This window comes from Dreissena polymorpha, chromosome 10 (assembly GCF_020536995.1).
Source record: "Dreissena polymorpha isolate Duluth1 chromosome 10, UMN_Dpol_1.0, whole genome shotgun sequence".
NCBI classification, from domain to species: Eukaryota; Metazoa; Mollusca; class Bivalvia; order Myida; family Dreissenidae; genus Dreissena; species Dreissena polymorpha.
Window position 1 is genome coordinate 12,227,923 of NC_068364.1, and position 72,089 is coordinate 12,300,011.

Genomic DNA, 72,089 nt, shown 5'->3' on the forward strand with positions numbered 1-72,089 from the left:
TAAATAGACTAAATAGGATGCATATGTCATCCTATGTCATCCTATGTCATCCTATGTCATCCTATGTACTTAACTTGTTAAATAGGCTGAAAAGGGTGTTAAATAGGCTATGTAGGCTAAATAGGATGCATGGTTCAACCCATGTTCTAAACTTGCTAAATAGGCTGGAGAGGGTGTTAAATAGGACAAATAGGCTAAATATGATGCATGTGTCAACCTATTTACTTAACTTGTTAAATAGGCTATATATGCTGAAAAAGGTGCTTAATAAACTAAATATGCTAAATAGAATGTATGGTTTAACCTATCTACTTAACTTGCTAAATATGCTTAATTGGCTAAATAGGGTGCTAAATAGGCTAAATATGCTAAATAGGATGCATGTGTCAACCTATGTACTTAACTTGTTAAATAGGCTAACAAGGCTGAAAGGGTTCTAATTGGGCTAAATAGGATGCATGTGTCAACCTATGTACATGTACTAAACTTGTTAACTGGGCTAAACAGGCTGAAAATTGTCCTTAATAAGCTAAATAGTATGCATGTATCAACCCATGTACTAAACTTGCTAACTATGCTGAAGAGGGTGCTAAATAGGATTCATGTGTCAACCTATGTACTTAACTTGTTAAAAAAGGCTAAATAGGCTGAACAGGGTGCTAAATAGGCTAAATAGGCTTAATATGATGTATGTTATAACATATGTACTAACCTTGCTAAATAGGCTAAATAGGGTGCATGTGTCAACGTATGTACTTAACTTGTTAATTAGTACAAATAGGCTGAAAAGGGTGTTAAATAGGCTAAAAAGGCTAAAAAGGATAAAAGTTTTAACCTATGAACTAAACTTGATAAATAGGCTAAATAGGCTTACTTCACACATGTTTCAGCCCGATAGGCAGTCGACGGCTGGTCAGCGTGCACTAGGTCGCTTCCGGGGGATAACTCTTGTTCGTCCGAAAGGGACCCTTAAAGGTGCATGCCCACGCAAAGGCAAAATGTCGCGTAATACGCTAAATAGGCTGCACCTGACTCCGATCCTAATTAAAAGTCCCGCAAAAACTAGTTCAGCCCGATAGGCAGTCGACGGCTGGACAGCGTGCACTAGGTCGCTTCCGGGGAATAACTCTTGTTCGTCCGAAAGGGGCCCTTAAAGGGGCATTCCCACTCACAGGCAAAATGTCGCGTAATACGCTAAATAGGCTGCACCTGACTCCGATCCTAATTAAAAGTCCCGGCCGAAACTAGTTCAGCCTGATATGCAGACGACGGCTGGTCAGCGTGCACTAGGTCGCTTCCGGGGGATAACTCTTGTTCGTCCGAAAGGGGTCCTTAAAGGGGCATGCCCACTCACAGGCAAAATGTCGCGTAATACGCTAAATAGGCTGCACCTGACTCCGTTCCTAATTAAAAGTCCAGGCCGAAACTAGTTCAGCCCGATATGCAGTCGACGGCTGGTCAACGTGCACTAGGTCGCTTCCGGGGGATAACTCTTGTTCGTCCGAAAGGGGCCCTTAAAGGGGCATGCCCACTCACAGGCAAAATGTCGCGTAATACGCTAAATAGGCTGCACCTGACTCCGATCCTAATTAAAGTCCCGGTCGAAACTAGTTCAGCCAGATAGGCAGTCGACGGCTCGTCAGCGTGCACTAGGTCGCTTCCGGGGGATAACTCTTGTTCATCAGAAAGGGACCCTTAAAGGGGCATGCCCACTCACAGGCAAAATGTCGCGTAATACGCTAAATAGGCTGCACCTGACTCCGATCCTAATTAAAAGTCCAGGCCGAAACTAGTTCAGCCCGATAGGCAGTCGACGGCTGGTCAGCGTGCACTAGGTCGCTTCCGGGGGATAACTTTTGTTCGTCCGAAAGGGGTCCTTAAAGGGGCATGCCCACTCACAGGCAAAATGTCGCGTAATACGCTAAATAGGCTGCACCTGACTCCGATCCTAATTAAAAGTCCCGGTCGAATCTATTTCAGCCCGATATGCAGTCGACGACTGGTCAGCGTGCACTAGGTCGCTTACGGGGGATTACTCTTGTTCGTCCGAAAGGGACCCTTAAAGGGGCATGCCCACTCACAGGCAAAATGTCGCGTAATACACTAAATAGGCTGCACCTGACTCCGATCCTAATTAAAGTCCCGGTCGAAACTAGTTCAGCCAGATAGGCAGTCGACGGCTCGTCAGCGTGCACTAGGTCGCTTCCGGGGGATAACTCTTGTTCATCAGAAAGGAACCCTTAAAGGGGCATGCCCACTCACAGGCAAAATGTCGCGTAATACGCTAAATAGGCTGCACCTGACTCCGATCCTAATTAAAAGTCCAGGCCGAAACTAGTTCAGCCCGATAGGCAGTCGACGGTTGGTCAGCGTGCACTAGGTCGCTTCCGGGGGATAACTTTTGTTCGTCCGAAAGGGGTCCTTAAAGGGGCATGCCCACTCACAGGCAAAATGTCGCGTAATACGCTAAATAGGCTGCACCTGACTCCGATCCTAATTAAAAGTCCCGGTCGAATCTATTTCAGCCCGATATGCAGTCGACGACTGGTCAGCGTGCACTAGGTCGCTTCCGGCGGATTACTCTTGTTCGTCCGAAAGGGGCCCTTAAAGGGGCATGCCCGTTCACTGCGAAATGACGCATACGAGAAATAGCTAAATAGGCTGCATGCACGGGCCCAACCCTAATCAAAAGTCCCGGCCGAAACTAGTTCAGCCCGATAGGCCGTCGACGGCTGGTCAGCGTGCACTTCGTCGCTTCCAGGGGATAAATAGGCTAAATAGGATGTGAATGTCTACGTTTGTACTAAACTTGCTAAATAGGCTAAAAAGGCTGTAAAATAGGCCTAATAGGCTAAATAGGATGTATTTAATTTAATTTCTAAATAGGCTAAAACGGCTGAAGAGGCTGTTAAATAGGCTAAATAGGCTAAATAGGATGTATATTTCAACCTATGTACTAAATAGGGTAAATAGGCTAAATGGGCTAAATAGGCTAACTTCACACACGTAATTTGTAGGCGTTGTTATTTGTGCTCAAGGCACTTACCTATCGCCCTTGAATCAGAAGTACACAAGCTCCATACTTGTTCATGCATTGAATGTATAATTTCATCTGACAACAGCCGGATAATCGAACGACGACGTTTCAAGTGCAACATCAATTAAAGCGATTGATATGCAATAAGAACTAAATTATTTTATGAAGATTAATAAAGTTGTGCTTTATTGCTAACTTATATCCCTAAATAAACTCTCACTCATATCAGTACCTAACAAAAGCATAAACAGAAGTACATTGTACAATTTCTTTTCATTGTTATTGTTATTCTTTACTTACGAACCCAATGACAACATAAAACCATTCAATACTTATCTAGTCTCCATCCGTAATGGATCACATAAGCGCGGAAATAATGATACTTTTATATAAAAAGGAGCAACTATGGAGCCGTATACAAATGTTGCATTTTAAGGTTTCCTTTACCGGAATGTATACAAAGTAATTGAGTTTTTTCCTTATTTTTTTATATTCAATATAAGACATACAATGTATACATGTATATGATCATAAAACAAAGTGAAACCATGTAGCAGCAATAATTTTCAAACATGTTATACAAGATATGATTTACTTTTGGCCTTGTGGTATCCTTTTGATTAAAAAGAAGGTTAACGTTTTTCTTTGATTGTTTGTGACAGGTGTTTAAAAAAAAGAGAAAAACAACATAATAGTTATTAATAAGGATGAGTTGCATAAAGTGGGTAGAAAGCATACTGGACTTGTTTATGAAAGTTTAATGTGTTTCCATTTTTGTTCAAATATATGAAGTGTATCATTGTTTAGGGCTATTTCTTTTTCAATTTGAATCTTCAGTTTTAAATAATTTATAAAACAGTTCATTGTAGGTGTTTGTTTTCTGTATTTCATGCTGAATATAACATATTTCATTAATATTATTATGTAATTTACAGCGTTATTAACCTCTTGTATTTTAAGGTGTTTACCCATAAACTGATGTCTAAGAGAGGTATTTTAACATTTAATTGATGTTTCTCTACAAAGGTTGTCAATTGATTTCATAGAGATTGAATATGTTTACACTCACAGAAAAAGTGTTCTATTGTTTCAATATGTTCACTACACTTATCACATAGATTTGTGTTGGATAGGTTGCACTTAAAAAGATATTCATTTGTAGCTATGATTCTCTGGATGTATTTATATTGAAAATTTCTCCGCATGCTATCAGTAGTTGATTAATATGGCATGAACAATATTTGTTTTGCAATAAAATTCTTTTTCTCCAAGAAGGTTTTGCCATTTAGTTTGAGCTTTCGGCAGGGTTTTTAATTTTAAGTATGTTAAATATTGTGGTCGTTTTTTGCAATTATGTTTTCTACGAATGTTTTTTTTAGTACAGGGTGTGTTATTTCTATTGGTAACAGCTTTAATATGTATGAGTATACTTTGATCAATGTGTAGTACATCAGGAAATTACTTGTAGGTTTTCCGAATATGTAGCATAAGTTATCAAAAGAATAGAAGTCGTTTATTCTGTAGTCGTACATATTTTATGTTTCGTTCGAACCAATGTTTATAGAAAAAAATAGTTATGTCTTTATTGCTCCATATAATAATTTTACTGTTTATTTTGGTTTCTAAATTATGAGTATCTTTACACCATGCCGATAGAACATTCGATAGAAATATGTTTTTGGTTGAAAGTTCGTCTAAGATATTATTGTCGATATATCATTCAAACAGTAAGGACTCGCCATATGTTTTAAGAATGTTCTGGTAGAATAATTTCCATTTACTCGTATTGGTATTATCTAAATATTTTAACCCAACTGCATTTGATTGCATTCAGAAATGAATCTATATCCGGTAGTCTGATACCTCTATATTATACTGATTGAATTAATTGTGTTCGCTTAATCAGGTTTACCGTCCCATATGAAATTAAATATTTCTGATTTTATATGTTCAATAATATCATTTGGTGGGTTTGGGAGAACTGTTAGTGTATACATTAATTTAAGGAGTGCAAACGTTTACAACACGGTGTATTTTTTAGATTAGTGTACGTTTACGATGCTGCCATGATTTTAAATAATTTTTGTAATTTAGGCAATTTGTTGTTTAAATTTTTTTCATTTTTCATTGTTTGTAAAGGTTACACCTAAAGTTGTTTCTTCATCTGATGTCAAGTTGAATGTCATTTCTTTTTTAAGATGAATATTACTTTGTTTAAATTTACCTACTCGTAGCACAGTGAATTTACTTTTGTTTAGTTTAAGATCAGATGCCGTTCCCAAAAGGGTTAGCAATTCTATAAGATCATTGAATAAGTCACTACTGTCACTTAAAAAAATAAGTTGCATCGTCAGCAAATAGGGACTTTTTAATTTCTTCGTCAGATTCTAGCAATTTTCCCTTTATATGTTTATTTGATTGGATATAGTGTTATATATACTCGATGCATATAATAAATAGCGAGGATGAAAAAGGACATTATTGTCTTATCCCTTGTTCGATGTTAAAACTGTTTGAGAAAAAGCAATTGTTAAAAATTATACTGTTGATATCGGTATAAAATAGTTTAACCCATGTTATTAGACTTTCATCGAAATTCATATTCTCTCAGCAAGAGAACATAAACGAATGGTTTATTGAATCGAATGCCTTTTCGAAGTCTGAAAAGAAAATGAGGCCAGAATTGTTTGGTTGGTTGAAATAATGTATGCATTCTTGTATCAGACGTACGTTTTCACCAATGTAACGAACGTCCTTTAATGAAACCAGATTGAGATCTTGAAATGATTGATGGTATTTTTTTTTTAAATTCTGTTTGATATACTTTTAGTTGCAATTGTATAATCATTGTTCAGTTAACTAATAGGGTGCCAGTTTGATAAGGATTCTAAGTTTATTTCCAGGTTTTGGAATGGGTGATATTATACCTTGTTTTTGTAGCGTAGTTAAGTTTTCGTTGTTAAATAAATAGTTAAGTGAATTTATTAAATGTGTTTTACTATCATTCCAGAATATTTTATTAAATTCGATTGTGATGCCATCAGATCCTGGACTTTTGTTATTTTGCATTTCTTTTAGTGCTGGTCGGATCCGGTCCGGTATCAACTAAGTCAATTAAAATATAACTACATTAATTTTCATTTGTAAAACGCAAATTATATTCAACTCTTTGTGAAGTCAAGTTATATATAATGTTATTATTACTATTATTTTGATGTAATTAATTATGAATGAAATATTTTACAGCATATATCCATTAGGTAGTCAAAAGTTTTAATTTAAAAGCACATGCTAGAATTGCATATCAAAAATAGCCCTATTTAAACATAATTTACTTTGAACATCAATAAACGGTATATAAATAATTACTCGTCAAGCAAGATGTAGATTGTTGAAACCAACATAAATTTAACTTCAACTGCCGTTTCTACTTTGATATTGATCTTCAAATAAGTTAGTTTTAAAACGTCATCATTTCGGCTGACCCGATTAATTCCTCCGACTTGCCAGATAACCATTTTCCATTCACGTCACCAAGATATTATTCTTTATATATTCGATGTTCATGCTTTTGTTGAGTGACGTCAATGTATGTATTTATTAATATTTGGAACAGGGTCAATGCTTTAAATGAAAAATAAGATAATTGTACTGCGCTATATATATGTACAATTTTTAAATATAATCTACTTTGCAGCTAGCGACATGAACCGGTAACGTTCGCGGAAACTTTGTCTCTACAACTTATACTCCTACTATTGTTATTGCTACAAATACTTCTTTTGCTACTATTTTTCCTTCATATTCTTATGTTTTTTTCCTAATAATTTATTCCTTATTCGTCTCAAGAACTCTGATGATAAAGTTGAATTTTGTACAACGCAACAAATCTGGTCATTTAATAAATACAACATTAGCATGTCTCTTTCTCATTTATTTCACACAATATTTGCATAAGGAAAACTCCATATATCCAAATTTACATTCAACAAACATAATTCCTCCATAAGTTTGTAGAGAAAAATTATTAACATTTAAAACAACAGCACTTTTATGTTGGAAAAAACAACAACAACAAGTATCATCTTAAATGCTGGAGAATCAAACCCCATGCAGTCAAAAATAGCAGATCACAAACTTGTTCTCAAATATAATACTAACCAATCGGAATGCTTGAAACAAATGGGCTTTGGTTTTGATTGGTCGGATATTTACAGGACTTGATCAGAGATTTTCGTATTCTTGAAAAATGTCACTATTTGTATTTACAATCAACGTGTAAAATAATGCTACAAGCAAGAACATTTTTAATAAACAAGTTATGCGGCAATCACAATAACGAAACTATTCGAAAGTTTAAAAGCACACAAGGGGTTTATTTAGAAACAGAACTCTTAAGAATTTTTAGTTCTGGAAAAAAAACATAACTTTTGTAATGCAGATGTTAGACTTAGAGAGGTCGGGATGCTTTATCACTGCAAAAAAACAACAACAAGAGCCTAACCAAAATACAATTATCAAAACTTATGAAATTCATTCTATCAAAATAATAAAGAAAACTATCAAAATCTTGAATATCTTCACAGATCTAACATTTCAGCACTTTTATACGTAGTGCTTTTAATTTGATTACCAGGTATTAAGGTTACAATATAAACTGGTTTGTATATTCAGTTTTAGTTGGTAAAAGAAAAAAAAGGTTTATCTATTACAAATTCAAACACAACACTTAAAGTTGCAAATCTGAACAAAATGCTACGATCTTCTACATGGAGTTATAGTGGTAAAACAAAAACCATAGCAAATTTAAAATACCGTAATTACTCTAATTTTTCGGACACTTAAAACTAATTAAAAAAATGTATCCGAATTATTTAGATACGAAAAATATTAAAAAATTACAGGTGTCCGAAAATTAAGAGACAAAAAGTTCTTGTAAAACAAAACCCATATCGATTTCTTATACATAAGAAAACACCCTGTATTATTTATCTTGGTCCTGAATTTCCTTAGCATATACCTTATTAAGATTACAACACATATTCACATATTCCAATGATTCAAATGGTCTATTAAAACTTCTTCAAAACATAAAGAATAACACTTTTAGGTTAAAGGGACTTGTTCACACTTTGGTAAAATTGGACTATTTTCAAAATAATTGTAATACATTCAAACAAGAGCACCGCCTTGCGGGTGCAGACCGCTCATCTATTTTCTTTTTAAAGGTGAAGGGACTCTCATTTTCAATCACAAAGGAGGGAGGAGTGGAGTGAAGAGGGGTGTATAGTGTGGGGTTGTGGACATTTATTACATTATCTTCCAAAAAAGCGAAAAAAAAAAAAAAAAAAAAAAAATCGGGGGGGGGGGGGGTATAGTGTGAGGGTGTGGTGATAATTTGTGAGATGATCTTAAAAAAAAAAAAAAAAAAAAAAAAAAAAAATCAAAAAAAAATTTGGGGGGGGGGGGGGGGGGTGGGGGTGGGGGTGGGGGTATAGTGTGAGGGTGTGGTGGTCATTTGTGAGATGATCTTATAAAAAAAAAAAAAAAAAAAAAAAAAATTAGGGGGGGGGGGGGGAGGGGGGGGGAGGGGGGGGGGGGGGAGGGCACGGGGGATGGTTTGGGTGAAGTCTATTGTGGTATGTCAGGTAAGAGTAGTTTCATCAAAGTATCAATCAAATCTAATCATAAATAAAGAAGTTATGGCAATTTTAGCAAAATTTAATAATTTGACCTTGAGAGTCAAGGTCATTCAAAGGTCAAAGTAAAATTCAAGTTGCCAGGTACAGTAACCTCATGATAGCATGTAAGTATTTGAAGTTTGAAAGCAATAGCCTTGATACTTCGAGTGGATCGAAACACAAAATTTAACCATATATTAAAAGTTACTAAGTCAAAAAAGGGCCATAATTCCGTAACAATGACAACCAGAGTTATGCAACTTGTCCTTTTACTGTACCCTTATGATAGTTTGTGAGTGTTCCAAGTATGAAAGCAATATCTATGATACTTTAGGGGTAAAGTGACCAAAACATAAATCTTAACCAAATTTTCAATTTTCTAAGTATAAAGGGCCCATAATTCCGTCCAAATGCCAGTCAGAGTTACATAACTTTGCCTGCACCGTCCCCTTATGATAGTTCATAAATCTTGCAAGTATGAAAGCAATAGCTTTGATACTGTAGGAATAAAGTGGACCTAAACACAAAACTTAATCAAATTTTCAATTTTCTAAGTATAAAAAGGGCACATAATTCTGTCAAAATGCCAGTCAGAGTTACATTACTTTGCCTGCACAGTCCCCTTATGATAGTTAGTAAGTGTTGCAAGTATGAAAGCAATAGCTTTGATGCTTAAGGAATAAAATGGACCTAAACACAAAACTTAACCAAAATTGTCAATTTTCTAAGTATAAAAAGGGCACATAATTCTGTCAAAATGCATGCCAGAGTTATCTAACTTTGCCTGCCCAGTCCCCTCATGATAGTAAGTAAGTGTACCAAGTTTGAATGCAATAGCATTGATACTTACTGAGAAAAGTGGAACTAAACGCAAAACTTAACCAAAATTTGCAATTTTTTAAGTACAAAAAGGGCACATAATTCTGTCAAAATGCACGCCAGAGTTATCTAACTTTGCCTGCCTAGTCCCCTCATGATAGTAAGTAAGTGTACCAAGTTTGAATGCAATAGCATTGATACTTTCTGAGAAAAGTGGACCTAAACGCAAAACTTAACCGGACGCCGACGCCAACGCCAACGCCAACGCCAACGCCAACGCCAACGCCGACGCCAAGGTGATGACAATAGCTCATAATTTTTTTTCAAAAAATAGATGAGCTAAAAATGATGTACACATTATGTTTTAACAAGAAAAATAAGGAAACTAAGGAAAATGTTAAAAAATATATGTCCATGGACTGATTACAATCATCTTAATAAGTAATATAATAAAGCATTTGTAACATTTCCCCTTGATAATCTAGAAAATAGTTGAATATTAACATACCGTTTATGTTTTGCTATGAAAGCCAGCCTGCGGGGCACAGAGTTATTGCATTATCTTTTACTTCAAAAGGTGCCTGGTTCATAACCCTTAGAAGGCATATTTTTTTTATTTAATTTATAGTAAGGCTATTTAAAATATTAAAGATTTGCTAGTCAATAGATTAAATAAAATTTCTAAAAAAATACAAAAATCTGTAAACAAGTCCCTTTAATAGAAAAGAAATTTTTATTCAATGTCAAAGTCCATATAGCTTATAAAATACTTTGTATTTTGATTATACCCTTTCCCTATTAATCTACTAGCTTAAACCTTTAAAAACCTTGAAATGCAAAAACAAGAGAAACGTTTTCAAAAACAATGTGCCGGTTCTACTTTTTCTTTTGAGAATTTAGATTAAATAGTAATAACGTTGGTTAAAAATGCATCTGAACATTTTGAGAAAATAAAAACCTGATTCCATAACATATTAAACTGTAAAATAAATGTATTAGAAAAAGGTTTATGGAAAAAATGAAAATGATGATGCCAGCATCTTTTAAATGATTTAAAAAAATATGAAGAAATGACACAAAGTACAAGAAATTCATTGCTAGCCATGTACATATATCATGGGCAAAGAATTTTTCACATGCAATAATAAATCACCAAACCAAACCCTCTGATGAAAGTTAAAATTACAACAGTAATGAAAGGCCAAATGATGTGACAACAGATTTGAAAATATGAAAAAAAATATCGTATTGATAGTAAAAGGTCTTCAAACAAAAAATCATACCATACTGATCATAATGTTAGATATAATCCACACTGTTGGAATACAGGGCTTAATGCATACGCTTAAAGTATCATCCCAGATTACCCTCAGCTACCCGCCTAGATGTAATCCCAGATTATCCTCAGCTACCCGCCTAGATGTCATCCCAGATTACCCTCAGCTACCCGCCTAGATGTAATCCCAGATTACCCTCAGCTACCCGCCTAGATATCATTCCAGATTACCCTCAGCTACCTGCCTAGATATCATCCCAGATTACCCTCAGCTACCCGCCTAGATGTCATCCCAGATTACCCTCAGCTACCCGCCTAGATGTCATCCCAGATTACCCTCAGCTACCCGCCTAGATGTCATCCCAGATTACCCTCAGCTACCCGCCTAGATGTCATTCCAGATTACCCTCAGCTACCCGCCTAGATGTCATCCCAGATTACCCTCAGCTACCCGCCTAGATGTCATCCCAGATTACCCTCAGCTACCCGCCTAGATGTCATCCCAGATTATCCTCAGCTACCCGCCTAGATGTCATCCCAGATTATCCTCAGCTACCCGCCTAGATGTCATTCCAGATTATCCTCAGCTACCCGCCTAGATGTCATCCCAGATTACCCTCAGCTACCCGCCTAGATGTCATCCCAGATTACCCTCAGCTACCCGCCTAGATGTCATCCCAGATTACCCTCAGCTACCTGCCTAGATTTGATTTTCGTTTACCGGTAGAACTATCTAAAAAAGAAATTCCATACAAGCCAGAAAATGTCCCTGATTAACATATTTGGAACACATAGACTTATCTGGGAGGACAATTTAGGCTAATGCATTAAGCCCCGTTTTCCCACAGCCAAGCTCATATGTTAGCTCAAATGTTCCTTATAATAAAGAAGTAAGTATATTGAAAGTTTGTTTAAGCAAGACTCTATTCAACATTTCAATTACTCTATACAGAATAAAACCATTGTTCTGGCAATATTGTTATTCCCCTCCAAAGGGGGAGGGATATAGAATTGGCGTTGTCCGTCATTCCATCCGTCTGTCGGTCATTCTCTCTGTAGGTCTGTCACAAAATTGTGAAATTGGCTGGGGATATTAATTCAACGAATTTGTTTGTTTTACCTCGTTTTTACATGAGATAAAGTACAAGTTTAGCACAGAGCTCTTTCAATAATAACTGGTACAATTACTTATGGAAAGTTTTTTTCATCAAAAGCACATTAAAATCTGTAAAATCCAGCATACCTTATGCTCTTACACTTTACACTATGTAAACAAATGGAACATAAAAAGAACAACTGCTTAATGAAATAACACAATATTCATGCAAAAAGAAAAATTATTGTTGTGTACCATTACAATCTGTGAAGGTACATCAATGTATTCTTTAAATACGTACATGTATCTAAGTGGTAAAGGGTTAAATACGTAACTTAGTGGTAAAGGGTAAAATACGTAACTTAGTGGTAAAGGGTTAAATACGTATCTACGTGGTAAAGGATTAACACATGTATGCTATTTCAAGATAACAGACATAATGAATTTAATAAAATGCTTGTTATTTATTGCATTAAAACAAAGTTTAATGATACAGATTGAATCAAACAAACCAACTATAGTCTATGTATATTTTTTATATTCAATCATTAATCTATTGTTTTTTGCTATTATAATTTAAAATAACATATTACTGTAAAGATCATCATATAATATATATAAGTTTGTAACATGATACATATCTAACAACATTAATTAACAATTTGTTTTCAACATATATTATATCTCACTGGAAATAATTTTTACACAACCATAAAGTTTCGGGCCCTATTACGTATAAATAGCATTTACCATTTCAATTGGAAATAAAATCATCCAAATGCAATAAATAACACTAAATCATGTTTGCCAATAGATGTTTTTGTGCAATTGTTCAGCATTCAAAAAAGCTATCAAACAAAAACAAAAAATTTAAATTATTAACTAATTTTATTTCAAACAAAATTGTCTATAATAGAAGACAAAAAACAAGACCGCAATGCTAAGCCCAAATTCGCATTATTTCTGTACAAAAATGGTCCACTTTGTACAATAATTCAATATGAATTAAATTAACCGAGACAAATTATTGTAACTTTAAATACATATCAGTCAAACAATCCTTCAAAACAATGAATACCAGTATTTTCTTTTCCAATACATAGCGCTAGAAAATTCTTCCAATTGATATAATAATTTACATTTTATGTCAATTCCATAAATTAATCAACCTAAACACATACTTGAAGTTTGAATCGAAGTTTGTAGAAAACACCGTATACATGAACTTAAACATGCATTTTCTAAGAACAATATGGGTTATAAATATAATACCATTAAACCTTACCCTGAATTTGAAGTATAAAGGAGCATTATTTTTGCTTAATAGGTAGTGCATTTTGCTGTCATATATCAACTGGTGAGTAGTATAGTATGAAGCTTGAGCTATGCGATGAATAGATAAGATCAAATAGCTCAAACTAATAGAAGTATTTTTTTATAATCAGCTGAAATCTTGTCATTAGTATTTCACTCTTAATATGTATACACAAGCATAAAAATTATTGTAAATTTGTATAATGCACACATAACACAATGGACTAATTTCCACAATTTCCATTAATACAGATTTCCAGTAAAGATATTAACAAAATACTGCCATATTTCTCCCTTTAATTTTTTCATTTCAAAATGCGACAATATCCTTCTTTAAAGCTGACAAAGTCAACAAAAAAAAACATACCAAATAAATAACAACCTGCCTTCAAAGTCATATTCCAACTTTATATTTTTTACATGACCATGTCTAAAAACACCAAATTGAGTTTCAAAACATTTAAGTGATGTTTTTTTTTTACTTCTTAAAACATTAAAAAACATAACAATATTATATTATACATAACATATAATCATTTCATCGACTATAAAGTAATCAACAGTACTAGTATCAGTTCTGAGACAAATACTCTCATTAATGAAAACAATTATACCCAAATTATGGACAACATAAACAAATTAAAGGATTCTGGACCGCTTGAAGTTGTCATGGAATGGTTGCCAGGAATATCGCTGCCACGGTGACCCTATTTGACATTAGACCCTTGACTAGGCGACCTCCGCTAAGATATCCAAATGTCAACTGAGTCAATCTATTTGACCTTTGAGAAGGTCACATATTGTCAAGGTCAAGGACAAGGTGAGCCTTTTTTACCTTTGTCATGTTCACCTTCAGTTACACTTGTTAAGGTGCCCCATGTAACCCTTGAAAACGTGACACTATTGAACATTGAAAAGGTAAATCCCTTTGACCTTTGTCAAGGTAAAATGGGTTACAATTGTTAAAGTGAACCACTTGACAATTCTGTTGTCTATAAAAAATCATTTTTTATTTGACGAGGTGACGAGCCTGTTGTCTATAGAACGTTTCCTGTGGATCGCAGTGTGTACCGTCACATCAGAACATTGGTCAGAGTCAGAACTCGTGTAACCATGGTGGACCTGCAAATAGACAAAGTTTGAAACTGCAAATAGACAAAGTTTGAAACTGCAAATTGACAAAGTTTGAAACTGATAATAGACAAAGTTTGAAACTCAAAATAGACAAGGTGTGAAACTGCAAATAGACAAAGTTTGAAACTACAAATAGACAAAGTTTGAAACTTCAAATAGATGAAGTTTAATTTCTTGTTAAACAGGAAGGCTAGCCAGCAACAATGCTTTTGTATTAAAAAAAATATTTAAAGGAAGTCTCTTCTAAAGGAAAATCAAGTTCCCGGCTAAAAGCAACGTGAAAAAGGCTATATGCAACCAGCATATTACTGGCAGGCTGTTGAGGTTTTATGCTGTATGCTGTTCATCAGTATCTAAGGGTTGGGATTGAAGATTTTACAAACTTGGATCTAGTAATGAAAGAAAGGTCTTAAAATAAATTTGACTTTTTAAGGGACTACAAATGCCTCACAATGCATAATATTATCTAAATGGTAAAGCCATAACAAAACCTCACCTCAAAAGACCTCTGTGGGGAGGCACGCTGTTTCAATCTCTGAAATTTCGACTCAGAGTCGCTGTTCAGGCCATCTTGATGGCAATTTGCCAACGCCATTTCAAGATTTTCCGAGCTATTCGTCGACATGAGACCCTCAGGTGCGTTCGATGCCTCGCTGGTATTTTCCTCCTCAGAAATATTCCCCTCGGAGCTGGCGGAGTAGAACGATTGGCGGCTTCTCGGCAGACTACGCCGACACCCCTCGTCGGAACTCACCTCGCCTTCCTCAGACCAGGAGTCGTCCGAATGCTGCAAAATATATTGCTATGTAAATGACAGTTCTTTGGCAAAATATTGATATGGCAATGACAGTTCTTTAGCAAAATATTGCTATGGCAATGACAGTTCTTTGGCAAAATATTGCTATGGCAATGACAGTTCTTTGGCAAAATATTGCTATGTCAATGACAGTTCTTTGGCAAAATATTGCTATGTCAATGACAGTTCTTTGGCAAAATATTGCTATGTCAATGACAGTTCTTTGGCAAAATATTGCTATGTCAATGACAGTTCATTGGCAAAATATTGCTATATCAATGACAGTTCTTTGGCAAAATATTGCTATGGCAATGACAGTTCTTTGGCAAAATATTGCTATGGTTATGACAGTTCTTTGTCAAAATATTGCTAGGGCAATAACAGTTCTTTGTCAAAATATTGCTAGGGCAATGACAGTTCTTTGCCAAAATATTGCTTTGTCAATGACAGTTCTTAACCCTTTACCACTAAGATATGTATTTTTACCCATTTGTTGTCCCCTTAGAAAGTTAAAAATAATTAAAGGCCTTTCTTACGATACCCAAGTTTTAAAGGTTTCAGTTACAACCCTTCGATACTGATAAGCAGCAAACAGCATAAAACCTGAACAGTCTGCAGGTTTCTGTTTGCAATAGCCAGTTTCACTAAGCAACTAAGTGGGGAAGGGTTACCGTTATCATGTTTGTGCCTGCAGATGTGTTTTTAGTTGAAACATATTTACTTTATCTCAAATGCACAGAAAGCCCAAGGCTTATTTGAAACGCTCTCAAGTCCGTTTCCTGGGACTGGAACCAGTACTTCTTTGTGTCTATGGGGGAAATCTATAAAATACTCCAACAGTTGGGATATGTCATGTGACTCCTAATTGAAAGGCAGACACCATATCCACTACACAACTGCCATGGTTTTTTGCGTCTTTATGCAGGAGCCATCTGAAAAACCTAATTGCAAAAAGAGAAATAGCCCATAATGAGCAATTTCTGCTTTTGTCACTAGTTTTTTTAAGGGCTTATAATTTATAAAACAGCAGAACTGTATAGATAACTGCAATTACATTAAACTTATTTAAAGTCATCTGCTGCAAATTGCAACAAGAATGAATGAGTTAACTACTGGTGTTTTTTTACTTCGGGTAAATAGTCAATTAGCTTTTAATATTTACCATGTCCTTCAGACCGTTTTAATGACATAACATAAAATTGTTCTGTTTCAAAGTATCCTTCTACTTTGTTTAGAAATTGATTCTGTAAAATGTTTATCTCTGTTATTTTCTGTCTGATTTGGTGACAGGTTTAATAAAATAAAACTTCTGGTAAGAAGGAGACTTTCATGGGGCAAAATCTTCGCTTAAAATAAGCCATTAATACAAATCAAAGCTGGTTTCATTACAATACTAGCAAAATTCTGTTTGCCACTCACCTTGGAACGTCTAAACTGAACCGAGTTTCGAGGCTGCCCAACAAAATTATCCTCCTCCAGGGAATCGAGCCTCAAGGGCGATGGAGGGGAAGAGGGAGAGTACTCAACATCGGATATATTTCTTTTCACATGATAATCCACAACAGAATTATCTCCCTTGGACACTTCTATAATTGGAACATCATTATCACTGAGAGTCACACATGACGATTTCAGATTATCGTTCGAGTCCATTTCACTTATGGCCAGTTTATCAGTCATGTTGGAAGTAGAATTGGTAAGAAGTTTTGATTGGTCATCGTTTTTATTCTTATAGTTCTGAAATTCAACAATGTTCACGACGCGACTAGAAGGGCTTGGGGTGGTGTCGTAATGCAATGACTCACACGAGACGCTTCCAACATCACCTACACTTTCTCTCGACGGCGTCGTTTCCTTACTAGAACAAACCATGTCCGAACACTGGCCCTGGCCCTCACACCCAAAACAAACGTCATTCAAATTCCTATCACAGCTACTATCGACAACACTACAATCGAACTCGCCAAAATGTCTATGCCCCTGTTCTGTGGGACTTCCCAGCTCTCTCAATGCCGTTGCTGGCCCAAGGAAGTTAAAAGTGGATGAGGAGACCTTTGAACGATCAACGTGACGCAACTGGACTGCGTTCAACTGAAGTTCGTCATGAAGAGCATCCTTTGTGGGACTCTTTGCAGGACTTGTGACGGAGGTAGAAATGGCGCCCTTGCTGCTGCTACGGCGATGGGTTTTCTTGCGAAAGCGCATCTTGCTCGGCGAGGGGTGAATGTGAGTCGGGCTAGGGGTGGGCGGGAGCTCGGACTTTGCTAAAGTTTCGGTACGCTTTTCTGGGCTGTAATGAGCGAAATTAAATCTTGAGCGTGACAGTTTGATGTTTTGCTACCTTTAAAGTGTACTGTAAGACCTGTATTTTAATCTAAAAATTGGTTATCACATACACCAACCCTTTGGGCAAGGTTTTTTATATTTAATATAAATAAAATGGACTTGATTTGAGTCGCTTAACAGGAAACATTTAAATACAATTTTATTGCATCGATCATTTTAACCATATAAAACTTTAAATTTACAAAGAACCTGTAAATGGGTACTTCTGTATATCCTTGCTATCAGAAACATTCTGGTCAAAATAATCATTTTTTTTACTTCAAAATTTAGTTATAACTTAAAACTGCCATAATAAGATACAAGTGAGTCATAATTTAAACTTGTAACATCTACTACAAGGCTGGGACCTGCCTTACAGTGAGCCATGACTGTTTCAAACCTACCTTGTGGGTTCAGAGCCAGACTTGTAGGGTCTTTTCTTGGTCAGTCTGTCGAGGCGTACTTCCTGCCGTATGACAGGACGGAGGATGCTCTTTCTCTTCTTGGTGTACATTGCTAGCTGCTGCTCTCGCCTGCAAGCAGATTTGGATTTCCTGGGGTCGTATTCCAGAAACATCTTAAGTCATTTTTTAAAATATTTTCACTTAAGTTCAAAATTATAATATTTTGTATTTCTTTACTAAATAAAGACATGCATGTTTTTTTTGTATTCTTCAAATAACATTGACGTAATGATGTTATTTTGATGTAATTTTTAATGCCTAGCTATTGCAGTATGAAATGAAACACTTAAGAAAAATTCCCAAAATAAAGGATAAAAAACAAATTTAACTTATTTCACACATTGTAAAGACCTAGATGCCTTTCGACACAGGCATTATGTGTGAAATGTTCTCTATATATGGCGGTTATTTGCGCCTTGTTCTGCAAAAACTGGGCTTAAAAATGCATTTCGCAAAGGCTATTAAATCAGGGAGAACACTTTAAGCTTTATAGTATTTTTTGTCTAAAAGAAGTCCTGCTTAGCGCTAAAAAAGTGTACCTGGAAAAAGTGTTGTCCCATTTTAATCTGTGTGAATTGCACAGGCTAATCCAGGACGAATCTTTGCACATATGCATTTAGCCCAGTTTTCCCAGAATCAGAGTCATTTGATTATTATTTTGTAAAATGCTAATTATGTTAATGAAAAATTCAAATCCTAGACAATCCTATTTGTCTGTGTCTACACCTAGCAAGATTAAAGTCTTTTTATACAAGACTAACAAAGTGTTTTCTATTTCCACAACAATTTATGTGTGGTCTGCACATGATAATCTGGCACCACACTTTCCCCATTAATGGACAATTTTGTTTTAAAGACATCTCTTCTAAACAACAATCCAGTTTAGGTTGAAAGTGTCCTCCTTGAAAAGCCTGTGCAGACGGCACAGGCTTATCTGTAATCACACTTTAGGCACATGCAATTAACCACACTTTCAGGGCTCAACATTAACCTAAAAACCAACTTGCCCTGCCTGGCAAGTACTTAGAAAATCTACTTGCCCTGAACGCAAAGCCACTTGCCCAAACATGAAATATCACATTAACTGTAAACCTCATATATTTTTTAATAAAGATCAAAATGATACACCATAAAACCTTTTTTTATTTTTGCACATTTAACAAAATGATTACATCCATTAAAGTCTAATTAAAGTCTAAATGTAAATTTGTGCCAATGTTTGATTATTAATGACATAATTAGTCTCAAATAAACTAAATAGTAGACATTTCTCGTCTGCTAACAATACTGTAAACAACACGTGAACCGTAACAAAAATGTCAATTGACATAAAGCAAAAGATTGTTGAAAATGTATGTCGAATAATATGACATATATATATACCGAAGCTATTTGTTGTTGTTTTTAATATAGTTAAATAATTTTAGTAGTTTTCTACGTGACTGAAAACACCAACGATGTTATTTGTAACTGAATAGTAATGAAAAAGATAAACATAATAGCATTTGAAAGCCGATGTTTGGAATCCCAAGCCATTTACGGCGTTTCTAAAAATAAGTTTGGAAATGCATGCGCAGCATGCTTAGTTAGTTTGGACTTCCCCAAACAACAATCGCCGAGGTAAATTCGTGCATTAGGCTAATCGTTCGTGATAATTTGTACCATTTAACCACAGAAACACACATTTTTCTTTGTTCTTTTTTACACTTGCCCGTGCGGACAACTAGATTATAAAATAACTTGCCCGAACCAAACTTTTACTTGCCAGGGGCAATCGGACAACCGTTAATGTTGAGCTCTGCAATTTTCCCATACAATTAAGGACATACTTGATAAGTTCTCGTTCCCGTTTTTCCAGCTGCAGCATACACGCCGTCAGTTCCATGTAGAGGTTGTTTGCCCGCTCCAACTTACGCTCGTAGTGTTCACGAACATCCTGGGCGTGTCTGTAAAAATAACAACAACAAATGGATTGAATGGTTTACCTGTTCCCTTTTATTCAGGTTGCATTTTAACCAAGTTACAATTTAAATTAATGTTCGTGACTTTCCTAAGCATGACTGCAAATAAAGATAATGAATTCAACAGTATGTCTGTTTGCTTCAAACTTGGTTGCATTTTAACAAGATTACAGTTTTTATGTTCACAAACATCCTGTGCCATTGAAATGTTTGTGAACAGCCTGTGTGTGTCTGGGAAACAAGAAAATGTGTTAAGCCTTTGCATGCTGGGTAATTTGTCTTCTGCTAAAATGTCGTCTGCTGAATTTATAAAATTAGCATTTTCTTTGATCTTTTTCAAAGAATACTATCAGAATAGCAAACAGTTTGGATCCAGATGAGACGCCACGTTCTGTGGCGTCTCATCTGGATCCAAACTGTTTGCAAAGGCCTTTAAAATTCAGCTCCAGCGCTTTAAGGGTTAAATTGATGAGCAATTGTTTGATGAAATGGTTCCTTTAAAATTTGCGATATTCTAAATAGTTTACGCTCGAAACGTTCACTAACATAAAGGAAAGAAATAACCAATATAACTAAGTTGTTTTTGGTATAATATCAGTTGTTGTGTGATCATTGAAATTTACAAGTTCACAACGCAGGATTGATAAGGACGTAATTTTAAATCATTTTTATCCTCATTCAGTGAATCAAAATTGATATTCAACAGAAAGCAACATTAATGTTCATTTTAGGAAAAATCAATACTTTTCCATCATTTCTTACTTACATTAAATAAGCTTCTTTGGAAAATTTCATGGGAATCATGAAATAAAAGAAATCGTGCCATGTCATACAATTTGAGTCTAACTTGTTTATGGTCTCTCAAATTAATTGTATTGTATTATATAACGAACCAGAGTGAAAAAGTGAAAACAACAATTTTTCCTTATTAAAGACATCCAAATACATGCGCACATAACACCACAAAAAGAGCAGATTCTTTTCTGTGTGGCTGTGGCGTTTTAAAAACCTTTCTTCAGAAAACATGAAATACAGAAAAAGAATCAGGAAAAGAATCTAAGTTAAATTAACTCGTACATTTTACTACACAAACTTTGACAAAAAAATATTCAACCCAGTAAAGCAGATAAATTCCACACTGAAAGACTTATTACCCCCTATTGTCTAACCTTGTTATCACTGATTGCATAGCACGGTAGTAAATATGTCTCTTAATTACCCATTAAAAAACAATTTTCTTAGCAATTACAAAACACATATAACAGTCTGCATTATTTTGTGGAGCATTACAAGGATTGAGAGCAGAATTGGCACACAGCGTTTCTGTGAGTAATAAATCTTAGAAATGCATTAACTCAGGATTATGCTTTACTCATATATTTGTCTCAAAAGAGACTAAAGTCAATTATTTTCTTGCAACAGACGAAAGATTAATGCATGTCTTGCTTTAAAATTTTTATTCACAAAAACAAGCATGTTTAGCATACTTGCTGTATTCTTAAAATGACAAAATGTTGAGCTTGAATCATGGTGTAATTTACATAAATAAAACTGAAAGATCTTTCAATTGCAACAAAATTAAAGCTTTAGTCTTTACTGGAATTTTTTGCTTAAAGGAAGTGCCTTCTAAAGGAATATCCAGTTTAGGAGAAAGGTGTCATCTCTGAGTAGCCTGTGCAGACTGCACAGGCTAATCTCGGGCAACACTTTACACACATGCATTATCTCATTTCCCCAGATTAAGACTTATATCTAAAGCAAAAAGTGAGTTCAGGCCTTATGTATTCTGTGAACATGGAGGCAAAAATTGAAATGATTTTTAAGATATACCTTAGTTCTTGGAGCCTATCTATTTATTGAATGCAGCCAGAAGTTTAAACTATCTAAAGATATACCTTAGTTCTTGGAGCCAATCTATTCATTGAATGCAGCCGTAAGTTGAAACTATCTTAAGATATACCTTAGTTCTTGGAGCCAATCTATTCTGTGACATGGAGCCAGAATTTGAAACTATCTTAAGATATACACTTCAACACCGTTATTTCTAAGTCGTCGGGATTAACGATAATTCAAAATAAACATTTGACAGAAGACTTCTTTGATTTTGTAAAAATAAAACGTTGGGGAATTCGCATGGTTCGGTTACACACTTACCAAAAAAAGTAAACTAGTCAGATAGCAATAGATATCTACTTATAACAAACGGTGGAATTAAACAATTATTTTTCTTGTTTTTATTTTTCTCTAATTACAGAACATATCAAATATAATGAATAGCACAAATTATCATATATACATACATATGAATACATTTTAGGAAATGAATTAACATTTGTTTGAAATAATATGCGATGTCTCTCTGAACACCGGCGTTCGCGCAGGCGACAAAGGTGTAATCATCGGCTTTTGACGCGCCGCGACAAAGGTGTGAAATTAGGCTCAGTATTTTGCAGTTTTGACTTCGGATTAAAGATTGGTAATTAGGTGCAAATTATAGTGTTGGGACCGACAGAATCACTTCAAATTAACGATTTCTTCGGTTTAACGAAGTTTGGATTAACACTGAAATTTTACATTAAACAAGGAAGAACCAAACACGGGACCCGAAAAATACTTCGAAATAACGGTGACTTCGAATTATTGGTGTTCGAAATAACTGTGTTGAAGTGTACCTTAGTTCTTGGAGCCAATCTATTCTGTGAATGGAGCCAGAATGTGAAATGATCTTTAGACATACCTGAGTTCTTGGAGGCCAATCTATTCTGTGAATGGAGCCAGAATGTGAAATGATCTTAACTTTAGACATACCTGAGTTCTTGGAGGCCAATCTATTCTGTGAATGGAGCCAGAACGGGAAATGATCTTAAGACATACCTGAGTTATTGGAGCCAATCTATTCTGTGAACATGGAGCAAGAAGGTGAAATAATCTTAAGATGTACCTGAGTTCTTGTAGCCTGCGTTTCACCAGCTCCTCCTCATTCTGTGCCAGGTGTGAGCCCTCACTGTGGATCTTCTCCAGCGCCTCACTGATCTCCAGACGCCACTTGATCTGAAAACACATTGGACAAGATAATATTTGGAACAAGATAACATTGGGACAAGATAACATTGGAGAAGGAAACATTGGTCAAGAACACATTGGGCAAGAACACAGTGGAGAAGAACACATTGGACAAGAACACATGGGACAAGAACACATAAGAGAAGGAAACATTGGGCAAGAGTGCATTGGACAAGAACATATTGGACAAGAATACATTGGAACAGAACACACTGGAAAAGGAAACATTGGGCAAGAACACATTGGAGAAGGAAACATGGGACAAGAAAACATGGGACAACAGAAGATGGGGCAAGAAAAAAATTGGCAAGGAAACATTTATCAAGAAAACATTGGACAAGAAAACATTGCTTAGGAATGTGGTGCATTGGTCGATAATGGCATACATCAGTAAAGAATTGTGTACATTCTCAAGAATAGCGTACATTATTCAAGAATGTTATTCATAAGATCACCAGATGTCACTACATTATAAAACATAGGTAAAGATTGTTGCAGATAAAAATCAGTTCAAAATACTGTGCACATTTGTCAACAAATGTTAAATTTATCTCCTCATGCTACTTGCTCTCAAAACATTCGCCAAGAAAGCTGAACATAAGTCAATAATGACGTACTTTTGTAAAATACAAGGTGAACATTTGTCCCACTGCTGTACTTTGGTAAAGAATGTGGTACATTGGTCAATAATGCTGTACTTTGGTAAAGGATGTTTGGTATTGGTCAAGAATGTCGTACCTTGGTCAAGAATGTTGTACATTGATATCAGAATGTTTTACATTAGAGAAGAAGGCTGTACATTGGTAAAGAATGTTGTCCATTGGAAAAAAATGTTGTACAGTCAATCTTGTATTAAGAGACCACTCAAGGGAGTAATCAAAAGTGGTCTCTTAATAAAATGGTCTTTAAATAAAAAAGGCCATTCTGGAAGAATGCTTACCCTCAATTTTAATCTATATGAAGGATAATCTCTTTTGTCCACAATGATTTTAACTTTTATAATAAAATGAATGTAAACACAATACATAAGCAATATTTTACTTATAATGTGTTTTATTTTTTCACTTATTATAAATTATCATTTATTATAAATGAATTGTGTGTACATATTTATTTGCAAAAACAACATAGACAAGGAAATATTTTTCCTGAGAACAAAGAATTTGGCTAAAATTGTGCGGAGAAACGAAGCTGACCAGCCAGTGGAAGCCTTGAAATGTCTCAATTCCTAAGTCGGACGCAAATCTAAGGGCCTGAGCACAAATGAGAGGGCCTGACACAGGCATTCTCCTCGTTGTTGCATCCTTAAACCACGTTAACACAAGATCATTAATGTCCTCGTTCCTCGTGCACCTGGCGCGTTTTTTTTCACCTGACACATTATTTTCCACGGCTTCAAGCAGCTCGGCTTTACGCTTAAGAATGTTCTAAATTTGAGATTTACCCACTCCAAACTCATCTGCGATTTTACGTGCACTTTTACTCTTTGACAATTCCAAAACCCGAATTTTCTCGTTCAACGTTAACACTTTTCGTTTTGACATTTTAATTTCTGCATGTACGCTTAAGGAAATCTGACTCGATTATGATACATAATGAGCTGAAAAAATTAAAACACGTCAATTGAAAACAAACAAACAGACCTGATTGGAAAATTTATTAAGTAAATAACAATGTGATTGGCTAACAAATATCTACTAATTAGCATAATTAAAAATTGGTAATGTACGGATTTCGACAGATGTTGCCAATTAATAGTTTATTTTCCGCACTTCTCAGGAAATGTTTGTCGCGTACAGTGCATTGTTTCTGCACCTGTTATCAATACGCGAGAAAAATCGGCGTTGTCTCTTAACGATCCACATAGTAAACTATTTAAGCTGTAGACTGTGAGTAATACGTTCCTCTATTATTCAACTCAATAAATTGATACGCAGTCTACAACAATACCGGTCAGAACCGGTCAACAAGACAAAGCATAATCATAATGGTTGGTGTGAAAACAAAACAGAGGTGTAACAGTACATCTTATCGGCTTAGATAAACAATTAACTGGATTTGTCCCGGAAAGATCAATAGATTAACCACTTTTACCTCCTAGTGGTCGCTTAATTCAAGATTCGGAGATCAAAATTCACAAAAATCAGCGGTCGCTGGTCGCGTAAGACAAAAGTCGCTTAATACAATATCATTATATAGCGAAAAAGTTCCGTGGGATTTCAAAATGATCGCATAAGACAAAGGTCGCTTAATACAAGTGGTCGCATCCACAAGATTGACTGTACATTCTTGAAGTATGTTGTACATTGGTTAAGAATGTTGTGCATTGGTGAATAATATTGAACACAAGATAAATATGTTGAACATTGGTCAAGTGTGAAGAATACTGAATAACTGTTGTATTGTAGTCTTGAAAGCACAATGGTCAACAATAATGTACAAAAGCCAAGACTGTTTACATGGTAATCAACTATGCACATTAGTCAATAATACTATAAACAAGCAAATTCGTTGAATTGATATCCCCCGCCAATATGCTTCTGGACACAAAAGTGTTATATTTGACACTCAAAAAGAGCATTTTTTCAAGATACAAAGGGCCATAACTCCGTTATTAACAGATGGTGTGCATCATCATCTTATCCATATATATACTCATACCAAGTTTCAATGAAATCCCCCAAAGCACTTACAAGATATGGCTCTGGACAAACGGACGGACATATGGACGGAAGGACGAACGGAAGGACAACGCCAAAACGCCGATGGCGGGGGATAATTAGTTGAGTTAGGTAGTAAATAATGGGCAAGAAAGTTTCATACTGGTAAATACTGCAGATTGGTAAACAATTCTGCACATCAAAAATATCCAGTATTGGCAGAGAATGTTGAACAATGGTCAAGAATATTACAAATTGGTTCAGAAGAATGAACATTGATCAAGACTGTTGTACATTGGTCAAGCATGCTCTGGAATGAATGCATACAAAAGGGCCTTGGCAAATACATTCTCCACCAGATCAGAGATCATTCAACTGAATTCTTGCATTCAAAATGTTATAACTTACTATTGACTTATGCTGTGAAAGCAAATATGTACCTCATTCAGGGATAGCCGGGCTTAATGCAAGTGCTTAAATTGTTGTCCCAGATTAGCCTGTGCATGCAGCATAGGCTCATCTCACTTTCACCTATACTGGATTTTTGTTTAGAACAGACCTCTTTTAAACAAAAATTTCATAAATGTGGAAAGTATTGTCCCTGATTAGCCTGTGCAGACTGCACAGGCTAATCTGGGACAATGCTTTACACACATGCATTAAGACCAGTTTTCCAAGAACAAATCAAATTCGTACCTGTGACTTGATGAAGTCGTCTTGGTCAAAGTTGAGCAATTCAGGGGAGGCTATCTCAAGATGCATGAGGATCTGCCGGAATGAAGGGCGATTACGGGACTTGGCACTCCTGTAAAAACATGTATGCAATGCATTTATGAAGCTTCATGCAATGTTTCTTAGACAGTTTAAATCTGTTTTTTCATGGTAATGATATCATTTATAGACGGAGCCCAAGGTTCAGTATGTAGCATGTGTCTATATTTGAAAGATACTGAACACTAATTATGATACAAAACACTTTAATTATAATTGTGCGCCAATGTTAAGACAAAACCCCAAAATGTTCAGAGTTTTAAATTCAATCAGTGGCTGTTCTTTTCACTTCGCTGCTTTGCACTATGGCTGTTCCATTTACTGAGTAGCCCACATACTCTTTCTCACAACCAATGTCACCACTGTAACTTTTCCTTTTTACCCCCTTCTTACCAGCACTGTCGCATAAGGAGTTTAAAGCCCTCTGGAATGGTTGTAGGTATGGGCAAGTGGAGGCTGTTCCTTCCTACTCCCCAAATAATGGCAGAGGAATCCACATCCTTGTAGGGGATCTCCCCTGTCAGTAACTCCCACAGGACGATCCCAAATGACCTAAAAATAGCAACCAGAATCATAAGTGTGTGATACGTATTTTTCGTATCCGGGAACTGTGGGGGTAATATAAAACATGCAACCATTTTTATAAGTCAAGAGTTTATTTTGTTTGTTCAAATTTAATGCAAACAATCTTCCTTGAACGAATGACATTCTTGTGGAAAATTTGTCATTTTGCCAACCTGTGACCACCCACCTTCTCAGTATGTTTCTCACAGTATTTTATTCTAACTAAATAGCACACAGGGGTATAATTTAAGAACCACCTCAGGGAAGGAAAATGCCTTACCATGTTCAACTAAACTCTTCACTTCTATATACATGTAGATCCATACAAGTTCATAACTATTTGTAAAATTATTTTTTTATTGAAAAGGAAGAAATCAGATGAAAATCACACCCCTGGAACATTATCCATTCATTGCAATTTTCAAATAGTTCTGTTAAAACCTCTTTGTTTCAGCTATTGCATTGGAAACCTTAGGCGTTGTGTCCTTTTCCATGAAAGAACCAGAACTTAAGAGAATTCAGAAGCAGAGAAGCGAACTCATGACCTCCCAGTTGCAAGGCTGACACCATATCCACTACACCATGACCCTCATTCTGGGAAAACTGTGCTAAATGAATGTGTACATGTATAAAGTCTTTAAACAAAATATTGAATAACAGCGGACAGTTTCATTTCTGATTAGCCTGTGAGGGCTGCACAGGCTAACCTGGGTCAACACTTAACACACATGCATTAAACCCACTTTTCCCAGAGCACGGCACATTCAGCTGTTGACTTGCTTCATAGTCACCTTATGTTTGAGAAACATTTCTTGCTCAAACTAGATGAATTAAAAATAATTATTTTATGTGAGGAGTTTTAAATGTTAAAAGGCAAAAAAAACACAAAGGTCTTTAAGATGATAATTACATATTTTTATTTTTTTCAATCGTTTACAGCAGTGTCAAGGCAAAATAACTTAACTGCAAGCTTTTGCCATGGAAACGTGTTGAGTTCCATACAAAACCAGTTTTAACAGCTCTATGACACAAGATTGACTTTCTTCAAAGTCAACATTTCTCCCCACATTGACCTTGATATTTACGAAGAATTGCAACTGGGAGATACCTTCAGATGCCAAAGAAATGTCGAAGGAAAGGAAATGTTCGCATAAATATGGTATAAAACATACAATTCTGACATTATATGATATTCCTGAAACAAATATGGTTTGTTTAATTAAAATTCTCAGTTGCAGAATGGTTATGACATACATTCATTTGTGAAAAGTGTGGATGATCTTGCAAACGAGCAGAAACTACACATTTATGCAGATAATTAATATATTTATACATTTTTCAATTAAGCATACATGAAAAAATTTCTATGCTTTCAGTTTGTATATTCCTTCTACCCAGTTTTTAAAAATCCTTTTGTGAATGACTTATGAATAGAGAATGGTATTTGTTCTGGTTTTCCAAGGGTAAATAACAACACCTCAGTGCTTATATTTTCTTAATTCCACTTCTTACAACTAATTACCATCATACATGCATGTATAATGCATTTATGTAAAAATCTATAGCAAATAAGTGCTGGTTGATTGATAATTAGTTTCCTAAAATTGAAATTTGAAAAAAATTGGTTCACGAAAAATAGGGTGGGTGGGGGTGGAGCACAGATGATTGAGGGTTAGCGACTTGAAATCTCTGAGAATCCTTAATTATTTAGCAAATATTTTAAAAATTGATTTTGGATACAGAATACCATTCGGAAATATTCAATTTAATAAACATAACATCAAAATCCAAGTATATACTTTATCTCTATATATAATGTTTTTATGGGTTGGCAGGGTATGTGGCTTTGATGCAAGTACCTGTGATTAATACACTATATCTCTATATATAGAATGTATTTATGGGTTGGCAGGGTATGTGGCTTTGATGCAAGTACCTGTGGTTAATATACTATATCTCAATATATAGAATGTATTCATGGGTTGGCAGGGTATGTGGCTTTGATGCAAGTACCTGTGGTTAATATACTATATCTTTATATATAGAATGTATTCATGGGTTGGCAGGGTATGTGGCTTTGATGCAAGTACCTGTGGTTAATATACTATATCTTTATATATAGAATGTATTTATGGGTTGGTAGGGTATGTGGCTTTGATGCAAGTCCCTGTGGTTAATATACTATATCTCTATAGAATGTATTTATGGGTTGGCAGGGTTTGTGACTTTGATGCAAGTACCTGTGATTAATATACTATATCTCTCTATATAAAATGTATTAATGGGTTGGCAGGGTATGTGACTTTGATGCAAGTACCTGTGGTTAATATACTATATCTCTATATATAGAATGTATTTATGGGTTGGTAGGGTATGTGACTTGGATGCAAGTACCTGTGGTGACTAATGGAGATTATATTTGGGGGGGGGGGGTATTTATGCACTGCATCACTAATGGATTCTGTAAAAACGTACCAGATATCGACCTTCTCGGAACAGAGTTCATTGCGAATTACTTCAGGGGCCATCCACGCAACAGTTCCGGCAAACGACATCTTTGTCGACTTCTCGTTCCATGTTTTACTTGTCCCGAAATCTGAGATCTTCACTATATCATTCTTTCCTATCAATACACTGTGAAATAGAAATATAGGCACATTAGACTTCATCACACGATGTGGCTTATATTTTAACCTTGTCAATTCATATTTAATAGTGTAGGGCTCTGAAAAAATGGGGTTTGACGCATGTGCATAAAGTGTCTTCCAAGATTAACCCTTGCAGTTGCACAGGCTAATCCGAGAAGACACTTTCCACTGTTATTAGTGTTTTTTCCAGGCTGGCAAAGGGGCATGGCGCACTATTTTAAACAGGGCATTTTAGAGCGCAGTTAAGGCAAAAAAGGGCAAAAACATAAATGTGTGAGAGTTGACAGAATGACACAGGTTCTGAGCATCATGCCCCAGAAAATCTTGTTCATTATGTGCCAAAACAACACCAACAACAATGAAAATGGAAGCAAATGAAAGTTGCTCATGATCATAAATCAGTAAAAATGGGTTAAAATTGAAATATCTGTGAAACAAGAGCACCGCATAACGGGTGCCAGCGCTCGTCTGCGGATGCAGTTTTGAACAAGGGCTGTTTGTAAAACATGCATGCCCCCCTATATGGGCTATAAATTGTAGTAGCAGCCATTGTGTGAATACGTTTTTTGTCACTGGTGGTGGTGGTGGTGGTGGTGGTGGTGGTAGTAGAAGTAGTAGTAGTAGTAGTAGTAGTAGTAGTAGTAGTAGTAGTAGTAGTAGTAGTAGTAGTAGAAGTAGTAGTAGTAGTAGTAGTAGTAGTAGTAGTAGTAGTAGTAGTAGTAGTAGTAGTAGTAGTAGTAGTAGTAGTAGTAGCAGTAGAGTAGTAGTAGCAGTAGTAGTAGTAGTAGTAGTAGTAGTAGTAGTAGTAGTAGTAGTAGTAGTAGTAGAAGTAGTAGTAGTAGTAGTAGCAGCAGCAGCAGCAGCAGCAGCAGCAGCTGCAGCAGCAGCTGCAACAGCACTAGTAGTAGTAGTAGTAGTAGTAGTATGCATTACAAAAATGCAGTTAGGCAAATGCTGTAACGATAAATTTAAACTTATTGCATTTGTTTCCCCTGTATATAGGTAGATATAAAAGTGTATTACCTCCCCTGTCCTGCTTATATTTGTATTAAGCAACAGAATTAAACATTAACACAATATTTAATATACAAAATATACAAAATATGGGCTGTCTGTTGTAGTGGCAGCCATTGTGTGATACGTTTTTTGTCACTGTGACCTTGATCTTTGACCTAGTGACCTCAAAATCAATAGCGGTCATCTGTGAGTCACAATCAATGTACCTATGAAGTGTCAAGATCCTAGGCAAAAGCGTTCTTGAGTTATCATCCAACAACCATTTTACTATTTCGGGTCACCGTGATCTTGACCTTTGACCTAGTGATCTCAAAATCAATAGGGGTCATCTGCGAGTCATGATCAATCTACCCATGAAGTTTCATGATCCTAGGCGTATGCATTCTTGAGTTATCATCCGGAAACCATTTTACTATTTCGGGTCACCTTGACCTTGACCTTTGACCTACTGACCTCAAAATCAATAGGGGTCATCTGCGAGTCATGATCAATCTACCCATGAAGTTTCATGATCCTAGGCATATGCATTCTTGAGTTATCATTCAAAAACCATTTTACTATTTCGGGTCACCGTGACCTTGACCTTTGACCTAGTGACCTCAAAATCAATAGGGGTCATCTGCGAGTTATGATCAATGTACCTATGAAGTTTCATGATCCTAGGCCCAAGCGTTCTTGAGTTATCGTCTGACAACCACCTGGTGGACGGACAGACCGACCGACAGACCGACCGACAGACCGACATGAGCAAAGCAATATACCCCCTCTTCTTCGAAGGGGGGCATAATAAATGAAAGCTTGTCAGAATTATAATTATTTTTATTTTTTTAGAGGTCACAGTGACCTTGACCTTAGACCTAGTGACCCAAAAATGGGTGTGGCGTGTAGAACTCATCAAGGTGCATCTACATATACAGTTTCAATGTTGTAGGTGGAAGCACTTTGATTTTAGAGCCAATGTTAAGGTTTTAGCACGGCTGACGGCAGACGACGAGCTGGCTATGGCAATACCTCAGGTTTTCTCCGAAAATAGCCGAGCTAAAAAATTCACGTACTTTCCCCTAAATTTCCATGATTTACAAACAGCATAAACCTACTAGAATACAAAAGACATGTCAGCTATGTTGATAGGTCTGATACTTCAAAATTTTCCATAGTATTTAAAATATTTTAATATATTAAACAATAAGCAAAACTTACAAACAGATGAATGATTCTATTTTAAGTGCCCTCTTTCATGAGTATACAAAACTAATGTTGCATAATCATTAATTCAACATACTTTGGTGACTTCAGGTCTCTATGAATGATCTTGTGGCAGTGCAGATAGTTCATCCCGCTCGCAATCTGCTTCGACCAATCGAGAACGAGCGATACCGGAAGTTCCTTTCCGTCCCGTAGGATCTCGTAGAGTTGTCCGTACGGACAGTATTCCATGATGATACAGTAGCAGGGTGCCTGCGTACACACACCCCTGGTAAACAGAACATTGAATTTGTATTGATACAAAGTAGTAGAATATAGAATGTGTCAGTGATGTAAACTCTTTTATGAGCCTTTCTATGGAATAAAAGGGGCTTATTGCAAGTGCATAAAATGTCACCACAGTTTAGCTTGTGCAGTCTTCAAAGGCTAATCTGGGATGACACTTTCCACTTTTATGTAAATTTTTGTTTAAAAGATTCTCTTCTTAAAGAAAATTGTATAGGGCAAAAAGTGTTGTCCTTAATTTATCTTGGGAAACACGTAACGCACTTGCATTTAGACCTGAATCCCAGAGCACTAATATTGAAGTGATTAAGTTTTCTCACAGAATTGTAATGAAATTCTGATAAAATTGGATTTTCAAAGAAAAAATTCATACATTTTAAAAGAATAAAACAAGATATGTGTTTGTCAGAAACACTATGTCCCCTTCTGCGCCGCTTTGAAGCTATATATTTGACCTTTGACCTTGAAGGATGACCTTGACCTTTCACCACTCAAAATTGCAGCTCCATGAGATACACATGCATGCCAAATATAAAGTTGCTATCTTCAATATTGCAAAAGTTATGGCAAAATGTTAAAGTTGAAGCAAACACACAAACCTACAGACAGGGCAAAAACAATATGTCCCCCACTATAGTGGGTGGGGGACTATAGTGGGTGGGGGACTATAGTGGTTGGGGGACATAAAAAGGCGCTCAATATATGAGCCCAGGTTTAACCTATACTTTAAACTAGAAATGGCGCGGCAGAGGCCGACGCGTATCCCCACGCCGCATGTTTGACCTAGGGGCGCCCCAGGGTTGGTAATGGGGCCATGCATAGTTGAGATTGACCGTATTGTCACAAGAGACGTTCAGTATCAATTAGAAGTGAATCAGTGTAGAAATGAAGACGTTATAGTAAAAGGCAATTTTGGGTGGGCGTGGTCTATGTGGGCGGGGCGCCCCAGGGTTGGTAATGGAGCCATGCATAGTTGAGATTGACTGTATTGTCATAAGAGAAGTTCAGTATCAATTAGAAGTGAATCGGTGTAGAAATGAAGAAAATTATAGTAAAAGGCAATTTTGGGTGGGTGTGGCCTATGTGGGCGGAGCGCCCCAGGGTTGGTAATGGGGCCATGCATAGTTGAGATTGACCGTATTGTCATAAGAGATGTTCAGTATCAATTTGAAGTGAATCGGTGTAGAAATGAAGAAGTATTAGTAAAAGGCAATTTTGGGTGGGTGTGGTCTATGTGGGCGGGGCGCCCCAGGGTTGGTAATGGGGCCATGCATAGTTGAGATTTACCGTATTGTCATAAGAGATGTTCAGTATCAATTTGAAGTGAATCGGTGTAGAAATGAAGAAATTATAGTAAAAGGCAATTTTGGGTGGGTGTGGTCTATGTGGGCGGGGCGCCCCAGGGTTGGTAATGGGGCCATGCATAGTTGAGATTGACTGTATTGTCATAAGAGAAGTTCAATATCAATTTGAAGTGAATCGGTGTAGAAATGAAGAAATTATAGTAAAGGCAATTTTGGGTGGGTGTGGTCTATGTGGGCGGGGCCCCAGGGTTGGTTATGGGGCCATGCATAGTTGAGATTGACCCTAATGTCATAAGAGAAGTTCAGTATCAATTTGAAGTGAATCTGTGTAGAAATGAAAAAATTATAGTAAATGGAATTTTTTGGTGGGTGTGGCCTATGTAGGCGGGCGCCCCAGGGTTGGGATTGGGGCCATGCATAGTTGAGATTGACCCTAATGTCATAACAAAAGTTCTGTATCAATTTGAAGTGAATCCGTGTAGAAATGAAAAAATTATAGTAAATGGAAATTTTTGGTGGGTGTGGCCTATGTTGGCGGGGCGCCCCAGGGTTGGGAATGGGGCCATGCATGGTTGAGATTGACCGTATTGTCATAAGAGAGGTCCAGTATCAATTTGAAGTGAATCGGTGAAGAAATAAAGAAGTAAATGTAAAATAACCTAAAAAAATAGTGATAATTTCTGACGCGGCCCCACCCCAACCGCTATAACTTTTGACCCAGGGGTCAGATCAAAATTCCAAATAGTGCAGGGTCGCACATATGCTCATAGCTACCATGTGTGTAAGTTTCAAGGTTCTAGTGCTTTTAGTGTAGGAGGAGATAGTGGCCAGGACGGACGGACAGACAGACAGACGGACGGACGGACGGACGGCGGAGATAACCACAATATCCCCACCTTTTTTTCAAAAAGCGTGGGGATAATTAAAAGGGATGATATTGGAGTGATTCAGTTTTACGGGAGTTTAACAAAACTCTGATCATAAGTCATCTTAAAAGGATTTTCAAAGAAAAGTCTCACAGTTATACCTACTTGAAAGGGTTGATAATTATTTGGGCGATTCAGTTGCCTCAAGTTTATACCTACTTGAAAGGGATTATAATCAGGTGATTCAGTTGCCACAAATTTATACCTACATGTACATGAAAGGGATGATATTCAGTTTCTGCAAGTTTATACTTACCGGTACTTAAAAGGGATGATATTCGGGTGATTCAGTTTCCGCAAGTTTATACTTACTTGAAAGGGATGATATTTGGGTGATTCAGTTTCCTATAGTTTATACTTACTTGAAAGGGATTATATTTGGGTGATTCAGTTTCCGCAAGTTTTTACTTACTTGAAAGGGATGATATACGGACGATTCAGTTTCCGCAAGTTTATACTTACTTGAAAGGGATGATATTCGGGTGATTCAGTTTCCGCAAGTTTTTAATATCCGTCTCCTTGACGTCCCTCACTTTCTTCACAGCAACTTCCTCCCCGTTAAGTTTCCCAAGAAACACCGCCCCCTGGGCCCCGCTACCCAACCACTGGAGGTCGGTTATGTTCTCGAATGGAATTTCCCAGTCGTCTGCAATGGAAACAAGACACTAAATTATATGTTAGGCATATCACCCACTTCCCAATTTATATCACTGGCCAATTAATATCTGACAGTGCAAATACTTCTTAATATTCACTTTTTTGTCATACATTACTGCTAATAAGCAAAATGTTTCAAAGGAACACTAATAAAGTGAATCAATTGGTCAGCTTATTTCACAAATTGGTTTTTTATCATATGTATAGTATTTTAGGTTGATGTGGAGTCTTGTATTAACCCATTTATGCCTAGTGGACTCTCCCATCCTTCAAAATTGGATCAATTTATTTCCAAAATTAGGGATCTCTAGTATATTTATTTCTATATTTAGAATATATCTTACAGAAATTCCTCTAAGCAAACAGCGCACACCCTGATGAGACACCGCATCATGTGGCGTCTCATCTGGGTCTACGCTGTTTGCCAAGGCCTTTTTTCTAGACGCTAGGCATAAATGGGTAAATATAGATTTGTTTGTCCCGGTTGAAATGTGTGTATTTGTATTTGTACCATAATGAAATTTATTGGCAGAAAAACAAGGCTTCAGAATTCAGACTTGCAGGATATCAAGGGCAGCTTAATACTATATGCATCAAAACTACAGATTTCTTTGAGAAAACTATCCTTTTCCAGGTAAATTTGGAAAAAAATTCAATTGCGGGATTTGGAATGGTTTTGCCCATAAAAGTCCACTGATCTGGGAAAAAGCAATTAAATATAACTCTTAAAAATAATTCAAATTATAAGAACAAAATCATATAAATTACAGTTATATACATGGTTTGATGTAATTGAAACAAAAATGAGACATAATAATCATTAAACACTTTCTTTTTTTAAACATTTCATTTTTGGAAATGGGTCTGTTAAACCAACCTGTAGATCAGGCTGAAAAAAGCTTGAAAAATTACTTCAATATTGAGTTTTTTTTCAAAACAACAAAGCCTTACCTGAACTGTCTTTCTTCATTTCCGCCACGGCTGCCTTTCCAATCATTGTCCAAACGGGCCGTAGACATCCCAGCAGTCCCTCGAAGAACCCTCCCTGCGGCGCCGTGTAATCTACGCTACCGATGTGGCGCTGATGGCATGGTGTTACTGGCGCTGAGTGGGCAGTGGGGGATACATCAGAACTCGAGGAGTTGGAATGCTCTGTCAGGCTGAGTTGGTCGATGTCATGGTCCAGACGGAGCATACTGAAATGAGGATTGTGCATTTGCTGATTTTTTTTATACATGCAGCGATTTTCTTCCTTCTTTATAAAGTACCGGAAAACGGCACTTTCCCAATTAGGAAAACAATAAAATTTCCCGATAGCTGTAGAAAAAATTCCCAATTGAAGGTTTCCCAAAAAAATTATTATTATTATTATTTTATTTTTATAAATAGAATGCAACATTTATTAACATTCTGCATGCAGCTCTATGGCTTGAACCTAAGTAAATATAATATTGACAAGATGACAACACTTAGTTATCAATTTAAAATTATTTGGGAGCAAAAAACCAAATACACGAATTTCTCAATATGAGGACTTCACAACATCAATTTTCCCAATTTCAGGGTTTTCCCATTTTTCAAAAAAAAATTTGCTCATGGTACACTGAACCAAAAAAATATTCAAGATGAAGCAGATTGGAAATGATAATTGACATGGTCAAGACTTACAAAAAAAAATATTGTTAAATTTTTGCTGAAAGTAACAATATTTCATGACCAGTACCACATAAAATATGTGGCCCAGATGGGGGCTTGTACCATACATTGTAAACAATAATTTGTAACTCTGAGAAAGTACTGTATTTATTGTATATATCTCTAATTGATGACTATGATGTTCTTCATGGGGAGCATGTTGCAATGGAAAATGAAAATTCATAGAATTTTGTAATGAAAATGTATCCATACATGAACTTTGTAGATAAACCCATGAAGGAGTTTTTTTTAGATATATTATCATCATCTTGGCACAGATTACTGGACACGAATTGAGAGCACTTCTAGTTTCTGGACATCACTGCATTACAATTTATGTACTAGAAATGGCGCAGCAGAGGCCGACGCGTAAACCCACGCCGCATGTTTGACCCAGGGGCACCCCAGGGTTGATAATGGGGCCATGCATAGTTGAGATTGACTGTATTGTCATAAGATACATGTATGTTCAGTATCAATTTGAAGTAAATCGGTGTAGAAATGAAGAATTTATTGTAAAAGGCAATTTTGGTTGGGCGTGGTCTATGTGGGCGAGGGCGCCCTAAGGTTGGTAATGGGGCCATGCATAGTTGAGATTGACCGTATTGTCATAAGAGATGTTAAGCATCAATTTGAAGTAAATCGGTGTAGAAATGAAGAAGTTATAGTAAAAGGCAATTTTGGGTGGGCGTGGTCTATGTGGGCGGGGCGCCCCAGGGTTGGTAATGGGGCCATGCATAGTTGAGATTGACCGTATTGTCATAAGAGATGTTCAGTATCAATTTGAAGTAAATCGGTGTAGAAATGAATAAGTTAATGTAAAATAACATTAAAAAATGAGTGAAAATCTCTGACCTGGCCCCACCCCAACCCCCATAACTTTTGACCCAGGGCAGGGCATAACACTAAGGCACGTCCGAATGACATTCACTGCCTGTACCTAGGTCCGGGCTAGCCAATGTCCCAGGAACATGCCCGACCGGTCGTGTGTATTTTGGGCGGGATTATGTGTTCTATATCAATAAACTGTGTTTTAAATAAGCTTTTCAAAGATGCAGAAATCTTAATACAGTATGATCAGATGACAATTAAATCCCAGAGTGAAGTCGGAGACTACAAACAGATCGTAACTCGAAATATATTTGGAACCCCTTGATTGCAATCAAAAAGTGGCAGACAATTCAGAAAATCCCCGGCGGTTTTCCTGGTAAAACACATCAGTACCTATTTTTAAACAGAATTCCGCTAGATACGGTTTTGATTGGTTTCCTCGAAGTGAAGTGTTTTCTCGATAAAAATACGTCTTAAACTAAAAGCCGGGATCGCCCAGGATCGTCCGGGATCAATGAAGGTATAAAACTCGACATTAACACAAAGTTACTATAAAATTATTAGTTATTTACCAATTTTAAATAATTTTAATTTGTTTGATCGATTAGAATTGTTTTGACAATCTTTTTTACGCAATTCAATTAGCAAAACTAACATTAATGATTGATCCCGGCTTTTAGTAGAGAGTTAACCCTGTACAATTGTTACGACTACCGTAACACGTTATTTTGTGACACCTAAGATTCACTTACCATTTGTCGTCAGACGGCGACCGCTGCAATCTATGTAAAAAAGGTTTTAACATTCATGTTAAGTTTGGCTTTACGGGTGGGGATGGGGGATCCTCGGATAAGAAAAGAAAACAGAAGGAGGAAAGTAATAGAAAGTATGAGGGGAAAAAAACAAGGAAATTTCTCCCGAAATGGCGTAAAGATTACAAATAGATGTCTTAAGTAGATGAATATTGAATTTATTAGCATTAGTTAGGCAAGCTAATAAGAATGATTGAATCATAATTGCGCATCTCCACGCACAAGAAAATACAAGTTGAATGATAAATATAAAGGTTTTGATAATATTTGGGTCAGGGCACATGAAAAATTGGTCAGGGCTAGTAGGTTCTGCATTTACTAGCCCGAATGGGCTAGTTGAAAAAAAAGTTAGTGTTAAGCCCTGCCTGCCAGGGGTCAGATCAAAATTCCAAAAAGTGCAGGGTCGCACATATGCTCATAGCTACCATGTGTGTAAGTTTCAAGGTTCTAGTGCTTATAGTACAGGAGGAGATAGTGGCCCGGACGGACGGACGGACAGACGGCGGAGATAACTACAATTTCCCCACGCTTTTCAAAAAGCGTGGGGATAAAAAACGTTTGTCAAGCATCAAGATCTTAGGAAAGGAAAATTTCTACAGACATCTGGAATAACAGACCCATACATGTATATAAACCATGTCCCAAGTTGGAGTAGAAACCCAGCTATTTTACATGTATCTCAACATCCAAAAGAAAACGACTGGAAGACACCTATTGACTTACTGATTGCCAGATTACTGATGTGAATTAACCATAGGTTTAGTACTAGACACTACTTGCAAATGGAATACAGAGGGATAGAGATGGATTCACTGGTATCTAAACATAATTTGTAACTCCTGTGTATACTTTAAATATAACGGTTCAAATAATAAAAACAAGAACTAAAGAATCATGAAATCTGACCAACTGTCAGGGATGCCAGCATACGGGCTATTTTTGACTCTTATCTTTTGGGTTTAAATAAAGACCTGCTCAACATCAACATCAGTGGCCTCACTCTGGGAAAATGCTGTTTAACCCATTTATGCCTAGTGGACTCTCCCATCCTTCTAAATTGGATCAATTTATTTCCAAAATTAGGAATGTCTAGTATATTTATTTCTATATTTAGAATATTATACTACTTACTGAATTTCCTTTAAGCAAACTCCAGTTTAGGCGGAAACTGTAGTATAAGATTAGCCTGTGCAGACTGCACAGGCTAATCTGAAACAACACTTTTAGCATATGAATCAAACACTGTTTCCACAGTGCAAGGCTGTAATAAAAGGAAACATATACCTTTTCGGATTGAGAATGGGACCGAATTTTGGCCCCAAATATGACCCCCCTCCAAAAAAAAATCCCTGTGTTGGCCTCACCTGTTTGAGAACTCGAGATCTGAGCTACTGGTCATCAGGATATGTACGTTACTGGGACTATGTCTGCTGTACATGGGCTCGTCCTTCTTGGGGATGTCCACGACCGCCGATGCCGGGCGAGACGTCGCCATTCTGCGAGAGACGACCTCAGCTGGCAGAGCCAGGTTGCGTTCCAAGGTCATTGTTGGTGAACAGACGCTGGGTTATTGATGCTGTGAAAAAGGGAAACAAAATATAACTGACAGAAACTAAATTATATTTAAAAACAATTGCAGAAGCCAATTTTATAAATATTGATAACTTTAGCCAATCCAAAAGATTCCTCATTTGGTTAAAGATAACCAAAGTCAAATACTTTAATGGCTACATTTAATCCAAAAATTAACCAAAACGCGCACCTGTTTTGATACCTTTTTTTCTTTCAATGGCTACCCAAAAAAGATATCCTAAAAGTGAAGATGAACGAAAGTTATCCCCTGGATAAAGAGTTATCCAGATTTATACAATTGGCTACATAAAGCGTAATGATGTTTTCAAGGTCATTGTTGGTGAACGGACGCTGTGTTATTGGTGCTGTAAAAAGAAAAACAAAATAAATTATAATTAACAGTAACAAAAAGGTATTTTACAAAATTTCCAATGTAACTGTTGGTGGGTAACAGCTCAAATTTTCAGCCATGTGGATTATTGACCTAAACAAGGCGGTTGTCATGATCCCTTGATATTTCTGGTGATTTATAGGGCATGAAAACAGGAATTTAGAGAGTGCATTTGAAGTGCATGCAGAGGGTCCATTTTTTTTAATCGCAAATTTCATGAAAATCTTATGTTTTATTGCCAACCAGGAATTGTAATTGACAAATGCCATTTTTGCTATTGGTATAACACTAATGTAGCTGAAAAGGTTCAGGGAAATAGCATCGAAAATATCTCCATGAGACACTGATTTTTCGTAACTTTTCCCAGGAAAATGTTGTAAGCCTATATCTTTATATGTTTGAAGTAAGTCAACTGTACACATGTTGTATTGTGAAACTCAAGTTTTAAAAAGCTCTTTTTCTATAAAATAATTTTGCAAATTAAGTTGTAATCAACTTCACAAAATGTTCATGTCTGCCTTCAAAATGTTGAGTGTTATTCTGTGAAATCATTCTTCATCACAAACGTGTTGGTAATTTCAAGATTCAAACCATTTTAATATTAAAGAAATTATTCAACATGAACTTCCTTTCATTTTGTATACAAAATGTACAAGTATGAACAATGACATTATCTATGAGTTATGACCTTGAAATTTGTATTTTAATAATTTGATAAGGTTACAAACATGTGGGGTTCTATAAATATTCTTCAACATAAACGTTTTCTGAAGTGCAATTGTGTTACATGTATTTAAATATCAATTTTCCAAAATAAGACAAACTGGATCATGACTATGTTTTCTTTTAATGTTTCATCATAATGATTTTAAATGATGTCAAATCGTCCTAAATGGTTCAAAAACATATCTTATACTGATAAATCACCAATACATGAAAACAACTCAGTATAATTACCTGACAATTGAATAATAACACTTAAAAATCCTCATGACATCAGAATGCATGAATTCAACTCAAGTGCTGAAATAAGTCACTAAGCTATAAACAGAAATAATATCAATTGCCAAAGCATGGTGACAAATCAAAATTTAAGCATGGGCACTCTCTGGTAGCCTTCAACATATCACATTTCGCTGTGAGATCATCCCACGCTGGCAACTTGATACTAATTAAATTGCGTGCTAATGACAAAGACATCATTCAGTTTAGTTGTATGTAACCATGGTCTATACTATGTAACCCCATTTGGTTTAGTCCACTTATCAATTGAGTTAATGTTTTCCTTTCTTTTGTTTGGTGACTACTTCAGTTCTTGTGGCTCTTTCTTTTCCTCGGTGTTAATTTACAGGTATCATTTTACGTTTTCTTTTATTCTGATAACTTAATACATTACAATATCGTCTGTGAAATCAATGTCACAGGTTGCCATGGTAAAGAAACAAAGAGATTTGGGTAAACACCAGTTCAAAGGAAAGATCAACGAACAATTCATTTTCAAAACTTATTATTCATTAACAAATTGAAAACAATGGTCCTAAGTAATTTTGGAACATAAAAATTGTTTTCAGTTTCAAAAATAAATGAATTCCATTCATAGACAAATTTATAAGTAAAAAACTTGCAAAAAAGATTCAAAATTGTAAATACTAGTAAGCTGTCATGGAAAATATATTTAAAGCACTTTGATTTATAGCTTCTTGTTTATTTGTGAGTACTTTCTTATGAGAATGTGCAATAACAAATGAGCTGTGCTTTGAGAAAAAAGGACTTAATGCATGTGTGAAAAGGGTAGTCTCAGATTAGCCTGTGCAATCCTCAGAGGCTAATTATGGATGAAATTTTCCGCTTAACCTGGGTTTTGGCTATGAAGAGATATGTTTTAAATGTAAAAAAAACTAGAGCTTTGTCACAGACGTGACGAATACCCCCACATGCCGCATTGACACATAATATTTTGCATGTCGTCTTCACAAAAAACAGCGGACACCATGATCAATTTTTAAAACGCACTAAGTAACCCCATGACCTAGTTTTTGACCCAGAAAGGCCCATGTTCTAACTTGGCCTTAAGATCATCTCCATAAAACTTCTGACCATGTTTGGTGAAGATCGGACGTAAACTACTTGAATTAGAGAGCGGACACATTCTGAATGTTAAAAAACGCACTAAGTGACCCCATGACCTAGTTTTAGGCCCGGAATGGCCCATGTTCAAACTTGTCCTAGAGATCATTTAGATTAAACATGTGATCAAGTTTGGTGAGGATTGGATGAAAACTACTTGAATTTGAGAGCGGACAACATTGTGATGTTTAAAACGCCCTAAGTGACCCCGTGACCTTGTTTTTGACCCGGCATTACCCATATTCAAACTTGCTCTAGACATTATCAAGATACAACTTCTGACCAATTTTGGTGAAGATTGGATAAAAACTACTTGAATTAGAGAGCGGACAACATGGTGAGGTTTAAAACACACTAAGTGACCCCGTGACCTAGTTTTTGACCCAGCATTGCCCATGTTTGAACTTGACCTTCACATGATCTAGTTACAACTTTTGACCCAGTGTGGTGAAGATCGGATTTAAACTACTTGAAATAGAGAGCGGACACCATGCTCAATGTGTAAAACGTACGAAGTGACCCCGTTACCTAGTTTTTGACCCAGCAAGGCCCATGTTCGAACTTGGCCTAGACATCATCTAGATACAACTTCTGACCAAGTTTGGTGAAGATCGGATGAAAACTACTTGAATTAGAGAGCGGAGGACAAAGAACCCCATCCATCAACAAGTGGCAAAAAAAGCTACCACACCATCTCAAGGGCTCTTAAAGGGACTTTTTCATGTTTTACTAAATTGACAAAATTGAAAAAAATTGTTTCAGATTCGCAAATTTTCGTTGTTGGTCTAAGCGTTAGACTCTTACTTCAGGGGTCAGTGGTTCGAGCCCAGTAACTGTTGAGCGTTAAGTGTTTTTCTTTCTCAAATTTTATTCTTTTATTACTAGAGCCAGGGCCCTCAATCTATCAAATCTGAAAAGTATACTTTATTCCCCTTTTGAGGGGGAAAATTCCCCCCCCCCCCCCAAAAAAAATTTTTTTTTTTTTTTTTTGTTTTTTTGTTTAATAGGAAGATGTGTCTCATCTCATGATTATTATATCTCAATTCTATTTTAATTTAATCTTTTCAAACATACTAAATTATGAAAAATGCAATGAATTTAGTGCAAACATGTACAAATGTAATAATGAGAGAGTAAGTGAAAAAAATCCCCCAAAAAGGGAAACGCCGCGAAAATTCCCCCTCCTAAGGGCTGTGGACCACTTCCCCCAAAGTAGTGTGAGGGCGCTGGGAGCTTTTAAGATCCAATGTTTACATTTATCAATATAAAGCATTTAATGACAAACTTCAATACATGCCAAAATCTGTGAAAAGGTCCCTTTAAAAGTGATATGAATCGATTCTCTGGAAAACTCACAAGCAACAAATTATAGTAGTAATGGTTAACATGACACCGTTACTTGCTCGCTGAAAATTCCCAGTGGTGACGCAACATGCATATTGCATGCCATCAAAACACCACGGCTCCAGTGGCTCAAAGTCCATACCAATCAATACTGCACTTGAAACAGCCAACAGCCATCTCTAATTAATATTTCATCAAGAAAAACATCAAATCTTCAAATGAACCTATCCCATTTTCATTTCTGCACCTTTGTCAACTATCGATTTTGTCATGAAATTGTTTTCCCATGCACTGCAGCTTATAAGAGAAATCAAGGGCCATGCGTGCCTGGTAGTAATCTGCGGTTCCATGCAAGAAATAAAGATATTTAGTGGCGATAGATAAATCAATGGCTAAGTGGTTTTTGCATCCGCAGCAGCAGATAAAGGTGACTTTAGACCATTAAGGGAGCGCTGAAGCACAAATATGCTCTTTGTACTTGTAATTAAGATACAAAATTAAAGTGACTTTTTATCCCCACGCTTTTTGAAAAAAAGGTGGGGATATTGTGGTGATCTCCGCCGTCCGTCCGTCCGTCTGTCTGTCCGTCCGTCTGTCCGTCCGTCCTGGCCACTATCTCCTCCTACACTAAAAGCACTAGAACCTTGAAATTTACACACATGGTAGCTATGAGCATATGTGCGACCCTGCACTATTTGGAATTTTGATCTGACCCCTGGGTCAAAAGTTATAGGGGTTGGGGTGGGGCCGCGTCAGAAATTATCACTCATTTTTTTAGGTTATTTTACATTTACTTCTTTATTTCTACACCGATTCACTTCAAATTGATACTGGACCTCACCTATGACAATACCGTCAATCTCAACCATGCATGGCCCCATTCCCAACCCTGGGGCGCCCCGCCCACATAGGCCACACCCACCAAAAATTTCCATTTACTATAATTTCTTCATTAATACACTGATTCACTTCAAATTGATACTGAACCTCTCTTATGACAATACGGTCAATCTCAACTATGCATGGCCCCATTACCAACCCTGGGGCACCCCGCCCACATAGGCCACACCCTCCCAAAATTGCCTTTTACTATAACTTCTTTATTTTTACACCCATTCACTTCTAATTGATACTGAACTTCTCTTATGACAATACAGTCAATCTCAACTATGCATGGCCCCATGATCAACCCTGGGGCGCCCTTGGGTCAAACATGCGGCGTGGGGATACGCGTCGGCCTCTGCCGCGCCATTTCTAGTTTTACAGTAGCTACTTTTCAGTTTTTAGACAGAAATAATGAAGTACATGTAAAGAACTTGAAAGAAGCAACACAGATTAATTTGTGTCTGGGCATTAACATTTCTGAATAGAATGAAACAAAATATTGCAATTATAGAAATAAAACATAAACAAAAAAAAAACATTTATGAACATAGTGAATTAATGAAGAATACACTCAAAAAAAGAAATGATGAATACAATAAAATAGTTGTATTTTATTTACTTAAAACAATCCTTTTCAAAATGCATGATCATAATAAATTAAGTAAATGCCTACAGTACTAAAATATTGCACAAATTGGAAAATAATTCAAGTATGCAATGGGCTTTTATGCATACACTAAAGTAAGTACATATACATTTATATACGTTTTTCCATTGGGAAAGGGACCCCCTACCGGACACTAATTTGAATGAAAAAAAACCTAAAGGTCATCAAATGAGGAAAAGATCAGTAAGAAAGAACTAAATAATTTTAATTAAGCTAATATTATGATTTCAACATCATTTAGCTATCATTATCATTTCAACATCTACAGCTTTTTTGGCAGATACATAATATTTGTGTTTTTTGCCAATAAAACTGATGAGCTGTGCCAGTAAAGTGTTTTGTAGCCTATTTATAGGCAAGGGATGATTTATTTAGTTTAAACCTATATATTTTTAATTGATTATGTTGAAAGATAAATTGTGTCTTCAATGTTATCATATTTCAGCCATTACAGGCAGTAACGGCTGAGCTATTTTTTGTTCTGTATGAACATATTTACAATCTCTTTAACACCTCGTTTGTTTGACAATATTTTGTACACACATTGCTTACTTTATAGTTCATGATATTTTATAGATAGACCATATTTCATTGTATAATTATATCTTTAAAACCTAATATCACATTATCAGTTAAAATGATAGATTTTCAATACCACAAAAGTGCACTAGAAGTATGTGGAAGTATTTATAAGTGCTCCAGCTAGGTCTAACTGAAAGGGCGCCTCTGCCCTTCCGAAGACCCGCCCTGCACTTTAATTTAAATTTGTTTCTTTTTTTTTTGACATATGATATTTTACAAATCTCTTATTACAATGTAATTAATTTATTCCTCATTGTAGACATTTGGTTTAATAATAATGGAAATAATATATTCTAACAAATATTAATAACACATAAACTAATATGCGACAGGGAGCATTCCAGATACACCCGCGCGTTCGAAGTGCCCTTTTGACAAAATACTGCGCCTTGAAAGTGCCCTTTTGACAAAATAGCTCTTCCTGCACTTTTCAAATCCTAGCTGGAGCACTGATTTAATCCAGGCTTCACTAAATGGCATTAATAAAACAAATGGAAGTTTTTGTCAGTTTTAATTAAAAGATTACAGAAGCTAAACCTAATAATTGATTTGGAACTTTCATGCATTTGCCATTATATATTTAGTGAGACATGGAACCAGTAAAAAAAATGTTGTTTTCAGTGTCTTATCCACAATATTTTGCTCGAGACAATTGTCCGTCATATAGGTTATATTACACTTAATACAAATTTACATGCATCTACTTATGGTACATGTTCAGTGCAGTAATAAGGCTACATGTACTATACGCTATGTAAAAAAGAAGGAAAACCCCAGGTATAAGAGATTTAAATGTACATAAATCAGGGAATAATCTAAAATTTACTATCTATGGGTCCCTGAACTCAAAGATTTTAGACCAAAAAGTCCCAGGCCAAAATTAATGAGTCCACCTTGAAAAAGAATGGGTCCCAAATTTTTGAAAGATACCAAGTAGTGAAGAAAATGAGTCTAAATCACACTAGCTCAATAACTATATTTTGCATTAAACTTTTAATAATCTCAAAAACATGTTGAAACCAAAAAAGCAAATTCAGGGTCATCACTATCTTGTTTGCCTTCACATAGGCTATAAAATTATCTGTTACATGAATGTAACCTGTTACAACATTTCAACTTGATTCAAATCGATGATAATATTATTGTTAACATCCGAATTGCGAGCTTGATAATATTATTGTTAACGTCCGAATTGCGAGCCGTTGGCCTACCATTTTTAAAGTTTTGAGTTGTTTGTTTTGGATTTAGCTTCAACACCTTATTTCGGAGGCATTTTTTCTGTATTATTTATGACTAAGTTACAAAAAGTTAAAGCAGGTTTTCATCTAGGGACTCTAGAAAATATCATAACACACTCTATTTAAATGGTCCATGGGACGCACATGTAGATTATTCCCTGATAAATGATTGTAAATTTCTTTCTTAAGTCATATAGGTAGAATTGAAATGATATATAAAGATTTAAATGTACATAAATGATTGTGAATTTCTTTTTTTTAAGTCATACAGGTAGAATTGAAGTGATATTTATCATATATTTGGAAGCAAAATTACTAAACATTGAAATTAAAACCAATGTATAATTAATACCAGACTCTGATTGATATGGTGTACTGTACTGTCATATCTATCCATATCTATCCAATGATAATGTCACTTTAAACCTCTCAATTATGGTCAAGATTGAACTCTGTATATAGCTTGAGGCATATTTCATTTGAATTCACAGAAATGGAAATACTTGTCAGTCAATTAAACATACTTGTTTACACTACACTATTGATTGCTTGCGGCAAGTCATAATTAATATTTATATCATGAAAAGATTTATTTGTGATTTTAGTTTCACTTACAGTACATGTGGGAGTCTGACAAAACTGGGCATAATGCATGTGCGTAAAGTGTCGTCCCAGATTAGCCTGTGCAGTCCGTGCAGGCTAATCAGGGACGACACTTTCTGCTTATGTGGTATTTTTAGTTTTAAGTAAGTCCCTCCTTACCGAAAATCAAGTTTAGGCGGATTGCACAGGCTTATAACCTGGGATGACACTTTACGCACATGCATTATGCCCAGTTTTCTCAGAACGCGACTCGTGGTATTACCATACATATTCAAGTACTTTGGTGATCATTCAGGACTATAACCCGAGCATGAACCTTTGAGAGACACATTATATTTTTCAACAGTCAATCTTTATTCAGAAATATGAAATGTCACGATTATTGGAAATACTTTACAGTGTTTCTTTCATTCAAAATTGGGTCCGGTAATTTCCCAATTGAAAAAAGTATATATTTTTTTCCAAATGGGAGCTAAAGTCAAAACGCCACACATTTTCCCAAATTAAATACTAAGGGGTCAGGCCCCATACCCAAAATGGTGAAAAAAACACTGCTTTATTTGTAAACCTACATTTGAATAATTTGAATCATTGACTGATTAAAACCTTGAAATAATAAAGATTTTTTAGTACATGTATTACTTTTAGTACACAATTACATTGTACTGATTTGGCTTTTTTTCCTGGTCCATTTTGCGTACCCAGGCTGTGCCCTTTATACCAGAAATCTTTAACCAGAACGTTAATCCTTCTCAGTGCTTAATAAAAAATAATATTGGAACAAAAGTTGCAGATATGACTTAATTTTAATATATTTTATGATAAAGTAATACAAGTTTAAAACGCTTTGAAAAATCCTTTAAGCATCTTTCTATGATATTAAATGTCATTGTGTAACAAGTACATGATTACAAATTAATATGTGTAACAAACTATGCATGTATACAAATATAATATTAATTATGTACAATTATACGTACATGTATTTACTACATGTGTAATACAATGGATCCCAATCAATATTGCATATATTACAGTACAGGCAACGTGTACTTTGACAAACGCCACTCGTCGCGGTGTTCATTTTACGGTGTTCGCTTACCAAACGACCCCCGCGATGGGTGTTCAGATCAAATATTCGCGGGGGCCGTTTTCAATAAGGTGGACACCGCGAATCACCGCGGACCCATTATATCTACCGCGGTGTTCATCGTGTTCGCTAAAAATAAAATAATTAAATATAAACGTAAATTATTGATCCCTTTCATTTAAAGCGGGTATATACGTTGTTGTCAAATATTTATGAATTTATATAAAATGTGTAATAAACTTATTATATATATATTTAAATATAAATTAAAATAAAAGTTAAGAAGAACGTGTCGAAAAATGCGAAATAAGCCAGATATTTAATTCTGAATTTTAAAACAGCTGTACAGCCGAATTCGCTAGCATGTAAACCATACATGTACGATGTGAATCTAAACTTTGTTTAACGGTTTATTTGAATTCCTGCAACGATATCTATTCATACGACACACGAACACTAACTTCGATCCTAATGCAAAGACGAATGCTTCGGTTATTGTAGGAAAATATGTACGTCACAATCGACTCGGGGCGCTAATTTGTGCGATATATTTACTAATTTTGAACTTCTTTCAAAGATCTTAAAGAACGTTATTTCAACAAACGAGTCCAGTGCTGAAATGGAAGAAACCTGAAAGACACAAAATATAATCTGTTAAAATACATGTGTATAATATGAATAGAAAAAACCAACAGTTTACGATTGCAGTCGTTGCAATCGACAGTTGACAATTTCTAAATTTCGTAGCATACTGATGCAGTACGTTATTTCAGACAGTACAGGCAGACGCAAATAAATAGATTATTTAATACTCACTTTCTTTATAACTCAATATGTGTTGTTAAAAAACGGCGATTGAATTGCTTAACACCATACCAGTTAATAGACTTGATGATCTAAGCGCTTTATTTACGTTTCCCGACTTTACGTGCTGTCCGAATTTAAAGTGATGGGCATTTTGTTACTGTTGAATTGAGCTGAAAAGAAACGGGTGAAAACAATAAGTTATAATGAATGTGGTATCTGATATTATCTACAACTCATCTTGTTACCGGTTGTTTATAAAAAATATATATTATTTTCGATATGTTACATGACTCACCCATCCTTCTAAGCTGAAATGATCCGTAAAACAAAATTGTGTCATTGTGTCGTATGAAAGAATCTGCTAGAAAACTACAGTACATTTAGACTCGCATCGTACATCGATTCATTTCTGTCGTAAGTTGTCAAAACGAAAGTACGGTTGATATTCAAATGGATTATTTTTCTTTTCGGGATATTGTTTAATTATGTTGATGCTGCATTAACAAATACAAGTGTATATCGAGCGAAAACACAAAAAATAAACAACGGTTACGATACACACCTACATTGTATATTGCAAATACTGTTAGTTGCCCATAATATCACTTTTAAGTACGCATAAATTTGCACATACATGAAGTTTATTATGTTCATTTGTACATTGTACATGTACATGTAAATTTAAAACTCTTGAATGACCATCGCAGACAGGTATTACATGTATCAATGGCCGCGCGGCATTGCGGTGATCACCGGTGTTCCATATAATGATAGCGTGCAATTGCGGCGATTTCAGGTGTTCGCCGAACACCGCGGTCAGTAGCGTGTCCGCCCCCCGCGAAATGTCACCCATCGGGAAAATTGAACACCGCGGACACGCGTTTTTGTCAAAGTACACGTTGCCTGTACTGTATACATAACAAATAAGTAACACAGACCAAAATCAGTAAGATTTCTAAAATAAATAACTATTAAATTGCTAATCATTTATGTACAATATTTTACATACTTAAATAAATTTACTTTCTAAATATCTCTGTGTTTCACAATAAATCCTAAATAAAACAACACAGACCATATTAAATAACAAAATTAAAATGCACTGTTATAATTTAAGCAAAACAACGCTTCAAATGAATAGAACACATTCCAAATTGTCATGTAGTCATTGTACAAATAACAAATTATATAAATATTGTCTCAAAGTAGATCTTTGGCATTTCAAGATGATTTGGACAAATGAGTATTGATTAATTTGAGTGCAACAGCCTAAACAGATCATATGACATTTAAAATGGTTCTATTAACCATGTAATTACTTTACATATTATGTTATTTTCTTTTTCCTTACAGTTAAAAGCTCAGTTGATGATTTTATCACTCAACAATAACCATTGATATCACTCCCACTTACAACAGCACGTCCAACATAAGAATATAAATTATAAATGTACAACATTGGCCAATTAGGCCAATTTAGGGCACATAAAAGTACATTTTTGTGTTTAAGGAACACACAATGCTCATTTTAACGAATGACCTACTACTAAAATATCACTGCTGATAACACATTTTGAAAGTAATACCTTTAATAAATGAGTTAAATAAACAATTATCCAGTCTTGAAGAAATGTAAACAAACCACCAACCATGTTTGCATGAGGAATTTAGGGCGGTTGTACACGCAATATACACTGTTAAGAGTGACCGCCCTTTGGAGAAATTCAATAACTCACTGGGTCGGCACTCTGTTACAATGAAGTCGATAAGATGAAATCACTTATTTTATTACACGGAAAGAGGTAACAAAAGTATGGGTAAAACGAATTTGATAATTCAATGTATTACTGTAATATAATATATGTAATATTAATATGATCTGACGCGATTTTGATATTTTGTTTTAGAAAGCGAGCCGCTGGAGAAACAAATGAATGAATAAATTAAAGCCACACACCTTATTTGGCATAGTAAATTTAAGTATAAATAAGAAACATATTTTATATATGCCAATTAGAAAATATATGGTGGTTACAAGGTATAAATCCTTCTTTTTTGCGCTTTAAAACTTAAAAATAATCGCGTTTGTCGAAATTGACGTATACAAGTATAGAAATCCTAATTTCGGTTTTAAAAGCGGTACCGTTTGAAAAATAACAAATTAATTGCTAACTAGGCTATATATTAAATTGTATCTATGTCATACACCTAAAAAAACACGGATTTATAATATTGGGAATATATGTAAATCTCACAGGATAATTTATAACATTATGTCATTGGAGCTGTCGTCATTGTCGGAAATCCGAGGGTTATTACCTTTTCTAACTACAACATACTTCCCGTTCAGTGATCATCATGAAAATATCAAAATAATTGCGCTCAATTAACGGCAACTGACCACACATATATTATACATTCATTGATAAAACCGTGCACATTTACGACCGAAATGTCAAGACAAATAGAACATAACTAGCAACCAAATAATATTGGGAAATACCCTTTTCACGTAGAGCTTTATTAATAGATTGGGCGAGGACTATATGACTTTCTTATCAAGATATTTACTAATTATCGATTTATTGAGATGGGGTAAAGCAAATAAACGTACTTTGAAATGTGGGTTGGGGGCATGTGGCAACGTTATTAATTATATAATAATTAGTTATTTACTCAGTTTAATATCCAGTAGGAATGAAGATATACATTTTCATAGTAAAAAATACTCTTTTATTCTATTATTTCGCCCAAATGGTCTTTATCAAAGTTAACAAATATGAATTTACTACATAGTTATAACTGTCTTGTACATCAATAAAACATTTACTTGATATTGATGTACATAGAGATATTATAATGATTATAAACAATTAATGTCTCAGTGAACACATGTCTGACCACTGTACTATTTGTACAATTTTTTTAAGTGACCGTACTCTTGGAAAGTTCAGCCACGTAATCAGCGGTTTTAATATAATAACTTCTCAGGTCGATACAAAACAGAAAATCCAACGTTTATAAACTTTTTTATACAAGTAACTAGACGTTCATTTTATCTTTAGTCCATCCGCTTGAACGACGTTAAAAACATAAGAAAATTATATTATATATAACTTCATGTACACTGTTTATACAACGATCGTCTGCTTCCGCCGCCAGCCGAAACTGTCCATACAAACTCATGCATCTATACTTGAAACAGATTTATTGCGGCAAATATTCAAAAGTGTTATCCTGCAGCGGTCACTACTTCTCTCAATCGCCTCGCCGATAGGTACCGTCGAAAAACGAATTTGGTACGTAAGTCTCTTTCATAGGGTGTATGTAATTCAGAGTTTATTAACAGGCCATCGCTGAATCTTGAAGACTAAATTATGTGCAGACGTTACTTTTCAGAGAGAAATATTTAATTTTGAACCAAAGTATGTCAAATTTAACCCGGCTTTCCGGGCATTCGCCAAAGAAATAATTTTTATCCCAAAAGACCTGTGCACTGTGGCCAATGAGACCTTAATGTTCACTAGTAGACAATTTAACGACAATTCATGTCTGATTGCCCCGCTCATAAAAGGACAAAGCTTATCCGCCAAGGGAGTGCCGACAACATAAAAAGATCTTTTCTCCGCTCCCCGCACGATTAACCGCCTTTATGGCCGCTCTAGACGCAACCAGCCGTCGACCCTAGCCCCAGAACGGTTTCGCTAGCACGTTGAGCGTACAGAGTACCGTCGTCCCGGAACACTTGCAATATCTTCATACGGTCACCCCTCAAAATCCTGGTCTGCATTGCTGCTCCAGGTTCGTCCGTCCTCTAAGCTCCCATCTCAGCTGCCTGCTCCCGTCCCTCTTTCGGCGTTGCAGTAAAATCACTATCCACCTACGGGCAATTACCTTTCCGCTTGGCGATTCTTCAAAGTTCTGGGAGTCGGTGAAGTCAGCGGAAGAGGACGCCCGGCTCGAGGGATGACGGTACTCGCTGAATTAGCTGAACCGTCCACAGAAGTTCCCCTATCCGACCCTTCTTAGACGATGCAATGAGTCCACTTTTAAGCTACGGACCATTACCATTCCGCTTGCCGATTCTTCGGAGAAGTCTTCGAGAAAATCTTCTGCGGGTGACTCTCACCCCGGTCTCTCCAGCTGCTAACCGAGTTTTTTCATATAGTCAAATACAGAACCATCTTTAAATCTTGCGTAAATGTTTATCATAAGTAAAACAAAATCCGTCCCTATATAATATTTAATACATGATTCCCATGCATGGCGTCGCTTCTGTCAGCAATACACAATGCACTGCACGCGTACACGTTACAACAGCATATTTTCCTAAGTTAAATGACGAACTTACGGTAATTGTAATTAAGATGAGCGTTCTCATAAAAATACTTGCCTATATAGGATCAATATGCGTGATTGGAATCTGATAGGAATCAATTTGAGTCCATGTAATGAACAACTGCGTAGCCATTAAAACAATATCAACTGTATTGCAAGTTCTATATAGAAAGGTTATGCAAGTTATTTCATAAATATTGTTTAAAATTGTAAAAATTAAAATTCATTATTAGACAGTCCAAAATTTAACATACAAATCCATTGACGGTGGTGTTACAATGAAATAACTAGATCCGCGCCGATAAGTAAGAATGACAAAATGGGACTGCATTTAAAAACCCAAATATTTGATCGTACCATTATATGTTTCGTTTCTGTATCTGACTTCATGTCTATTTATACCATGCAAATGATAGAGCGTAAATTTGGTACAGATAATGGCACGTTGCCCTGATAAACGAACTCGAAACATCGTCCCATTCGTGGATCTTTACACTGCACTTAGTTCGGGCTTCCATTTAAACAAAATAATGGCGCCTTCTACAACAACAACAACAACAACTACTACTACTACTACTACTACTACTACTACTACTACTACTACTACTGCTACTACTACTACTACTACTACTACTACTACAACTACTACTACTTCTACTTCTACTACTACTACTACTACTACTACTACTACTACTACTACTACTACTACTACTACTACTACTACTACTACTACTACTACTGCTGCTGCTGCTACTACTACAATTACTACTACTACTACTGCTACTACTACTTCTACTACTACTACTACTACTACTACTACTACTACTACTACTACTACTACTACTACTACTACTACTACTACTACTATTTCTACTACTACTTTTACTACTACTACTCACTACTACTACTACTACTACTACTACTTCTACTACTACTACTACTACTACTACTACTACTACTACTACTACTACTACTACTACTACTACTGCTACTACTACTATTACTACTTCTACTTCTACTACTACTTCTACTACTTCTACTACAACTACTACTACTACTACTACTACTACTACTACTACTACTACTACTACTTCTTCTTCTACTACTAGTACTACTACTACTTCTACTACTACTATCAACGCAACTTATATCAAACATTTAAGAAGCATTTAACAGATATAGAGCAAACGTTTAATATTATGTAACTATGATTGTACATTTCAGAACACACTAAAATATGTATTTCTCCAATTACCTTCGTTTTATGTTCGCCCAAAATATTAAATTGTCTTCCACATAAGAAACATTACAGAAACGTTAGTACTCAAGCACATACATATTCTTTCTTGCCAAAAATACGGTTTCTGGTCCATAATGTACAAAAAAATCTCCACATAACGTCTTGTCACGACGCTTATAAAATTATTTACCAATGTTCCTTTAACATAAAACGTTCTTTCAAATTTATAAATATGTCTATTTTTTTATCACAAACTGCAAAACAGTACATAATGATTTTACTGAATTTTAATTATATCCCTTCTTAGATAGTAATTGCAAATATCGACGCTCTACGATATTATAGTTTAGTATTTTATTTAAGCAAATAAATCACACGTTTCAACTTCAGGAAGAGTGAGTATGAATACAACTTCTCATTCAGTCACTTGTACATCCAATTAGCGCTCCAGGTGTACTTCCACATTATCGTGAAAGCGACCACATATATCACCTAAGTAACCTCTTTAATTAATTTCTTATGCACTCCACCAAATAAACCGCAAACCCACTCAAGAAAATAATCTAAACAAACCACCTACGAATCAGAACGTTGAGTGTACGATCAGAACCGTGTATCTACATTATGACCTATTTTCCGGAACTGTCGACCAATCAACAAGAATGTTGACACCGGTCTGTGAAAAAATGTAGCGGCGTTGCAAAATAATCCGATACAGTCATTGATGCCATGAGGCATACGTTCTGGTACAGATAACGTTTATCAACAACACTACACAACGTGTTGTTGCCATCAAAACATACAGTTTCATGAGCAGGAGTCCCGCATTTTGTCAAAGAAAAATATTGTTTACTGACAAAAGGATGTTGTAAAAAAACTACAACACAACAACAACATTTTACGATGTTAGCAACACTCACGTGTTCATTAACTCATATATATTTTCATATGAGCCGTGTTCTGAGAAACCTGGGCTTATTGCATGTGCGTAAAGTGTAATCCCAGATAAGCCTGTGCAGTCCGCACAGGCTTATCAGGGACGACGCTTACCACATAAACTTGAATTTCGATAAGGAGGGTCTTCCTTGAAACTAAAAATACCATAAAAGCGAAAAGTGTCGTCCCTGATTGGTCTGTGCGGACTGCACAGGCTAATCTGGGACGACACTTTACGCACATGCATTATGCCCAGTTTTCTCAGAACGCGACTCATATAATAAAAGCCTGATTTCGAAGAACGCCCACTCAAAGTAAAGCGCATCCGAAACGTTATCGTTCTCGGTTATATAAGTCACTGTATTACGTAAGACGGTTTGTTTAAAGACGTAGAAAATAATAAACAAATGTTACTCATATTTTGTTTAAACATTGAACGATGTGAGATAAATTGTATGTGATTTATATTGTATATACGGTTTATGTTTTGATATAAGAATGAAGAGAAGTTTATTAATTGTTTTCAATGCACACTATACTCGTTTTTACCGACCACAAACTTTTGTCGAGGCGAATACATACATTTATACGTTTAAATTAAAGGCGTTCGTATTTCTGAATTTATTTATATTAAGAATCGTACACACGTTGAAGCAGTACATCTGGCTCCACACGTTGTGCATAGTGAATGTGGCAGGAATATATTCTTTGGAGCAACTGATTCATTCTTACGTAGGCAGAGATCGATAACCAATGCCAGAAGGCCGAGAATTCCGATACTTTACTTCTTGTTTACGTTGTTTCATCAATGAGCGATTAAAATAACTACATAAATTCATTTATTTACCTATTGAAGCAAACGTCATCTAGTGATTCATACAAAATAAATAAATAAATTCACGCTATACCCATGTCAATTTCACGATTGAGAGACAGAGATCAAGAGCCCATCGTATTAAACATCGGGTGACAAAGTTATTAAAGTAACGATTCAATGATTAAAGTTATATAATTGCAAAGCGCAAACCTGTATGATAAGCAACTTTTGTTCTTTCAATGTTCAAATGTCTTTTATTTAAGTAACATATGCTTCTTAAATGATTTCTTTTATTTTAGTAACATAATTTTATTTGTCGTTCATGTCTGTTTGTTGTGATTAAACAATTTAGTCGTTACTTAAATGTATCTTACGATAAGGAAGGGCCTGAAGAGCACTACATTTTTTGCGTGTTTTTTCCAGAAGGTGCTGCCTTTCCTTATGCACTGTGTACTTAATAGACCAAGTGTATATGTACTTGCTATTGGAATACTGGTCGCTGATATTTGAATACCGATCGCTTCTATTTGAATACTGGTCGCTGCTATTTTAATACTGGTCGCTGTTATTTGAATACTGGTCGCTGCTTTTTGAACACAAGTCGCTGCTATTTAAATATTTGTCGCAGCTATGTGAATACTGGTCACTGATATTTGAATACTGTTCTCTTGATAAATCAAAATAGGATTTTATCATTCACATGGGCGATACATTTCTCGATGGATAAAGATGGGGACTCCATCTCTTAACATAACAGTTCTGTACTTCAGATTGTCTGTGAACGTTTTGACCATATCTAGTTTTTGATACGCAATAAAACCTAAATATTATAAAGAAAAGATGGTGCGGATCCTTAGAGACAAATAATAAAATCTGACAAAACTTAGCAATGTCTGTTGAACGTTTGGGCATTGTCATACACATTGTCTTATAAGAAAATCGAAAAGTTAAATGAAACAAGCAAGCGTGGTTGCCATATTCACCAAATGTCTTTAGCTCTTAACTGATCAGACACTGTGTCTCAAAAGCCGCTTCTGATGTTTGACGCATTTTAATATGAGATTCTCACGCAAACCTGGTTAAGACCAATCACGTTTCCACGATTAAAAGTTTGACAAAGCAGCTCCTGTTCTCACGGGTTTTTAACAAAATATGTCGTGTAAACAATGTGTTAATGCACGCGTTTGAGAATACAAAATTGACGCCACTTCCGTCTTCGTGCAATTTGAACGAGATTGTTAGAATGGTATTCCATGCGCGCTTCTAAACTATTAAGAGAAGATTATAAATAATATTCACTGCTATTTATTTATCTAAAATAAAACATTTGTTGGACGCATTATGCTTATTTCACACTCTTGTCTATAATCATGATAGAAATGGCGACAAAATAAAAAACAAGAGCACCGCATAACGGGTGCCACGCTCGGCTGCAAAAACTTGTAAGAATTTTTTTTTACAGGTCACAGTGACCTTGACCTTTGACTTAGTGACCCAACAAGAGATGTGTTCATCAGAAACACAATGCCCCCTACTGCGCCACTTTAAAATAAAATTTATATTTATCATTTGGCAGGTATAGAAATCATCCCCCTTTAACGCTTATTACTTCCCTTGGATTTTGTTAAATCCAAACGGTGGGGGGGGGGGGGGGAGTCTGTAGACAGTCAAAAATGACCAAGTCAGACATCACTGACAACAAAGGCCTGGTTTATCAAAGAGATCATAGCCAGAGTTCATCATGTATCTATGGACATAAGTCCACAGGTATGTAATGAACACTACTATGAACAGCTAAGTACATGAAAGAAAAACCTTTGACAAATCAATCATTTTAGTTATAAATAATCAAAATAATAAATCTGTACAGTAACTGTGAAAAGAACTTCAATTCTTGGTAAGGAAATATATAATATGAGATTTATAATTATATAAATTACTTTCCTTGAAAATAATTGTCTCTAACAAATCTCTATTTTTAGTAGCAAATAATTAAAAGCCACTACCGTGACTGTAGATTCACCACTCAAAATGTGCAGTTCCATGAGATACACATGCATGCCAAAAAGATAAAGGGGCTATGTTCAATATTGAATAATTATCTCCCTTTAAAGCTTATTACTTCCCTTAAATGTGTATTTTTTTACCGTAGACCTTGAAGGATGACCTTGACGTTGACCTTTTACCACAATGTGTTTGTCAGAAACACAATGCCGCCTACTGCGCCGCTTTGATTTATTTAACAAAAATATATACGTGGGCAGGTCAGATAACTATGTCCATTTAAAAGCTTATAACTTCCCTTGACTTTGTTTTTTCGACCCTAGACCTTGAAGGATGCTGTTCACCTTCAAATTTTACCACTCAAAATGTGCAGCTCCATGAGATACACATGCATGCCAAATATCAAGTTGCCATCTTCAATTTTAAAAAAGTAATGGCCAATGTTAAGGTTTTAGCAGGACGCCTACGGCGGACGGCAGACGGCGGACGGCGGACGACGAGCTGGCTATGACAATAGCTCGGGTTTTCTCCGAAAACAGCCGAGCTAATAACTCCATAAAAATAGTGTTTGTTTGGTGTTCAACTGCCCAGATATATTTCGATATAGTACACTTAAATATACCGGTACCTCAAAATCACGTAAATTTGGCACAGCACATTCACACCTGGTGTTTACAAACAAAGTTAACGGAGATGTAACACACAAACTGTATATCAAGTAAACAATTAGCGATAACGACCTTATAGTTAATTGATACTGACAGGTACCTATGCTCGCCGGGCGCAGTTACCGACGTACCGGGTTACTGATCTTAATACTTTCAAGATTAATTAAGGTCATGGGCGCTTGATGCGACTCGAACTTGCCACCGAGTGCAGACGAACGCATCTAAGCGTAGTTTTCATGGTGTTATGGAGTGCAGTTAAGTCTTTTTCCCCCATATACTATTCTTTATATGTCGAATTTCTTCCAACATACACAAATACACGGGATGTACCCGAATAATGCGAACGCTGTACATAAACACAAGCGCAGTTCAAACAAGTATTTTTTTCAGTATTTTGTATAGTGGGGACATATTGTTTTTTCCCTGTTTGTTGGTTTGTTGCTTTGTTTGTTAGTTTGTGCAAACTTTAAAATTTGCCATAACTTTTTCAATATTGAAGATAGCAACTTCATATTTGGCATGCATGTGTATCTCATAAAGCTGCACAATTTGAGTGGTAAAAGGTCAAGGTCAATGTCATCCTTCAAGGTCAAAGGTCAAATATATGGGTCAAAATCGCTCATGTAATGAACACTTTTGCAATATTGAATAGCAACTTGATATGTGGCATGCATGTGTATCACATGGAGCTGCACATTTCGAGTGGTGGAAGGTCAAGGTCATCTTCAAGGTCAAAGGTCAAATATATTGGGACATAGTTTTTCACAAACACATCGCTGGTTTATAATGTATTTGTATTTATTATGAATATATACGTCACACTTTTCATGGCGCTATTCCTCTATTGTGTATGTATTTTATTATTTACAATCAATCAGTATTGCTGGAATTAATTTTAAGATGCATGAACAAGTTTACAAAAATAACATTCTGATGTGTCCGAACGTTTTTAAATATATCAACATACAATAAGCCGTTAATAGTAAACGTTATTCGTTAAATTAACATATCTGTAACTGTTCATAATTATTTCAAAATGTGATATCGATGTTTAAAACTAAAATCACTCTAAATTCTGACGAGGTCATTTTGATTGAGATTAATTCTTGACACCAGTCGAAAACCGTGATGGAAAAACACAAACGCAAATAGAATAAATACCTAACCCAATGCACAATTATTAAATTCAATAATTTCTTAAAAAGTGGTCTGCGTTACGGAAAGTAAATTTTAGAACTCAGTCAATATAAAAAATGTGTATAAAGAAAGCCACCGCTTAATTCATGCACACATTCTGAAGTTGCATAATAAAATGCTAAATGTTAGAAGTCAGAACTCTAAAGGTCACTCGATAAAATTAAAGGGGGGCTTTTCGCAGATTTTGGCATGTATTTAAGTTTATCATTAAATGCTTTATATTGATAAATGTAAACATTTGATCTAAAAAAAAAACAGTAAAAAAACCCACAAGAATAACATTAAAAAAACAAAAAAAGTAACCCTCAACTTTTGCTCGAACCACTTACCCCTGGAGTAAAAGACTCTCGCTTAGACCACTCGGCCATCCGTGCTCATACAATCAGTGATGAATTTTATACTGTATATAAGCAATCGTCGTAGTATCACAAAATATAATGCCAAAAACAGAACTCTCCAAATTATTCAATCGTTTCGCGTTGCAACGCTTTATAATTTTCAGGTTTTTAAATCGTCAAAAGATGATATGATGGCTATTTTAGAGCATGGTAAATGTTCAGTTTTATTGTTTCCTCACATATATCATAACTACAACGAAAATTTGCGAATCTGAAACAATTGTTTTTTTTCAATTTTGTCAATTTACCAAAACGTGAAAAGGTCCCGTTAGATCAAATGCCAACGATCAAACGACTTCCGATACGTAAACGACCACTCAATCAAGTGATCGTGCAACCAACGAACTGACAATTCCAATGTAACGGGTTAAATATAGTTATAATTAAGGCATACATTAAAGGTCAAGCTTGCATATATCCCACGTATGATTATTTCATGAAAGAAAGCATGTGTAAAAGACGTCAAATCAATTCCTCCCCGGACCCTCCCGGGAAATCAGATTTTTCTTCTGATAAATTATTCTGTCTATGGGATGTGAGATCCGCACAAAAGACAAACCTTCCCAAAATTGCACTTTTTTCGACGAGGAATGCACATTCAGCGGTTTTGCGATATATCCGTGCGCATTTAGAATGTTTCTTGTAATAGCTATTTATTGATTTGGACGCCCGTTTCCGCGTCTTTGTAGACTGTTGTATTATTTATTGCGGATTCTGCAATCACATAGAGAAACCCTATACGCCAACTTTCTTTGATTGTCTGTCACTTCCCTTGTTTGGTTATATATTATACATCAACATGATCCGCGGCGTTTGGTTTTGTTATGGTTAGTTTTTTTTACCTGTTCGTACAGCAAGTAATTAACCCATTTTTGCCTAGTGGACTCTCCCATCCTTCTAAATTGGATCAATTTATTTAAAAAAATAGGGATGTCTAGTATATTTATTTCTATATTGAGAATATTTCTTACAAAAATTCCTTTAAGCAAACAGCGCAGACCCTGAGACGCCGAATCATGCGGCGTCTCATCTGGGTCTACGCTGTTTGCCAAGGCCTTTTTTTCTCGACGCTAGTCGTAAATGGGTTTAGGTGAATAACCATTTTAATTTCATAAAGCTGTATTCGAAAAACATTCAACATAATCCGTGAATTTCTGCCGTGGACGTTCCGCCCATAGATTTGTTCCATACCAGACCTGTAAAGTGTTTCCGAAGAGAATGATTCTTTAAGCGCATTTTTTTGCTTATGAATTTGATTCTTGCTCTGGGAAAACGGGTCTAAATGCATGCGCGTTAAGTGTTGTCGCAGATTAGCCTGTGTTTTTCGACATAGGCGAATCAGGGACGACACACTCCGCCTCAACTGGATTTTCGTCAAAAAGATACCTTCTTTAGACAAACAATTCCCTAAAAGCTAAAAGTGTTTTCCTTGATTAGCCTTCGAGGACTGCACAGGCTTATCTAAGAAAATACTGTACGCACATGCATTAAACCCCGTTTTCCAAGAACGAGGTTTATTTCAAACCTGTTAAATTGTTCCAACGACACTTGTTTAAAGAGCATTTATTTATTTTAAATTGAATACTTTCATGAATTTGTGTATGTCACAGCAGTTGCTAAACACATGTTCACTCGAAATATACAAATTATATAGCAAACAATTCATTTTGAAAATGAATCTATGATAATGTACTGGTATTACTAATTTCCTGTTAGTATTTAACCTTTAAGCTGTTTGTGTTTTCGCAAAACTGTTGTTGTTGCTTATGTAATATAAAACAATGCACTGCCACCTAGAATTACACTTGCATATTATATCACCATGCAAAAAAACGTCATTTGAAATCATGTAAATACCGCTTAGTTTCCACGTGATCTTTATGGCACATGAGCGTCGCGCAACTTTGAACAAATTTAAGTGAATGAAAAAATAAGCGAGTAAATCCACCGCAACGGTTTAATATTTACAAACAAAAAATATAACTTACGTTGCCTCAATGGACGTAAAACAAGCCAACGATCTGTTTTGCAACGTCTTTCTACACGTCAAGGTTTCGGTACAGCCACTGTACATTTTCACTCTGGATCAGCCGGTGATATTTTGCATAAAATCTACCTTACGGAGGATTCCGGAGATAGTCGATGTATCACGATTGTGTACAGCTTATGATTCATTTTAGAATGTCGACACCCGAAATAAGAAGCCCCGTTTAAATGTGAGTCACCTAAGTTATGTATAATCCCGTCAAAAGGAGCGCGAGTCACTGTTTCCACTTGATCCCAAATTTAATCCCTTTTATAGACAATTTAATGCGCGTACATGGATTATTAAGAAACAAACCGAAATAACATCATAACCATATTAGTCTCGCTCTGGCAAAAAGGGGCTTTATGTATGTGCTTAAAGTGTCGTCCCAGGTAAGCCTGTGCACTCCACGTAGGCTTATCTGGGACGACACTATCCTCCTAAACTGGATTTTTTGCTAAAAAGACTCTTCCTCTAAACGAATAATTAAAAAGCGGGCAGTGTCTTGCATGATAAGCCCGTGGGGAGTGCGTAGTAGTAGTAGTGGTGGTGGTGGTGGTGGTGGTGGTGGTGGTGGTGGTAGTAGTAGTAGTAATAGTAGTAGTAGTAGTAGTAGTAGTAGTAGTAGTAGTAGTAGTAGTAGTAGTAGTAGTAGTAGTAGTAGTAGTAGTAGTAGTAGTAGTAGTAGTAGTAGTAGTAGTAGTGTAGTAGTAGTAGTAGTAGTAGTAGTAGTAGTAGTAGTAGTAGTAGTAGTAGTCGTAGTAGTAGTAGTAGTAGTAGTAGTAGTAGTAGTAGTAGTAGTAGTAGTAGTAGTAGTAGTAGTAGTAGTAGTAGTCGTCGTAGTAGTAGTAGTAGTAGTAGTAGTCGTAGTAGTAGTAGTAGTAGTAGTAGTAGTCGTAGTAGTCGTCGTAGTCGTAGTCGTCGTCGTCGTAGTAGTAGTCGTCGTAGTCGTAGTCGTCGTCGTAGTCGTCGTCGTAGTCGTAGTAGTAGTAGTCGTAGTCGTCGTCGTCGTCGTCGTCGTCGTCGTCGTCGTAGTCGTCGTCGTCGTCGTAGTCGTCGTCGTCGTCGTCGTCGTCGTCGTCGTCGTCGTCGTCGTCGTCGTCGTCGTCGTCGTCGTAGTCGTCGTCGTCGTCGTCGTCGTCGTCGTCGTCGTCGTCGTCGTCGTCGTCGTAGTCGTCGTCGTCGTCGTCGTCGTCGTCGTAGTAGTCGTAGTCGTCGTCGTCGTCGTCGTCGTCGTCGTAGTCGTAGTCGTAGTAGTCGTAGTAGTCGTAGTCGTCGTCGTCGTAGTAGTAGTCGTCGTAGTCGTAGTCGTAGTAGTCGTCGTCGTCGTCGTAGTCGTAGTCGTAGTCGTCGTCGTCGTAGTCGTAGTAGTAGTAGTAGTAGTCGTAGTCGTCTAGTAGTAGTAGTAGTAGTAGTAGTAGTAGTAGTAGTAGTAGTAGTAGTAGTAGTAGTAGAAGTAGTAGTAGCAGCAGCAGCAGCAGCAGTAGTAGTAGTAGTAGTAGAATAAGAAGAAGAAGAAGAAGAAGAAGAAGAAGAAGAAGAAGAAGTAGTAGTTGCATCAAAATGCCATCATAGACGCCATTGAACTGTTCATTTTATTGTTTTTCCATTATCACTTTGCGGACAGATTGACAACCACGAGTGTCAATGAAAGATCACTGGGATATCGGAATCATCTCACGTCTAATCAGAGGCAGATAATAACAGGTCATAGTGTAATGTAACCTCTGAGTCACTTCCTACAACGCGCGAGTCTAATTTGCGGTTACGAGCAGACACCTCTCGCTGAGTCATGTATCCAAAAAGGTGACCTTGTACAGACAAATAAATCGTTCACCCTGTTAATTATATAGGTCAAGGTGTAAAGCATGTGTTTACATTATAACTTGAGTCACGAAGTCCAATGGAGTCAAAAATTATTGTATTACCCAGCATGGACAACATATTGTTGGACAAAAAAATGTATCATAGTTTGGTAATACATATAACTCATTACCGATATGTGTTATCAGTGAAAAAATATAACTGTAACAATATTAACAAGTAATACATGGGCAAAGCTATTTGACGTACGTGATACATAAATTGAGTCGTGCTCTGTGAAAAGGGGGTTTCATGTGTGTGCGTAAAGTGTCGTCCCAGATTAGCTTGTGCAGTCCACACTGGCTAAGCAGGTACGCCACTTTTCGCTTTTATGGTATTTTTCGTTAACAAAAGCAAAAATCCAGTTTAGGCGGAAAATGGCGTTCCTGATTAGCCTGTGCGGACTTCACAGGCTAATCCGGGACGACACTTTACGCGCATTCATTAAACCCCCTTTTCACAGTGCACGGCCAAATGGTAAAAATGCAAAATGAATATCCCGAATAGCTCAAATAAATTGATGCTTGCAGTGGTGATTTACAAATAATAAAGATATTATTGAGCCTCGCTCTGTGAAAACGGGGCTTTATGCACTTTCATAAAGTGTCGTCCAAGATCAGCCTTTGCAGCGAATATACTTTCTTTAAACGAAAATTTCAAAGGAAAGTGTAGACACATATTAGCATGTGTGGACTGCACCGGCAGATCTGAGACGAAACTTTACGACATGCATTAAGCCCCGTTTTACCATAGCGAGATTCAAATTTATAAGCAGAAAAATGCGCTTAAAGAATAATTCTATTTGGAACCACTTAAAAGCCCATAAACACTCAAAATCAACGAATAGTTCGTACAATATTTCAAAAAATAAAGTTAATACTAAAAAAAATCAATGTTCCTTATAGCAATAGCCACAATTTCAATGCTTGATGTGGTCTGGTAACATAGATTTAGCAAGATAAAAAATGTTCCTTTTTCTTTTTTGTGGGACAATATATTCAACAAATTTTTCATGGACCATGTTAGTGTTGTGTGTGGTATGAATAGATATCGTTGCAGGAAATTAAAATGGAATATATTGTGCCACACAAAATGGGCAATTCGTATTCTGATAAGCAACTACAACATGAAATCCCAGTCTTATATGTCATAACGAACACTTTGAAGCATCTCGTAAGCACGCGAATAATACTGAATATTTACTAATGCACGTACTTCTATGGCTTGATAAATATTTATCATCCAATCATTTGCCAAAGTGAATCCATACACTTAAGGGCTGTGTCAGTCAAAACGAGCCTACCAATATTGATGTCGCAACATGATACAACTTCAATACAATACGCTAAGTATTTGTTGAAGCCAGCAAAATGCACGCGACAAAAGACCGCCGGAAATGACGACTTGTTCCCGGCCATTACACAATCATCCTCTGAGAATTGTTCACCGCATTGCTTCCGTAATTAAATTGTGTGTTTTTTTGCAATTGTCACCGTGTTTAACTGTATTTCATATACATATGCTCACAACAGCAATGACCAATGGAAGTGATTAATGATATGCAACACAGTCGTTCATTAGTTATTTGTAATATTTGACTTTAAAGGCTCTATAAAGGTCGCAAATCCTATTATTATGCATATCAACTGGTCTAATTTTTACCGTATTTCAGTTACTCTTGCATTAAAACTGCTAATAATACAGCTTAGGTACAACGTTGTCAAGAATTATGGAAGATATACCCGTTTCATAATTGGAAAAAATGTTTACATTTTTGCAACTAACGTGATGTGTAGCCTTAGAGCGTTGACATATGCTAAAAATAGCCGAAAGAAAATTAATTCAATTTTTAATTCTATTTTAACAACATTTAACAGCAGAAAGTAACTTATTAGATCACTACAAACGTTTTAACCATTTAGAAGAGACCTACTTTGTGAGTGATACCGGAAAACGTTAAAAGTCATCGTTATATTTTTGGTGACCTGAGTCACTTTCACTTTCTCTTTCGCGAGTAAACAGCGATGTAAATAAACTGATTGTTTGTAAACACAATTGAGTTGGAGGACACTTTATTTTGAGCTCAAAACAAGCTGTATTGCTCATTTTTTTATTATTATGTCCAATAGCATATATATATTGTTTTTTTGATAACCTTTATAACTAAAATATGAAAAAAATATTTAAAAATCTGTAAATAATTACGTATCTTCACCTTTATAGAGCCTTTAAGACTGCATCGTTTTGTTTTCCGTAGCCATGAACGAGTCCGATAGTAAGTTACCGTAAAAGCTGCCAATCGAACCGTAAATTTTATTAACCCTTTGAGCGCTGGAACCGGATTTTGAAGGCCTTTGCAAACAGTTTGGATCCAGATGAGACGCCACAGAACGTGGCGTCTCATCAGGATCCAAACTGTTTGCTATTCTGATAGTGGTCTTAGAAAAAAATCAAAGAAAATGCTAATTTTAGAAATACAGCAGACGACAGTTTAGCAGACGACAAATTTCCCAGCATGCAAAGGGTTAATGATTGTAGATTGGCACGTTTTCGAATTAATATGAGAACACACCTGAGGATGAATATATGGTTATTTTAGTTCAATACATTACTATTATCTGGATTATATGTGTATCAATTTAAATCATTCCGATAACTCTATTCGCTTGTTTATTCATCGGTATGTAGGATGTCGCAGTTATGACAATCCTTCATAACGGAATGCAGCTTTAAGCATTTCCATATAGTTGAAAGTGACATTTTAGATTTCATATAATTGTCTTAAAACTTCTTTTCCTTTTTTTTTAAATCTTCAAACATGCTTTGTATTTTTAACTCCAGAATCACAAAAGACACGAAACAATGTTTTTGATTGAAATATTTTGGAAAAAAAACATGAACATTTAATTATAGCAAATATTTATGATTTATGAAAACATGTAATGGTCTGAAAATTTGAACAAAAAGAAAACATCAGGCAACTAAATTGTTAATGTTACGGCATTGAATGGTCGCGTGAAAAACAATTCCTTTGGTTGCCATGGAAACATGAGTACGCCTCGCTGGTAGAATAACAAAATGTAATTAGATGGGAATAGATTGCTGGTCTGTGAACATAAAACATTCATTTTACGGGCTAATCTGCACTGTCATGATTAAACGGAATTGCGATTCTGATGTAGATCTGTATATATTAAGAATATTGAATATAATTGAAAATACTCCAACAAATGCAAAGACTTACGCCTTTATAGTAACACTTTATTGTTAACATATATAACGTTTAAAGCGTTGTTGAGATAATATATATGGGCCTTGTTCTGAGAAAACTGGGCTTAATGCATGTGCGTAAAGTGTCATCCCAGATTAGCCTGTGCAGTCCGCACAGGCTAATCAGGGACGACACTTTCCGCCTAAACTTGATTTTCGGAAAGGAGGGACTTCCTTGAAACTAAAAATACCATAAAAACGGAAAGTGTCGTCCCTGATTAGCCTTTGCGGCCTGCACAGGCTAATCTGGGACGACACTTAACGCACAAGCCCAGTTTTCTCAGAACGCGGCCCATGTATATTCATCATACAATTTTAATTATGTAGCGTATTGCATGGTTATAGTTTTAATTCGTGTTTAAACAGTTAATAAATCGATAAATGGTACATATGATATTTCCAGTGCACTTTTATACACATATACATGCTTGATTTTGCAGACTATATGACAATTAGGAACATAAAAAATTACACGTAAATTCAAAATGCATACTTATTTATACGTAGACATAACTAAAACTATATCAGATCATAACATACGTCCCCTCACTATGCATAGTATACATTTAACATAAGTTCTTTGATCACGATTGAAATACATGATAGTATTTCATGAAGACGCAGTTTTCTTCCTATACATTTAAATCACCATATCGATTTCTAAATGCCTGTGTTAATTACAAATCTAATCACGATTTTTTTTCGAAAGGAAAATGAAGACGAACTGTGTTGTTTTTTTTAATAGCAAATGCAAAAATCGTCGCTTGATTGCTTTAGTGCTCTAACTATCATTTTCATTTTTTTTGGAGACAAACGCATTTAAAGGTTGAACCTTTATTTTTTCACTTTTTTATGCACGTATATGTGGACACAAATGTACCGGAGTGTTTATCAGCAAACGGGGAATATGAATATAATTAAATATTTACTTTAGTAAATTATATGTTAATGTTATTTGCAAGTTTGTTGTTGTTTGTAAATTCTGGCAATTAATAGGCTAATCTGAGTGTGAATTCTACTTTGCTCTACGGCCCGGAGATAGTGCAGTACAGCATTCACCCGTTTGTAAAAATGTGGGAGATAGAGCAAAGTGGAATCAAAAAACATCTTCTGTGACGACTGAATCTTGAATCCGATTACGTCATATTAAAGATCTCGTTCTCTAGAACACAGCGATATAAAAAATTCATTTTTGAAAAAAAAAAACACACGGAGATAGAGCATTATAGCAATAAAACGACGAAATGCCGATAGCCTATTCTGGATTTAAGTTGCGATTTCAAGACCGGCTGACCACGCAGTGACCTTGGCATCCTGCAAAATAGAATGAAGTATTTTCTAATAAAATGCACACTTTGCTGGAGCGCTGACCTTTGGAAAACCAAATTATTTCAATGTATATCAATATAAAACTAAATACTAGTAACATACTTTTGTGAGTATATCAGGGTAGTGAACACGTGACAAAATAAACAATAACACGATATAAATATATTAGTGAACACAATGCAATATGAAAATAATGTTGTTAGCAAGAACACAGCCTTTAAGTATACACGCTCGGGTTTATATAAAGAGGTAAGCACGCAATCTTTTGATTTGAAGAGTTGAGTGTGAACTGTTGTAACCGCTCATTATTTCTACATAATATACTAGAGCTTTACGCTCAACATTGGGATAAAGTTGTTGCAAAACGCAATTCAGCATCCATATAGTTTTCAATTCGGCCCAAGCAGTAGAGCAATTTAATTCATTCAGATCTTCTAGTCAGAAATTCCCGCGTCATTTGATTGTCTTTTGACAAGATAAGTATTGAAACAAAGCATCAAAGGGCGTCGGGAATTTCAGTGTAAAAGGCACTTAATCAAGTTACATGGAACGAATTTTTTCTACTGTAAATATTATGGCCGATTATTTTAAACAAAATAAAAAAACATACTGGTATAACCATTATCTATGATTTTGTGTTATAACCCCCAAATAACCATTATCTATGATGTGTTATAACCCCCAAATAACCATTATCTATGATTTTGTGTTGTAACCCCCAAATATTTCATAGTTCATTTTATTTACATTGGTTTCCTTTTTTTACTGGCATCCGTGTGCAGTTTTCATTAATGGAACAGAACTGTGTAGGTTTAAAAAAATCTGCTTCATCTTGTAAGCGTAATTTCATATTTTTCTCAACTTCAAGGGGAGATGATTCTGAACTTATTCTTTCGTTGCTCATTTACGATAGGGTTGAGTACTCATTGATATGAAAACATTGTAAAAGTTTAAGACCCCCCCACCCTCTGACACATATATTTCATGGGCATAATAAAACACAAAATGGTTACAATAAAACAGCATATTTATTAAAACTAAAATGTCTACATCAAAACAAAAAGTTAACATAGAACACAAATACAATAATTTGATTTTACTGGGGCTCAAACCTTGGGACTCTCACATGTGACGCGAGCGTGTAACCACTACACTACGGAACCGCTTGAAAAAACACCTTATAACTGAGATATTAATAATCTATTAATAGTCGGTTTAATGTAAACCCGGAAGTTGAAAGGCTGGATAGTGAGCGGGGTTATAGGTCAATACCAAAGGGTCCATACCACTGGCAAGATACGGGTCAAGCCTGCGGCCTTCTATATGTGGTTCTTAAAAAAAACACTGTAGGCGGACTTGATAGTAATGAGACTGGGATGCTGTGAAGGTGCTCTTCATTGATAAGCGGCTGCTTCCTTTATCAAGACTCATTATTACAATTAATAATACGTGTCGCGCTTCGCGCTCTAAAGCGCCTTTATTAGTAACTAGGTGGTTGCTATGATAGTGGAACAAAGAAGTTTTGTTTTTATACAAAACCAGAAAGTTTCACCGGTTCGCGTATTTTCCCAGTCCCTGTGATCTTTTATTATTGCCCAGTCCCTGTGATATTTTATTATTGCCCAGTCCCTGTGATCAGTTATTAATTAAAACAAGTAGCTTTGCATTAATGGCAATAAATGTTGTTGTAAATGTAATAGACACAAATGCAGTACTTATTTACACTAATTTACACAAAAATCACCACTATGCAAGATATTCTGACAACAAAAATATATACATTGATCCGTTAAATTACTTCTCCCAAAAGCGAAAAAACGTATTACACACGAGTAACGCACTTCAGTGCGACGCCAATAACGGTCAATAGAAGTCAAAATTTGGGATACAATTCCTCGAGTCTGAAGCAAACGTTTCATCAGCTGCTGTTGTTATGGATGTCGGTATTTTAAAAACCTTATCATTCACTGCGTCATGGCATAATGTTTATTATTTGTTTCCACTATTGTAACAAAACATAACTATAACAAGTTTTAAAAAGGTTACACTTTGCTTTATTAATAATAAACTTTTTATGTATTTTTTCCGCCGTTAATTATAAGCATCTGTTGATTGGACTGCGGCACTAAAATGACACAGTTCGGACAATGCATTTCGGATATCGTGTTAGTTCTCTGGAAGACGTCCCCAGGGACCCGGCAGTTTGACATATGCCCCGTTTGTGTCAGTGTTTATTTGCATTGAAATACGTTATTTGTCAGCCTGGACTGGCGAGTGTTATAGAATCAAAGCATCGTGGGGTTAGAGACAAATGAGAATAACCATTGAAACTGGCCATCGAAGGAAAAATATCGA

General features: G+C 36.0%; 1 protein-coding gene across 3 annotated transcripts; it reads right to left on the bottom strand.

Moving 5' to 3' along the window:
- Positions 1-10,909: 10,909 nt before the first annotated feature.
- On the bottom strand, positions 10,910-51,622 carry LOC127847174 (mitogen-activated protein kinase kinase kinase 13-like). Of its 3 annotated transcripts, none has more exons than XM_052378890.1 (15): positions 51,235-51,622; positions 39,707-39,918; positions 35,956-36,200; positions 34,810-34,993; positions 31,909-32,100; positions 29,437-29,595; positions 26,791-26,949; positions 26,323-26,431; positions 22,845-22,954; positions 19,772-19,888; positions 17,883-18,011; positions 16,573-17,443; positions 14,854-15,144; positions 11,440-14,345; positions 10,910-11,054 (listed from the first exon to the last, which is right to left on the bottom strand). In XM_052378890.1, the coding sequence occupies exons 2-14, from the start codon at positions 39,886-39,888 to the stop codon at positions 14,226-14,228; spliced, it is 2,868 nt and encodes a 955-aa protein (XP_052234850.1). In that variant the 5' UTR covers positions 39,889-39,918; positions 51,235-51,622; the 3' UTR covers positions 10,910-11,054; positions 11,440-14,225. The 3 variants fall into 3 exon arrangements, with proteins under 3 accessions (XP_052234850.1, XP_052234849.1, XP_052234851.1); XM_052378889.1 differs by having other exon boundaries at positions 11,405-14,345; XM_052378891.1 differs by having other exon boundaries at positions 11,405-14,345; positions 51,298-51,354.
- Between the last annotated feature and the right edge of the window lie 20,467 nt (positions 51,623-72,089).

What these genes read in the sequence shown, in the direction of transcription:
- LOC127847174 (XM_052378890.1), bottom strand. Translation starts at nt 39,888, where the DNA reads ATGACCTTGGAACGCAACCTGGCTCTGCCAGCTGAGGTCGTCTCTCGC. An exon ending in AGAGACCTGAAGTCACCAAA is followed by an intron (nt 29,596 to 31,908) that starts GTATGTTGAATT and finishes TCTATTTCACAG; the next exon opens with TGTATTGATAGGAAAGAATG. An exon ending in TTCAGTTTAGACGTTCCAAG is followed by an intron (nt 15,145 to 16,572) that starts GTGAGTGGCAAA and finishes TATATTTTGCAG; the next exon opens with CATTCGGACGACTCCTGGTC.